This window comes from Saccoglossus kowalevskii, chromosome 9, assembly GCF_978046115.1.
Source record: "Saccoglossus kowalevskii chromosome 9, keSacKowa6.1, whole genome shotgun sequence".
NCBI lineage: Eukaryota > Metazoa > Hemichordata > Enteropneusta > Harrimaniidae > Saccoglossus > Saccoglossus kowalevskii.
In genome coordinates, this window is record NC_140649.1 from 33,485,453 (window position 1) to 33,552,815 (window position 67,363).

Below are 67,363 nucleotides of genomic sequence, written 5' to 3' on the forward strand. Positions count from 1 at the left end.
TTAAAGCGGGAGAGTCGTAACCTGCGCATGCGTCAGATGGCCATAGCGTGTCATTGTTTACAAACAAGAGTCAACCCATGAGCCTTTGCGTTTAGCGTGGGACTCAATTCCCGCGCGTGCGCAGGTGACGACCCTCCCGCTTTAAATACATACCATCGAAACAATTTGCCATAACATAACAGTATTTGCCAAAAATTCCAAAAAATAATTTGTATTTATCGTAATAAATTTAATTTATCCCCTATACAATGTACGTGACTATATGTCGTTTTTTTTCAAATCATTCGAGTTAGTTTTCAAGACAAATCCGATAATAAAACTTGTCAATCAAGAATGACGAAACATTATTTGATAGCGAACCGTGCATGATAACACTAACACGTAACAAAATGAGTCATGCGAAATAGAATGTGTCAGATTTATTTACACATGCACAAATTATTTCAGTTCATTAATTTTATCAAACTCAATTGTTGTAATAATGAAGATGTATTTTTCATATCACCATATTAAGAAGAATTGTCTCCCTTATGTTTTTATTGTAGTTCGCCACAACTGGCATAAGGAAGGCTAAAATCGCAGACACATTAAAAATTGCCCCCGTGATATAAAACAGGGGTACCATAGAGAGGGCACTCAAGAACGCAAACACAATAATCGAGTAAAATGAACGGAGTGTTGAGAAAAAAACACTGTAGTCGAGAAAAATAAACGCACACTCGAGCATAAAAACACTACGGTCGAGAAAAAAACGTGATGAATTGTGGGTAATTTAAAATGGCTGCTTTCAAGTCAAGCCAAGCAAGGATGTCGGGTGAGTAAATATTTCCTCTGCTTATGTTTTATAAATCAAATTATTCTATTGTGGTTTTGAAATTATTGTATTTTACCTTTTATAAACAACATTACAAACTGTTGTGATTCTAGTTTTGATGTTCAGAATCATACTATGCAATGCATATTTCATCACTTTATTAATACACTGGCCCATCACAGCAGAGTTATGATTTGTTTAAAATATTTTTTTTTATATTTCACAGAACCACTTATATTTGACAGTGAAAAGCGATGCCGAACAGCAAGGCAGAAACCAATAGGAATTTTTGATTTTGATGAGCTCTCTAAAGGAGTGTGTGGATTACGTCAAATAAGTGAATGAAGGCCGGATAAGTGCTTAAACTTATAACTGGATCCGGTTTAATATTTTTCATCGAATGCACTGTGCTCCATATCAAATAGGTCACTTTCTGTAATTATATGTATAACACTGCAATAAAGACTTTCTTTTTTCGACATTGTAAATTCTTTCGTTTTTTTGTAAAATAGTATTTATTTAAAGTTATTGTTCATACACACACGAGTTGTTGAACACACTATACAGTTTGTAATTTCATTCAGCTTCTTTCAGTCATAATTCAAGTCAAATAAAAGGCAAAAATATATATAGAGAATATAGCAATTTTTTTCTGTAATATTCTTGTGTAATCGGGAATTATGAAAAATATTTATGGGAGCATAGGGAAAACACTTTATGAGTTATTAATATAAATTTTTGAATTATCTTGTCAAAATCATTTTTTCAGAGTTTTTTGTACCAAAAAACGAAAGAATTTCACAATGTCAAAAACATTTCTTTATTGTAGTGTTGTATACGTGCCTGGAGACATTGAAATAATTCTTGGGGCATATATAAGAGACTGTAAATACAAAAATGAAATGTTTTTATTTGTTTATTTTTGTAATAATATTACAATACTGTAAGTAAGTTTTGATAAGAAATAATTAAAATTGTTCCAAACTAACTTTCTGAGCATGTGAATGTTTTTCACAAGGTATGCAATTGAAGGCATACAAATGTAATAGAATAATCAAAGAAAGCTTAGAAAGAACTTCTGTGTGATGAAGGTGTTGGAGGCATGAAGTACAAACAAGAAATACTCTATTTATTCTACAATTAGAAGTACATCTTTAATACACATAAAGCAAAAATCATTGAAATAAGTCTTATTTTGACCATAAACATTTCTAATAGAGCAAATACAGTATTTAAAAACATAATGGGTCAATTATAAACAGGGTTCTTCCCAGGGCATTATAGAGTAGGGGTTCCCAACTGTTAAATTTTTGATAAACAATAGAACCAATTTAGCATAACAATGAATACAATATTCATAAACATAGCTTTTGTAATATGTAAACTGACCGATACTGTATGTAATTTTTCTGGGGAGAACACTGATAAATATTTAATGAAATATATGATGACTTGATATTTTGGTCATATACCGTCAGACAACAAAATTATAGAACCAGTTGCATGTCCCTGTTGCATTTGCAACAGTACTACAATTTATGCTTATTATTGAGGTAAAATGACCATATAGTCATGTGATAAATTAGTTATATCACATTGTGTGATGCACTGGTTGCAGTACATTTGTTATGCATATTAAGGACACGTGTAACTATGTAGATAATTAATATACATGGATTTCAACCCTGAAGTAATCAGATCTGTGGATCATGCAAAAGAACCAAGTTACATTAAAATCTGTTTAATAGTACAATGTATATGAAAAACAAGGGAAAATGCTTAATATTGTGTAATTAATTTGCACAGGATTCCAACCAAAAACTAATCATGTGTGAGCAGTATCCCAAGATCATCTATTTACTACGTTTCATTAAAATCTGGTAATTGGTTCTTGAAATATTATTGGAACACATACACATGCACACAGACGCCCTAACCGCAAAGACTCCCAGTCAAAAACATTGAATGACCATGCTTAGGTACTAGTTTGATGGGGTCAGACTTTCGGCTTGTTGTGTAATCACAAAGATAAGTTTTTAATGACTTACTGTCATGTACAACCAAATGTGAATTATACCTTGATTTCAACCCAAACTTTTTGCCGCACATGTTGCATGAAAATGTATCACCATGCAAACTTTGGTGTTGTTTCAAGCTTGCCCTGGAACTACAGGTCTTACTACATATTTCGCATTAATATTTATGTCCAGCATGTTTCTCTTGGTGGGCTTATCAGAATTCACCTCCAATGGTTTACCCATAGTATAAATATCTGTACTGATGACAAATATGTCCTCTGATACACTGTGTGCTGGTACTTCTGCAGTTTCAGTAATTAAAGTTAATATATCCATAGCTACAATAGATAAATATATAAAAAAAGTTTATTTTATTTTTAGTTCATTAATTTATTAATATTTATTTTGACACAATATTTATTAAAATTGTAATGTTGTTTATAAAGGTCAAATACAGTAATTTCAAAACCACAATCAAAATAGAAAATTTTGAGTAAATATAGAAATATAACATATTAAACCAAAATAGAAAATCTATGGAAACTTGCATTGTACACAATTCAAACGCCATGCATTGCATAGTATGATTCTGAACATCGAAACTAGAATCACAACAGTTTTGATATTACTATTCAGAGTGTTACAAAATTTCCTGAATACAAGCTTGACATAGTGGGGGGTACTTTGGTAATGATATTTACTTGCATAATTTGATTTATAAAACATAAGCAGAGGAAATAGTTACTCACACGACATCCTTACTTGACTTGACTTGAAAGCAGCCATTTTTAATTACCCACAATTCATCACGTTTTTTTCTCGACCGTAGTGTTTTTATGCTCGAGTGTGCATTTATTTTCTCGACTGTAGTGTTTTTTTTCTCGATGCTCCGTTCATTTTACTCGATTATTGTGTTTGCGTTCTTGAGTGCCCTCTCTATGGTACCCCTGTAAAAGACAGCATCATAATCATCAAGCACATCACGCATCCAACCTAGGAAAAATAATATAAAAATATTCCAGTTTGTTAAATGTTGGATTGGATCTACATTTGGCTAGTGAATATACGAGTGTAATAAGACGAATCTAATATACCTGCAAGAAGTGGTCCAACCATCATTGCAAAAGCTTGTATTTGCATCAGCAATGACAAAGTAAAGTCATACTGTTTTGAAAAAAAATAATGTAACATCACAGGGACCATAGGAACGTAGCACGCCATACCACTACCAAATATACTCGCGAATGCTATTTGCCCTAAAAGAAATTGGGGGAATAAGCTGAATAAAGTTACAGTGAGTTGCGTACTAGAGTTGTATTAAGTGCTGTTTTATATAAATAGCTGGTTTAGATACATTACAGCAAAGAATAATAGTATGCCATGACCTTTACAGTACATAAGATGTATTTTTAATTTTACAGTTTATCTTGACCTGGTTTGGGGATAATGTAGTCCAATTGAATAACAAATAATTACATTATAATTGCCTTATTTTGTTCTGCGCTCAAAAACATTTAATCAGAACATTACTCTCAAGACGTCGCGTTTGCTCTGGAACATATGAATTCATTTTATTAGTTTATAAATAATTCATTGTAGTTGACGTCTTGAATTGAACAAATTTCATTGAGATTTAAGAGAACAGCAATTGAGCTTGTAGTTTGTAAAAAGGAGAAATTGGTAATTTTTAAAATAATAAAAATTACGTAATATAATTCAGAATTAAGTAGCATTAAGTAGTTTTTGAAAAACAGTTTACGTAGATTGCGAAGTGGTGTTGAATGGATGACATATATATAACTAGCTCATCTTGGTCATCTTTGATGAAAGCAGAACTGAACACACGCAACCATGTTGAACAAACACCATTAAAAAACACATCAATCTATTTCACCACTACACATGCAATCATTGATTGGAAATCGATTTAATGTATACATATATAATTACAATTTATCTTAACATTAATTTAATTCATATAACCTACTCACCTTCATGCGTTCTTAAGTGGACACTGATAATTGATATAATACCACAAATTGACATACCAATACCATACAATATATAAGGTTTAACCTTGAAGAAATGTCCTCCAACTCCAAAAACTATTCTGCCAACTATCTGGTTATACCCATTACTGCAGTTATACTGGCACTTTTAAAGCTAGGAATTCCAATATCCCTGGCACGGTTTACCTGCACAGATATAAATAAATTCAGTTATGAGATAGTTAGATTTACTTTTAAATTTATAGAATTCAGCATAACAAGTATATATAACAAGTGTCCAGTTTGCAAAATTATTTTAATTTTTTGGCGTCTTAGTAAAACACAAACAGTTGCTATTGAAAAAAAATATCAGATACTGATACACAGCATGTTAAATTACAGTTTCCGCCTGATACCATGACATCGATCAATAAACCGAATTCAGTGCCTGATATAGTCATGGATTTCATTTAGTAATTCGTTAGATGTCTTCTTTTCAAAACGTTTTCATCTCGGTCTTTTTAAAAATGTACAGTACAATACAATACAACGATTGTAACATTATAGAGTGTCTATGAGCCTAATGAGTATTCGCACATATTTACCATGTGAACTATAACAGCATTTTGTGATAATGCATGACCAAATGTAGACAACGCCATTATCAGATACACTGTATTTTTGAAAAGCGATATGTCACACATCAACTTAAACACTGTCTGATACTTTTCCAATCCAGTGAAGCAGCAAGTTTGCTTACTAGTCTCTCTTGACGCCACTGCATGATGTGTCACGTTGTCCACTGTCGTATTGAGTTCAGCATCGGTACAAATTCCATCTGATATTTCGACACGCGTTTTTCTGAATCCGTGATAATAATCTATAGGTCTAAACAGTGCTCCAACTAAACAGAAATGTAAAGAAATTCCCCCTAGGATTATCATCGACCCTCGCCAACCATAGTTGTCGAGAAGGACCTGTGTTAGAACAGGGAATATACACTGTCCTGCCCCAAATCCTGACATAGCTATTCCAACTGCTATTTGCATTTTTTCGCAGAAGTATTTATCAATCATAGCAATTGCAGGAAATGCTGCTATCCAATATACGGAGCCTATAATAAGAAAGATTTATATGATTAATTAGGTGCGTGTGTCAGTGTGACCACAGTTTCAGAGGCCATTCTGTGAATTTGATTAAGTAATGACAGTATATGTATGTGAAGTATTTTATATTATAATACTTACTTATAAATACTCCATACACAAAATATATTTGTCCTAGAGAAGTCGTAAATGAACAGGCTACAAAACCTATTGAAGAGCATATCCCAGTAACCATAAGTACACTCCGATGACCAAATCGATTACATAAAGCCACTGACGCAGCCGGGCTGATTATCCCCATGGAACTTGATATGGTCCAGACCAACGCTGTGAAAGAAATGCTTCTGCACAAAATGCTATAGTGTATATGCGTGGGGTTAATGGACAAAAACAGTGCAATGAATAATTGATTGCTGTTGACACACGTTGGTTCGGTTGCATTGCGTACTAACAGGTCATTGTCACATGTGAATCGCATACCACATTCATTTCATACTGTGTAATTCGTACTACGGTACAGCAATATACTGCAATTATCAGGCGACTGTTCAATGAAAAACACGTTATTATTACCTTGGAAAAAGGTCAGATACATTTTTGAAGAATATTGTTATCCAGATTGGATTATCTGTGTGTGTTAGTGCAAGCGTGTGTGTATGTGTGCATGCGTTACAACTTGTATGATGTCGTTTCTACTTTGTTACATTTTATTATTTTATTCGCATTAGCGAACTAAGATAGATTCAAAGAATTATAATCGTTTTATGTAGATACTACCTGTTTCTGCTTTGGAAGCATTGAACGTCTCTAATAATGCCACATAAAGCACGCCAGACGAATAAACGAAGCCTCCAAAAATAACACTATTCAGAAAAGCAGCGAACACAATAACCCATCCATAACCTCCATCTGGCACGATCGGGTTGTTAACTGAGTTTGACATTGAACCAAGGATACTAGAAGAACATGTAACACCACATAATACGTATTGAAATGGCTTGCTTGTGTATATATTTCGGAGGACGCATTCTCATAAATATATACACAGTGTATTTATAGGTTACAAATAGCAAATGATGGTATGCAATTATTTTCCTACAATGCAAATTTTCAGGAATTATAAAAATGCTACTACGCCCGAGCTTTACAGTACATTGATATGCAGAGTGACGCAGCAGTCATCAACATGAATGCCGATGCCCATGTTGCATTTCAGTTACCTCCATTACTGCGCAGTACTTTACTGTACTGTAATCTACCACATCATTCATAGTCTCATCACTCAAAGTAATGGAGTATACATATATACATTGAGGAATCCTACCCCATTTAAAACATTGCCACATTTAAAAAAAACAAGAAACAATTTCTTGGACGGATGAAAGTGAATTGCACGCTCTGCCACAAATTGATAGTCGGCACAAATATACTTTGATTTTGATGTAGAAATATCTAAGGATTGGAAATGCGTGCTCAATGAAGAATGCGTTGTGTTCAATATTCTCGAACTCTATTACATCAATAAGACTGTTCATTTCAAAGTCAAAAATGTCAATAATGCATTTTCAATGTTTCTAAAACCTAAATAACCTAACAATAACCTAAAACTGTTGCGTAATCGAGAAAAATAAATAATAAAAAAACACGAATACGCATGTGTAGTGATTGTTATTGTACGTACCAAAACAAAAGGTGCACATGCGTATTAGAGAACTACATTGTCTCATCGAACAACAACTAAAATGTGTGCTACATTAGGTGTTTATAGTTCATGTTAATTCATAATACCATATATTCCTAAACATAAACAATATTGAAAATTGCATGATCTCATCCATATTTTATCTTTAATGTCTTGCACACATGTCACATGCATGTGGCACAAACAAAATGAAATAATTCTAAACGCGTATTAAATTAAAATTGCTGTGGGCTCTAGTCAATTGCCAGAGTTTTGATGTAAGGAACAATTACGTTTGTAATTCGCTGTGTCAATGACTACAATTGAGCGTCATTAGTATCGAACAATCGGTCCCCAATGAAGCAACGATACTGTGAATAAGCAATGCTGAGTTTGATTTGTGACATTTTCGATCTGACTAGACAATGTTTCTTTGTGTATTTGACCTAATTGTACAAGCTGCTTATTTATTTAGACCAACCGGACGCTAGTACGTCGATAGTCAACTGTAATCTAAACCAATCATTACTTGCCATGTTTCAGTCACGATAACTTATATATGACTCAAAACTATAAAATGAACCATGTAATGATATGTCGGGGTCTACCATAAGTCTTCTTGTTGTCATATGCAAGCAACGCTCTGTCTGCACTACTTGATGATTGTCTTTGTAACGAGGCCGTGTCACCTGAAAGTCTACAAAAAGCTTCCTACACGATTTCCCCTTGCAGCTAGACGAACTTAATGAATTAGTTAGATTAGATTAGTTCTTAGTGTTAAATTGTATTTATTCATCTTTTTTGACTTTTTATGGTATATTAAAATCTATTTTGTTCATACTTCCCGTGGTTGTTCGTTCTACACAAAGTATTATCTTTCACTACTTTAAAATCTCTTCGTGTCATCACGTGAGTGGAAGCTCTCTTATCTGTAAAAAAAACAGCTTCCTGCGAATGATTAAATCAGCTTATTTGGCAACGCGAAAAGTTCTAACGACAATTGGGATATCCTGTGTAAGTTTAGTTTCGTTTGAAAATCTTCCCAAATAAGCGTATGTATTTGAATATGTAATCATATATACCTGTTAACGATTGTGACAGTGGTGAGATATTGTTGACAACTAATCAATATCTATAAACAAAAAGCAAACTTCTGAAAAATATTTTATACTTTGTGTATGACCAGCCCATATTGTATAATATCAACGCCATTGTTATTGCTATTAATGGTAATGTTCTATAATACGTGCTGCTTGCTCCGAATCACTCTTCTCTTGTACTATCTCTTTTTAAATGCTTATAATTAGACCAAAGAATGATGGCGATCTAATTTAAAATTTTGAAAACAAATACCTTGAAACATTTTCAATTACAGGTACATCCTGATACTTTTGCAACACGTAAAGCTCACATGTTTTCAATAGAGCGACCTAGTACGTAAGAAACAACCTTTATAATTTGTACCGTCTGAAGTTTCAAAAAAAATCTTGAGTTCAAACAGAAGCGTATAAACATTAAGACGTGTTCAACACATTTTTACAATACATTTTCCTGCCAGCCACGAAAATCTGACGTTTGCAACAACTAGCAAGTAATTATCTTGACAAACGGGGGGGGGGGGCAATGCCGACTATGCCGCCAAATTGGTTGCGAACATAATTGATTCACGCTATGCAACATTTTATCACCCGGGAGACGAAGGCAAAATTACAACAAAACAAGACCCAACCTATGTGTCTCGTGAATCTTATTTTTTCTACAATGTCATAATTGAAATTCAACAGGACTATTCATTATGCTTTAGCTGAAATAAGTTTAACTATTAGCACGCTGATTTAGAATTTTCCGTAAATGTGCAGTAAGTAATATTCATCGTCAAATCTGTTGTGTATTCCTCTAAACCTTGCTGAGCAAACTCAAATTGCTGTGCTGAAATCACGTAAAGATAGGACAGATTCTGCATTTTCCGATGCCAACCAGTCAAGCGCGAATATAACTAATGAACAAGGGATAACAAGGAATGGCCAAGTGCACCATGGTATTCTTAAACAAATTTTGTAAGTATACATGGATCAAAACAAACAAATGTTTCGATATTACTCTGAATAACCAGGTGTTTTTACCAAAAGGGAAATTCCACTATTAGCAAAGACAATGATTGTAATTTAGGTTTGGCAAATTTGACACGTGACTTAAATTGCTTGGTGTCGCCGCACTTCATTATACAATGCAATGGTTGGGCAGTAAACTAAAAGCTACGGATGGTTTTAATGATTTATACGAGACCAAAAGCTGTGATGCTATTTTTAGCTTTTCCAACATTTTAGCAAGTGCAGCAGCCTGGGCAACCTTGAGAGACGTTAATAATTACGTAAATATTCATTTTATACTGGCCACTCCTTACGAGAGTCAAGAATGTGGTAAAAATTATTAAAGCCTATCATGTTAAGACTAATTAAATATTTGCCTTCAAATTTCCTTATAGAACTTGAAGGTAACTAAGACATTAAGAGGTGTTAAAGAAACCGAACGAAAATATACGCTACGAAACGTGAAATATTGCAAATTATATAATATAAGGTTATTACGAGAATACCTAAAAGTATGCACGAAGACAGTACAGCTGGAGTATCGACCGACTAACCGTGTAATAGTGTATGAGCTCCTGTAGGTAAAACGTTGTCCCATGTTCAATTCTTAATAACAGATTTGATATCGTCGTTGGTTATCAAAACAAGGCAAAACAAAAAACAATCTTACTATTTTCTTCTCTTTTAAAATAAAGAAATGGCGCCAAGTATAGCCGTATAATCTACAAATACCCATATATTATCAAACAGTAGTTACAGTATTGATTATTGCGTCAGAAATTCTGTTAGGTTCACATATTTGCAATGATTATAATTGAGTTGAAATAAAAAAATAATGTCAAATAAACTTGTTATAAAACGAATTACAGAGCATATGTGCATTAATATGATATATATATGGCCTTAATAATATGATATGATTACCATGTATCCCAACATCCAAGCAACCTTGATATAGTTTTTGGCCTAGATGATAATACTACATATTTAGGCAAAACAGTGATACAATTTATATTCACCTTGATTATTATATTGATACATTCTCCACATTTAATGGCTCCACTTTTTTCAACAGAACTAAATTTTATATAGGTAATATTGCGTGATAAACCCAAATATTACGAAGTTGAGTGTTCTTTGGAATGGAATTATTAGAGAAAGCTCTTAAGAGCCAAATCCCTCACAGAATCAGATACACGAAATGTAATTAATTACCTTACTAAATGTTACAAACAAATAATATGTTAGGTAATGGACAAAACATTACAGACACATCAAGCACTTACCTGTGAAACCAACACTGGCTCAATAACCACGTTTATCAAATCCAAGTCCATTCAAATACTCGGCTGTTCATAGTTTGAGAGGTCCAAAAATATTGGCTGATCCATTATTTCAGTAATCCCGAACAAAATACGTGGCTGTCCAACTGACGTAATTATGTGCGTCGAACATTTTGCTATGACCATCTGAATGGTCGGTGAGTTAACGATGTTCTTGTTCAATGTTAGCGAGATTCTTGTTCAAAGACATTTCATCTGAGCTGTTTGGGCAGGATTGTAAACAATGTTATCAACTCAGCGTGTATCTCTTGTCTATCAGTTATATTCTTGGTTGTCTGGCATCGAAAATAGCAGAATCTGTCCTAATTTTACGTGATTTGAGTACAGCACTTTCAGTTTGTTGGGCAATGCTCGGCTCAGTCATTGATAGTTCAACAGGATAATTTTTACTGTCTTTGTTACATAATAGATATGTCGATGAAACTATAGAATGTTATCTATTGTAAAATAGATACATTATGATCCAAAACATAGTCTTTATTCGATGAAATGCCATTAAATATTATTGGCACTTGCGAAGAGGGACGCAAGATATCATTTGCCGGGAAAATTGTCCCTTTGCACAAAGACACAAATCTCCATATTCGGGCTGTAATCATTTTATTACATGCCTCTCAGATAATATACAGTAATTTCACTCTCCAAAATTATATAATCGCCAGTTAACTAAATGCCGCTGAAATTTTGCCAGCGCCACCATCTTGAACAAGCTTTGTCTGCGTAACAACACATTCTTTACCGGAACACAAATGAAGTTTTTATTTGAACCACGTCTCGAATTTGCGTTAAAGTGTACGTACTATAATACAATAACGTAATTGCACATGTAATCACATATACCGATATGTTTACTTTATTATTCAACAGATTCTGTGAATAACGTGTAGAAAATACATTCACGATTATCAAACTATTTAGTACTATAAGAGCAGAAATATTTATTTAACAATTAAGTTACAATACTTCTATATTATCACTACATCTGAAAAACAAAAAAGTTATATTGTAGTGTGAAAAACTCACCCAATATTACCTAACATAAAATATAAATTCAAAAACTACCGCAGTCTAAACTACTCAAAGACACTAAGAAACCATACTACTTTTCTAAGTTCAAACTAGCAATATGCACATGAGCAAAACTTGGAAAGTAATTCACGGGGTTATAAATGAAAAAACAAATTTCTCACCTACAATTAATAAAATTTAATCACTTAGCGCTAACATTGGCTTTGATCGTGTGTATAATACGTTATTATTAGCATATTTTAGCTAATTTTAGCAAATGCATTTTTAGCACGTGAGTTATTCTAAATTGGCTGTTTATTCTGGTTCACCAGCCGTAAATCATTCAGTGTTCACAGGAAGTAAACTTTTGCATGTAGTTACCATTCAGCTAACTTGTTCATAAACAAATAATGTATATTGTTTTGATTATAGTGACATTTGTTTTAAAAGTCAATGTTCAAAATGTTTTGTTTGAATTGTTACTCTGTCGTCTACTAAATGACTTCAGAGTGAAAGACAAAGACAGTACCAGACTGAGTTATTATTGTTATTATTACATCTGTATTAAATGAAGTCTGCATATGTTTTTCAGATGTACTTTTGTAAGCATAAAAAACACACGAACTTTGCGAAAAGAATTGTTATAACAAGGAAGCAGGTAAAGCAACTGTTCGACTGTTGAGGGTCATTATGCGTTTACGTACATTGGTGTGACAAGTGATCCGTTCTTGACGTGAACAAATATCTATCCCCTCTTATCGGTTTAGAAAAGATCGTTCGACGCCCCTTTCTCTAACTTCCATGATCACTATACGCCACTTTTACGATAACTTGGCAACTCATTTACTTACTTTCTTTTTTCATTACAAGTATATACTGACTTCATTAGTGTTACCCTAAATTTATCATGTAGCATAGTGGTTGATGCATCAAACTCAAGATTGGTAGACCAGGTTTCAAATCCTTCCTTCAGTTGTAAAGTAAAAAGGCTTCCCCGGGACGTGTGTGCCAAAGAATCAATGAGAAGGCTAGATTCACTGACTGTCACAGTGTAATACCTGCTTATCGCAATTGAGAGGGCCATCCACAGAACTCACACTGGACAGGGGATTCCTCCACTGCTAGTATGGGGTAGACAAGACAATAGTACTGGAAATGAAATACACATACACCAAAATATCGAGTTAAAGCTCCTGGCTTTAATACCTCTAAAAATAATTACAAGAAATAAAGTACAAAAAATACAATGAATAAAGTCACTAAAATAGGGGATTGCTCAGGGAAGTGTGCATTGGTGATAACTTTGTTCCAGGATGTATTAATGGACGACAGTCAACGGCTTCTGCAACATGACAACGAAGAAATACAGGAGTCTTGCTTGCAGAGGAGCGCTGGTTTGCTGGAGGGCACCGCTGAAAGCAGGAGATCGCGAGCAGTTCATACAAGTCTCACAGAATGATGGTTGTAGCCTGTAGTATCGTATCGTAGCAGAACACACAGGAAAGCAAGTTGAAGTGACGGACACCAAGTTGAAATGATCGACCCAAACTGTCTTTAGTCTGTCCAATTTATAGGCAGTGACACCACCTGGGTTTCCACATGAGTCAATGAGAATGTAATCTTGCTAGCAGCTGTGTCACGTAGGCAACTCAGTAGATCATAAACATTCTTTGTTATTCAAATAACAGCACACCTGGTAGATTCCAATTTTCCTTTCAAAGTTGTAAACACCCTTTGTTATGTAAATTACAAGCAAACCCGGTAGAACCCACTGTCCTTCCATAGTTGAAACAAGTATAACCTGTCAATCACCTTTATGACAGTTATCACAATACACACAGTTTCTTCCCATGATTCCATGCACACTTTCATTTGCAGGGTTTGAGGTAATATGACAAAACATGGAATACAGGATGCTGACACTGACCAAGATTCAATCAGTCACTAACACATCACTGATGAATGGATCATGTGATGCAGCGAAATCTGACAAGTGATGAGTAGATCGAGTGATGCAGCAAAATGTGACAATTGACGAGTAGATCGAGTAATGAAGCAAAATATGACAATTGATCAATGGGTCGAGTGATGCAGCAAGATGTGATGAAAAGATCAAGTGATACAGCAAGATGTGATGAGTAGATCGAGTGATGCAGCAAGATGTGATGAGTAGATCGAGCGATGCAGCAAGATGTGACAAGTGATCAATGGTATGAATGATGCAGTAAAATGTGACAAGTGATCAAAGAGTCAAGTGTCGCAGCAAGATGTGAAAGTGATGAATGGGTCAAGTGATGCAACAAAATCTGACAAGTGATCAATGGATCGAGTGATGCAGCAAAAGGTGACAAGTGATGAATGGGTCGAGTGATACAGCAAGATGTGATGAGTAGATCGAGTGAGGCAGCAAGATGTAACAAGTGATCAATGGTATGAGTGATGCAGCAAAATGTGACAATTGACGAGTAGATCGAGTGATGCAGCAGGATGTGACAAGTGATTAGTAGATCGAGTGATACAGCAAGATGTGAAAAGTGATGAGAAGATCGAGTGATGCAGCAAGATGTGACGAGTGATGAGTACATCGAGTGATACAGCAAAATGTGACAAGTGATGAGTAGATCGAGTGATACAGCAAGATGTGACAAGTGATGAGTAGATCGAGTAATGAAGCAAAATATGACAATTAATTGGTCGAGTGATGCAGCAAGATGTGATGAAAAGATCAAGTGATACAGCAAGATGTGATGAGTAGATCGAGTGATGCAGCAAGATGTGATGAGTAGATCGAGCGATGCAGCAAGATGTGATGAGTAGATCGAGTGATGCAGCAAGATGTGATGAGTAGATCGAGTGATACAGCAAGATGTGATGAGTAGATCGAGTGATGCAGCAAGATGTGATGAGTAGATCGAGCGATGCAGCAAGATTTGACAAGTGATCAATGGTATGAGTGATGCAGTAAAATGTGACAAGTGATCAATGGGTCAAGTGAGGCAGCAAAATATGACAAGTGATCAATGGGTCAAGTGATGCAGCAAAATGTGACAAGTGATGAATGGGTCAAGTGATGCAACAAAATCTGACGACTGATCAATGGATCGAGTGATGCAGTAAAAAGTGACAAGTGATCAATGGGTCAAGTGATGCAGCAAGATGTGACAAGTGATGAATGGGTCAAGTGATGCAGCAAAATGTGACAAGTAATGAATGGGTCGAGTGATGCAGCAAGATGTGATGAGTAGATTGAGTGATGCAGCAAGATGTGATGAGTAGATCGAGTGATGCAGCAAGATGTGACAAGTGATCAATGGTATGAGTGATGCAGCAAAATGTGACAATTGACGAGTAGATCGAGTGATGCAGCAAGATGTGCTAATTGACGAATAGATCTAGTGATACAGCAAGATGTGACAAGTGATGAGTAGATCGAGTGATACAGCAAGATGTGACAAGTGATAAGTAGATCGAGTGATGCAGCAAGATGTGACAAGTGATGAGTACATCGAGTGATACAGCAAAATGTGACAAGTGATGAGTAGATCGAGTGATACAGCAAGATGTGACAAGTGATGAGTAGATCGAGTGTTGCAGCAAGATATGTTGAGCAAATTAAAAGCAATGTGTTGAGCAAATATTAAGCAATGTGTTGAGCAAATATAAAGCAATGTGTTGAGCAAAAATAAAGCAATGTGTTGAACAAATATGAAGCAATGTGTTGAGCAAATGAAAAGCAATGTATTGAGCAAATGTGAAGCAATTCATGGAGCAAATATAAAGCAATGTGTTGAGCAAATGTGAAGCAATTCAGGGAGCAAATATAAAGCAATGTGTTGTGCAAATTGTCGCATACAACTTGTTTACCACTTCCGTGTTACTGAGAATGTTGTAGAACCGTACTGTGTCTGGGTGGAATTTTTAGAAACTGGTTGAATAGGTAATAGAACACTTTAGGGGGCAATAGAAGGTAATGGAACATTCTAGAAATTTGTAGTAAGACTCATTATGTATGCTGATGTAATGGTCTATTTATAGACAGTGTGGGTATATATATAGGGGAGTTGTTCAGCACTGAGATCAGATCGGAGATCTCGTTGAATTGTATTGGAGTTTAAGTATCTAGTCATTGGAGTAGTGGAGTTTTACCGCGTTATTGTACTTGATGTTTGCAGAGTATAATAATACCAGTACCAGTTGAAACCTCATCTGTTGGCTCAGTGTTCGTATTTTATCATCACCGCCAGGAAAGTCTTTTGTTACTGTTTCCATTTTGGTATTTGAACTATCACACCTGTACTATACCAATTACGGTAATATTACGTTGCGCGTGACATCTGGGGGCTTGTCCGGGAACAGTGAAGACATATAGAAGACAACATGGCCAGCGAGATAAAAGATATGTCGAAACAAGAGTTGATGGAATGGGCGGATGAACTGGGAATGACTGGAGAAGACAAAAGGAAATTTATTTTGGAGCAACTGAGTTCTCAGCGAGCTGACAGACAAGCGGCGAGGGAGGAGAGAAAGGCAAAAATGGAAATAGAAGTAGAGGTGAGGAAAATGGAGATTGAGGAAAGAAAGGAAAAGTTACGATTGGAAGCGGAAGAAAAGGAAAGAGAATTTGAATTGAGGAGATTAGAGCTGCAAGCAGCAATGCCGGGGTTCCAACAGGCTGATTTTGGTGGTCAACGAAATGTGGTCAGTGATGCACAGTCACCAAAGTTGCCTGCATTTGTTGATGGTAAGGACGAACTTGATAGTTATTTATTGCGGTTTGAGAGGTTTGCAACGAATGCGAGTTGGCATAGAGATGGATGGAACACAAAATTGAGTGCGCTGTTGACTGGTAGAACACTGGAAGTATATTCCAGGATGTCCGACACTGATGCAGTTGACTATGATCGTGTGAAGGTGGCGCTGTTGACAAGATACAATTTCACAGAGGATGGGTACAGGAAGCGATTCCGTGAAATTAAACCTGACCAGTTAATTGTGCGGCTTAAGAATTATTTTGCTAAATAGGTTGAGTTGTCAGGTACTGCAGCAACATATGATGGTGTTACCGACTTGATGGTGAAGGAGCAGTTTATTGGTGCCTGTACAAAAGATCTTGCAGTTTATCTTAAAGAAAGAGCACCCAAAGATTTAGATGAGTTGGCAGTAATAGCAAAGCAGTACCTCGTGGCACATGGTCGACAGTTATCCGCAAAGGACCAGGTGAGGTGTAATGATAATAAGAATGCCTTTGGAACTACTGATGTGGGACAGGGTAGTAGTATCTGGTGTTATGTATGTCAGGGTGTTGGTCATCGAGAAGCACAATGTCCATCCCGCGTTACTGATGTCAACCATGACAAAGGTGAACAGTGCCTTCAGTGTGGTGCCATAGGACATGTGGTTAAGTTCTGCCATAGTGGACAACACAGGGGTCAAGAAAGAAAGAGTGTCAAACCCAGCACTACTACTGGTGCAGCTGCAATGGTTAAAGAGGAGTCTAATATCAGTGCTAGCTGTGCTGTTCACATTAGCAGTGATGTCCCTAAAATGATTGAGAAGGACCATTTGTTGTTAGCATCGGGGGAGCAGTTAAAGGTTGTGAATGGTGCATGTATGGAACGGAGTGGCGTTGTGGAGGACAGGACTTTGTCTGTGGGTCAAGGGAAGGTTGGTGACACAGTTGTGACCATGTTGAGAGACACTGGGTGTAATGGCATTATAGTCAAGAAGCGCTTGGTACCAGATGACCAGTATACAAAAAAGATGGGTCATATATTGATGGTTGATTGTACTGTAAGAAGGGTTCCAGTCGCCATGGTGGAAATTGATACGCCACATTTAAGAGGCACGGTTGAAGCATTATGTGTGCAGGACCCAATCTATGAGTTAATTGTTGGGAATGTGCCCATAGCAAGACCACCAGATGACCCGGATCCAGTGTGGAATGTGAGTGGAGCAGTAACAAGAAGAGCGCAAGCGAAGAAATCTGGTAAGGTGAAGCCACTCAAAGTGTGTGATGTAAAGACTGGAGCACATGTAACAAAAGACAAATTAGTCGAGATGCAGCAAGCAGACACATCGTTGAAGAAGTATTATAATAAGAGAGAACCAGAAGTGAGAGGGCACCATACAACCGAGTTCCACGTATATGGAGGCTTGCTATATCGTGTGTATCGGGATCGTTCAGTTCCAGGAGGCAAGACGGTACGTCAAGTGGTTGTGCCGAAACTGTTGAGGACTCGTGTTATGGAGATTGCCCATGATTCAATATTTGGTGGACACATGGGGATAAAGAAGACAGAAGACCGGATTGTGACTAGCTTTTATTGGCCTGGGCTACATCAAGATGTTACCAGTTTTTGTAGATCGTGTGATGTGTGCCAGAAGACTGTTTCAAAGGGATCAGTTGTGAAGGCCCCGTTAGGTAAGATGCCTTTAATTGATATGCCATTCAAGCGTGTGGCTATAAATTTGGTTGGACCAATTACACCAGCCAGTGACGGGGTCATCAATACATCTTAACTATGGTGGACTATGCTACACGGTATCCAGAGGCCGTTCCACTTAAAAATATAGATACAGAGACTGTAGCCGAGGCGTTGATTGACTTTTATAGCCGATTGGGGGTTCCAGAAGAAGTACTAAGTGACATGGGGACTCAGTTTGTGTCAGAATGCATGCAAGAAGTATCAAGATTGCTCAGCATTAAGAGACTGACGTCTACGCCCTATCACCCCATTTGTAATGGACTGGTGGAAAAGTTTAATGGTACTTTGAAGAAGATGTTAAAGAGGTTATGCCATGAACAACCAAGGCAATGGCATCGGTATATTAGTGCTTTACTCTTCGCATATAGAGAGGTATCACAGGAGTCAACTGGTTTTTCCCCATTTGAGCTGTTATATGGTCGAACGGTTAGAGGCCCAATGAAGATTCTTAAAGAGTTATGGACCGAAGAGAGCGATACTCCTGAGATAGTTAATAGTTACCAGTATGTGTTTGAGTTGAGAGATCGGTTAGAACAGACTTTAGAGATTGCTCGAGAGGAATTACAAAAAGCACAGAACCGATACAAGTGTTACTATGATCGTAAAACAAAGAAGCAAGTGCTTAAGGAAGGAGATAAGGTGTTAATTTTGCTGCCAACTGACAACAACAAGCTATTGATGCAGTGGAAGGGTCCTTATGTGGTGGAGCAGGTAATAGGCAAAAACGATTATCGAGTGAGGGTAGGTGACAAAGCGAAGACGTATCATGTAAATATGTTAAAGTTGTATGTTGAGCGGGAGACGTCACCTCAGCCAGATGGAAGTGAGACAAGTTACTCACCAAATACGGCCATAGACTTGATGAATACTGTGCGCGCAGCTACAGTGGGGTGCAATGAGTCAGATGAAGAGAATGCTGTAGACGAAGATGATCTTCTAGAGTTAGGAACTTGTAAACCCAAGGAGTCAGGTACAGATGTTCAAATTGGTACAGACCTAACAGAACACCAGAAAAAAGAACTGGTGGGTTTAGTCAATACTTATGATAAGATGTTTACTGACTTGCCAGGAAAGACCAAGATAATCAGTCATAAGATTGACCTGACAAATGATACACCAATACGATCTAAGCCGTACTCACTACCATATGCAATAAGGGAGAACCTTAGGCAAGATATTGAAGATATGTTAAAAATGGGAGTAATCAGGAAGTCCACATTACCCTATGCGTCACCGGTGGTGATTGTAAAGAAGTAAGATGGATCGAATCGCATATGCGTAGACTATAGGAAATTAAATAAGGTCACTGTAACCGACCCTGAGCCAATGGTAACAACAAGGGATATATTTCAGAGGCTACATAATAGTAAGTTCCTGTCAAAAATTGATTTAAGTAAGGGTTATTGGCAGATACCAGTAGCTGAAGAAGATATACCAAAGACAGCATTTGTTAATCCCGATGGAACTTATGAATTTTTAAGGATGCCATTTGGAATGAAGAAGTCGGGAGCTACTCTGGTGCGGGGAATCAGGAAATTATTGTCAGGTATGGAGGGGGTTGGAAGCTATATAGATGACCTGATAGTTTATTCAAGCTGCTGGGATGAGCATGTTCAAGTATTATCTGAGTTGTTACGAAGACTGAGGGCAGCGGACATAACAGCTAGACCATCCAAGTGTGTTCTGGGTGCAACATCAGTAGAATTCCTGGGTCATGAAATTGGACACAATTGGGTAAATCCGAGTCACGACAACATGGAAATAATTCGAGAAGCGCAAAGACCAGCGACCAAGAAAGGTGTCCATCATCCTTTGGGCTGGTCAATTACTGCAAAGACCACATTCCCTTATTCGCAACTATTGCAGCACCCCTGAGTGATCTACTATAGAAAGGACAACCCAACAAAGTTGTATGGGGAGAGGCCCAGGAGAAAGCATATAACACTTTGCGGAAATACTTATTGGGCAAACCAATTTTGAAGTTGCCAGACCCACAGAAACCGTTTGTGTTGCGGACGGACGCGTCTCAGGTAGGAATTAGAGCAGTACTTATGCAAAATCATGGTGAGAAGCTTCATCCAGTTGCGTATGCAAGTAAGAAGTTATCCGATGCAGAAAAGAAATATTCAACAGTAGAAAGGGAATGTTTAGCCATTGTATGGGGCGTGAATAAACTTCGCCTATATTTAGCCGGTGTGGAGTTCATTTTGCAGACGGATCATCAACCATTGTCTTACTTGGATAAAGCCAAGTTTGCAAATGACCGAGTGATGAGATGGGCGATGACTCTGCTAGGATATAATTATCGTGTTGAGGATATTCCTGGACGGGACAATGTGGTAGCGGACTACCTGAGTAGATTGATGGACTGAGGAACTTTGAACAGTATAGTAGAATGTTATTCGTTTATGACTGTATTTCATATTTTATTATATTCTACTGTATGTGATTTTCGAACTTATGTACTCAGAGCTTTATTCAGTTCGATTTGATATATTGTATTGTTGTTTTATTTGAAATTGTTATCGTATTCGTATTATTGACGTCGTTGCTAGTCATGTAATATTATATGTTATAATATTCTTGAGAGGGGAGGCATGTCGCATACGACTTGTTTACCACTTCCGTGTGACTGAGAATATTCTAGAACCGTACTGTGTCTGGGTGGAATTTTTAGAAACTGGTTGAATAGGTAATAGAACACTGTAGGAGGCAATATAAGGTAATGGAACATTCTAGAAATTTGTAGTAAGTTCCAGACTCATCATGTATGCTGATGTAATGGTCTATTTATAGACAGTGTGGGTATATATAGGGGAGTTGTTCAGCACTGAGATCAGATCAGAGATCTCATTGAATTGTATTAGAGTTTAAGTATCTAGTCATTGGAGTAGTGGAGTTTTACCGCGTTATTGTACTTGATGTTTGCAGAGTATAATAATACCAGTACCAGTTGAAACCTCATCTGTTGGCTCCGTGTTCGTATTTTATCATCGCCGCCAGGGAAGTCTTCTGTTACTGTTGCCATTTTGGTATTTGAACTATCACACCTGTACTATACCAATTACGGTAATATTACGTTGCGTGTGACACAAATATAAAGCAATGTGTTGAGCAAAGATAAAGCAATGTGTTGAGCAAATGAAAAGCAATGTGTTGAGCAAATATAAAGCAATGTGTTGAGCAAAGATAAAGCAATGTGTTGAGCAAAGATAAAGCAATTTATTGAGCACATATAAAGCAATGTGTTGAGCAAAGATAAAGCAATGTGTTGAGCAAAGATAAAGCAATGTGTTGAGCAAATATAAAGCAATGCGTTGAAAAAATATAAAGCAATGTGTTGAAAAAATATAAAGCAATGTATTAAGTAAATATAAAGCAATGTGTTGAACAAATATAAAGCAATGTGTTAAGTAAATATAAAGCAATGTGTTGAGCAAATATAAAGCAATGTGTTAAGTAAATATAAAGCAATGTGTTGAGCAAATATAAAGCAATGTGTTGAACAAATATAAAGCAATGCGTTGAAAAAATATAAAGCAATGTGTTGAACAAATATAAAGCAATGTGTTAAGTAAATATAAAGCAATGTGTTGAAAAAATATAAAGCAATGTGTTAAGTAAATATAAAGCAATGTGTTGAACAAATATAAAGCAATGTGTTAAGTAAATATAAAGCAATGTGTTGAGCAAATATAAAGCAATGTGTTAAGTAAATATAAAGCAATGTGTTGAGCAAATATAAAGCAATGTGTTGAACAAATATAAAGCAATGTGTTGAGCAAAGATAAAGCAATTTATTGAGCAAATATAAAGCAATGTGTTAAGTAAATATGAAGCAATGTGTTGAGCAAATATAAAGCAATGTGTTGAGCACATATAAAGCAATGTGTTGAGTAAATACAAAGCAATGTGTTGAGTAAATACAAAGCAATATGCTGAGCAAATATAAAGCAATGTGTTGAGCAAATATAAAGCAATGTGTTAAGTAAATATAAAGCAATGTGTTGAGCAAAGATAAAACAATTTATTGAGCAAATATAAAGCAATTTATTGAGCAAATATAAACCAATGTGTCGAGCAAAGATAAAGCAATGTGTTGTGGAATATTGTGAGTACACTGCCTTGTTGTATGCTATTGTGAGTACATTGCAATGTTGTAGACTATTGTGAGTACACTGCAATGTTGTAGACTATTGTGAGTACACATCAATGCTGTAGACCATTGTTAGTACACTGCAATGTTGTAGACTATTGTGAGTACACTGCAATGTTGTAGGATATTGTGAGTACACATCAATGTTGTAGACTATTGTGAGTACACAACAATGTTGTAGACTATTGTGAGTACAGTGCAATGTTGTAGACTATTGTGAGTACACATCAATGTTGTAGGCTATCGTGAGTACACATCAATGTTGTAGGCTATCGTGAGTACACATCAATGTGTTGAGCAAAGATAAAGCAATTTATTGAGCAAATATAAAGCAATGTGTTAAGTAAATATGAAGCAATGTGTTGAGCAAATATAAAGCAATGTGTTGAGCACATATAAAGCAATGTGTTGAGTAAATACAAAGCAATGTGTTGAGTAAATACAAAGCAATATGCTGAGCAAATATAAAGCAATGTGTTGAGCAAATATAAAGCAATGTGTTAAGTAAATATAAAGCAATGTGTTGAGCAAAGATAAAACAATTTATTGAGCAAATATAAAGCAATTTATTGAGCAAATATAAACCAATGTGTCGAGCAAAGATAAAGCAATGTGTTGTGGAATATTGTGAGTACACTGCCTTGTTGTATGCTATTGTGAGTACATTGCAATGTTGTAGACTATTGTGAGTACACTGCAATGTTGTTGACTATTGTGAGTACACTGCCTTGTTGTAGGCTATTGTGAGTACACTGCAATGTTGTAGATTATTGTGAGTACACATCAATGTTGTAGGATATTGTGAGTACACATCAATGTTGTAGACTATTGTGAGTACACAACAATGTTGTAGACTATTGTGAGTACAGTGCAATGTTGTAGACTATTGTGAGTACACATCAATGTTGTAGGCTATCGTGAGTACACATCAATGTTGTAGGCTATCGTGAGTACACATCAATGTTGTAGACTTGTGAGTACACTGCAATTGTGTAGACTATTGTGAGTACATTGCAATGTTGTAGACTATTGTGAGTACTCTGCAATGTTGTAGACAATTGTGAGTACCCTGCAATTTTGTAGACTATTGTGAGTACACTGCAATGTTGTAGACTATTGTGAGTACACTGCAATGTTGTAGACTATTGTGAGTACATTGCAATGTTGTAGACTATTGTGAGTGCATTGCAATGTTGTAGACTATTGTGAGTACATTGCAATGTTGTAGGCTAATGTGAGTGCATTGCAATGTTGTAGACTATTGTGAGTACATTGCAATGTTGTAGACTATTTGAGTACACTGCAATGTTGTAGACTATTGTGAGTACACTGCAATGTTGTAGGCTATTGTGAGTACACATCAATGTTGTAGACTATTGTGAGTACACTGCGATGTTGTAGACTATTGTGAGTACATTGCAATGTTGTAGGCTAATGTGAGTACATTGCAATGTTGTAGGCTATTGTGAGTGCATTGCAATGTTGTAGACTATTGTGAGTACACATCAATGTTGTAGACTATTGTGAGTACATTGCAATTTTGTAGACTATTGTGAGTACACTGCAATTTTGTAGACTATTGTGAGTACACTGCAATGTTGTAGACTATTGTGAGTACATATCAATGTTGTAGACTATTGTGAGTCCACTGCAATTTTGTAGACTATTGTGAGTACATTGCAATGTTGTAGACTATTGTGAGTACTCTGCAATGTTGTAGACAATTGTGAGTACCCTGCAATTTTGTAGACTATTGTGAGTACACTGCAATGTTGTAGACTATTGTGAGTACACTGCAATGTTGTAGGCTATTGTGAGTACACATCAATGTTGTAGACTATTGTGAGTACACTGCCTTATTGTAGGCTAATGTGAGTACACTGCAATGTTGTAGGCTAATGTGAGTACACTGCAATGTTGTAGACTATTGTGAGTACACTGCCTTATTGTAGGCTAATGTGAGTACATTGCAATGTTGTAGACTATTGTGAGTATACAGCAATTTTGTAAGTTATTGTGAGTACTGTGCACATATTACTTCATATATCTAATAGTTTGATGGTGTCATGATGGAGAATAACTATCCTAATGGTTTCAAATAAAGCACCAAAAAGGCACTATTTTGTTAACCATTGTGTTGCTCTTGGTAACTGATATGAATATAGCAATTTTTACATAATTTAATGAGAATATTTTCAAAATTTAAAATAAAAATTTACGCACAAGATGTTATCATAAAACAGTAGAATAAATGGTAATGCACCACCACTACCAAGTAGTAGATAACAAAAAGGTTAATAATTATTTAACTATCGTTAATTGGAAAATATTTACAGACAAATGGAGTCGTCGATGTGAAAATCGACAGATAGTAAAAGAGATGCTTGAGAATATTTTAGATTTTTATAATTGGTATCTCATCTACTCACCTGATGGATATAAATTTTGAGTTAAAGACAATTTACATTTTATATATATCCAGGGACAGAAATACCACAAATCTACCACTAAAGCTATTTTAAAAGCCATATATATAGTCACCCGATGGATTTGAAATGTGTGGATTTTTGTAACATGCGTGTACAGCTGTCTATTCATAATAGTACAACAACGATGCAATAACATAGCATGACTATTACCACCTTGCCTATTACAAATCTAGAATAAATAACGAATGAGTAGATACGATCGTTTTGTAAGCTTCTCAGCTTCCAGTAAAGGTAAAAGAAAAATGCGAAGAGCTCAACCAATAATACTAGTTGTCGTGAAGTGTGTATAAGAAACTGTGTGTTGGAAAGCAGAGTTGTAATTATGTAATTATTAATTACAATGAATTACGTGTTGCATACCAGAGTTGTAATTATGTATTTATTAATTATAATGAATTACGTGTTGTACACCAGAGTTGTAATTATGTATTTATTAATTATAATGAATTACGTGTTGTACACCAGAGTTGTAATTATGTAATTATTAATTACAATGAATTACGTGTTGCATACCAGAGTTGTAATTATGTATTTATTAATTACAATGAATTACGTGTTGTACACCAGAGTTTTAATTATGTATTTATTAATTATAATGAATTACGTGTTGTACACCAGAGTTGTAATTATGTATTTATTAATTATAATGAATTACGTGTTGTACACCAGAGTTGTAATTATGTATTTATTAATTATAATGAATTACGTGTTGTATACCAGAGATTTAATTATGCATTTATTAATTATAATGAATTACGTGTTGCATACCAGAGTTGTAATTATGTATTTATTAATTATAATGAATTACGTGTTGTATACCAGAGTTGTAATTATGTATTTATTAATTATATTGAATTACGTGTTGTACACCAGAGTTGTAATTATGTATTTATTAATTATAATGAATTACGTGTTGCATACCAGAGTTGTAATTATGTATTTATTAATTATAATGAATTACATCTTGTACACCAGAGTTGTAACTATGTATTCATTAATTATAATGAATTACGTGTTGCATACCAGAGTTGTAATTATGTATTTATTAATTATAATGAATTACGTGTTGTACACCAGAGTTGTAATTATGTATTTATTAATTATAATGAATTACGTGTTGCATACCAGAGGTGTAATTATGTATTTATTAATTATAATGAATTACGTGTTGTATACCAGAGTTGTAATTATGTATTTATTAATTATAATGAATTACGTGTTGTACACCAGAGTTGTAATTATGTAATTATTAATTACAATGAATTACGTGTTGCATACCAGAGTTGTAATTATGTATTTATTAATTACAATGAATTACGTGTTGTACACCAGAGTTTTAATTATGTATTTATTAATTATAATGAATTACGTGTTGTACACCAGAGTTGTAATTATGTATTTATTAATTATAATGAATTACGTGTTGTACACCAGAGTTGTAATTATGTATTTATTAATTATAATGAATTACGTGTTGTATACCAGAGATTTAATTATGCATTTATTAATTATAATGAATTACGTGTTGCATACCAGAGTTGTAATTATGTATTTATTAATTATAATGAATTACATATTGTACACCAGAGTTGTAACTATGTATTCATTAATTATAATGAATTACGTGTTGCATACCAGAGTTGTAATTATGTATTTATTAATTATAATGAATTACGTGTTGTACACCAGAGTTGTAATTATGTATTTATTAATTATAATGAATTACGTGTTGCATACCAGAGTTGTAATTATGTATTTATTAATTATAATGAATTACGTGTTGTATACCAGAGTTGTAATTATGTATTTATTAATTATAATGAATTACGTGTTGTACACCAGAGTTGTAATTATGTAATTATTAATTACAATGAATTACGTGTTGCATACCTGAGTTGTAATTATGTATTTATTAATTACAATGAATTACGTGTTGTACACCAGAGTTTTAATTATGTATTTATTAATTATAATGAATTACGTGTTGTACACCAGAGTTGTAATTATGTATTTATTAATTATAATGAATTACGTGTTGTACACCAGAGTTGTAATTATGTATTTATTAATTATAATGAATTACGTGTTGTATACCAGAGATTTAATTATGCATTTATTAATTATAATGAATTACGTGTTGCATACCAGAGTTGTAATTATGTATTTATTAATTATAATGAATTACGTGTTGCATACCAGAGTTGTAATTATGTATTTATTAATTATAATGAATTACGTGTTGTATACCAGAGTTGTAATTATGTATTTATTAATTATATTGAATTACGTGTTGTACACCAGAGTTGTAATTATGTATTTATTAATTATAATGAATTACGTGTTGTATACCAGAGTTGTAATTATGTATTTATTAATTATAATGAATTACATCTTGTACACCAGAGTTGTAACTATGTATTCATTAATTATAATGAATTACGTGTTGCATACCAGAGTTGTAATTATGTATTTATTAATTATAATGAATTACGTGTTGTACACCAGAGTTGTAATTATGTATTTATTAATTATAATGAATTACGTGTTGCATACCAGAGTTGTAATTATGTATTTATTAATTATAATGAATTACGTGTTGTATACCAGAGTTGTAATTATGTATTTAATTATAATGAATTACGTGTTGTACACCAGAGTTGTAATTATGTATTTATTAATTATAATGAATTACGTGTTGCATACCCGAGTTGTAATTATGTATTTATTAATTATAATGAATTACATCTTGTACACCAGAGTTGTAACTATGTATTCATTAATTATAATGAATTACGTGTTGCATACCAGAGTTGAAATTATGTATTTATTAATTATAATGAATTACGTGTTGTATACCAGAGTTGTAATTATGTATTTATTAATTATAATGAATTACGTGTTGTATACCAGAGTTGTAATTATGTATTTATTAATTATAATGAATTACGCGTTGTATACCAGAGTTGTAATTATGTATTTATTAATTATAATGAATTACGTGTTGTACACCAGAGTTGTAATTATGTATTTATTAATTATAATGAATTACGTGTTGTACACCAGAGTTGTAATTATGTATTTATTAATTATAATGAATTACGTGTTGTATACCAGAGTTGTAATTATGTATTTATTAATTATAATGAATTACGTGTTGTATACCAGAGTTGTAGTTATGTATTTATTAATTATAATGAATTACGTGTTGTATACCAGAGTTGTAATTATGTATTTATTAATTAATTATAATGAATTACGTGTTGCATACCAGAGTTGTAATTATGTATTTATTAATTATAATGAATTACGTGTTGTATACCAGAGTTGTAATTATGTATTTATTTATTTATTTATCACCTCAAAATATGCACGACCGACCGACATTACGTCTTGAAGACGGATCTATAATGTTATGTAATGTGATGTGATGTGAATAGTAAAATAATCACAGAAAAATGTATTGAAAACAAATAACGTTTTTTCATTTATTGTTAAGTGCGCTAATTTTTTTTACATGATTTGTGAATAACAAATTTCATTTCCCCCTATCTGTGATAGTGACTTCTCCCCTCAATTATGTAATTTAAATAAGTTGTGTATGTCACAGGAAAGCCATGTCGCTACTTACGGGCCTTTATTTACGAACGGCCCAGAAAATAATACACATTAAAAAAACCTGCAGAAAATTTACAATATTTGAGTAAATTCTGAAAACATTCTGATCAAATTAAGATTATCAACTATTGATGAAAAGTAATTAAAAACAGATAAATATTGTTACTCCATTATGAAAAACATATATACTTATATTGTTTATTATATTTTACCGATAATTAAAACAGTTTTAATGGGTCATTGATAACAACATACCCAATCATTATGTATTACGCTAAAGTAGTTATCGCCTTTGTATCTTATTCGCTATTTTATTGGAAGCATCAGTTTTTTTACGACTATTGCCTAAAACTTGTATGATTCATTGTAACAGTTGATAAAATAAATGTGATTGACACAAAAATGTGAAACATGTTTAACACTCCGAAGCAGTTTTTATCTTTAATGTACTATCTTCGAACATTCAGGAGAAGGAAACTGACAATCCAAAAAGTACTATGACAAACAATGATTGAGATGGGTAGTACATTGATGCGGTGGCAGTTTCTGGTGTAAAAAAGAGAAAATATTGACAAGATTAACATCACATTTCAACAATTAGTAACACAATCGTTTGATATAATAAATATATACTTTATATCTGATTTGTACTTAAAGGCCGGTGGCCTATGTACTTGAATAAACTTATTACTATAAAGCAGGGCGTATCAGCTTAAAATGAGATCAATAGAACACGGTAATGGCCAGTGTCATTTTTTTTATGGATAATGCATTCATTTGTAATTTTAGTATTTATATGTATTTTCTTGTATAAACACAGGGAGCCCAGGAACTATAATCAACTGTAATACGCAGTCTCTATGAGCGGGGGGGGATCGGCTGGTATCTAGTGTAAGAAATAGACATGGGATGAAGGCTCCAGCCAGCTCACATTTTTTAAACTCGAAAAAACGGACGAAAAGAATGAAAAATAAAATATATATAAAAAAATACCAGGTTGAAGAATATTAGTTGCTTCTTCAAATTTCGCCAAAGCCCTACCTACATTTTCCCGATATCTGCAGAATAAATCAAGAAAACTACACAAATTGACTCCATTTAGGAATTCCTAACGGTTTGCCCGAACGCACGGCACAGTTGGAGGCGTGGCCTGTTCAGCATTTGTCAACAACCAATCACAAGACTGGTTACGACCACATTGAGGTCACGACTCGGTTAGCTTTGCTCAACTGGTTCATAACCAGTCTTGTGATTGGTTGGCGAAATTCGAAGGAGCAACTAATATTCTTCAACCTGGTATTTTTTTTAGATTTTATTTTTTATTTTTTTTGTCTGTTTTTTCGAGTTTAAAAAATGGAGCCTTCATCCCTTGTCTATTTCTTACACTGGATACCAGCCGATACCCACCCACCCCCGCTCATAGAGACTGCGTATTACAGTTGATTATAGTTCCTGGGCTCCCTGTGGTATAAATATACTATATATAAGCTTGTAGTTCAATGAGTGTGACATAAACTTACCTTTGCATCCATTTGGCTCTTCATCGCCGGCAAGAACTTTGATCATATCGGTAATGGCCCGGGTTGATTTGGCAAGGAAGAGAATGTCATCATCGTCGATAGATTCTATATTGTCGCATGCTTGGTGGTAACATTGTTGCATTGTTCCACGAAAATCAGCTAAGGGATTAATATATACAAATAGTTTTATTATAAGGTTCTAATATAATGTCACTAGATTGACAACGTGATGTCTTGTTATTCACACACAGTATATCCATGATGGTTCCTAGTTCATTACTGTCACACGCAACGTAATAATACCGTAATTGATATAGTACAGGTGTGATGGTTCAAAAACCAAAATGGCAACACAGTAACAGAAAGACTTCCCTGGCGGCGATGATAAAATACGAACACGGAGCCAACAGATGAGGTTTCAACTGGTACTGGTATTATTATACTCAGCAAACATCAAGTACAATAACGCGGTAAAACTCCACTACTCCAATAACTAGATACTTAAACACCTATACAATTCAACGAGATCTCCGATCAGAACTCAGTGCTGAACAACTGCCCTATATATACCCTCACTGTCTATAAATAGACCATTACATCAGCATACATAACAAGTCTGGAACTTACTACAAATTTCTAGAATGTTCCATTACCTTCTATTGCCTCCTACAGTGTTCTATTACCTATTCAACCAGTTTCTAAAAAAATCTAGAATATTCCACCCATACACAGTATGGTTCTACTTCTAGAACATTCTCAGTGACAGGGAAGTGGCAAATAAGTCGTATGCGACAATTACATGACATCATTACAGGGGTGTTGGGAAGAGCGCCTCTAGTTATAATCTCCACTCTAAACATGCAAGTTGTTGATTCTAAACAATAGTCTAACGGCGTGTGGACCGAATGTGAAAACGTGAAGTCGCTATCATAACAAATTATTGTCATTATCCATGTTTCCGTGTTGCACTACATGATTCAATACAAATTTGAACCCCAAACATATTTACAGACTTTCATCGCACTAGGTTTTACTATGCTTTAATTTATTATTTAACTGAGCAAGTATTGGTGACGAAAAAGACTTTTGGTAAAATATTGGAATTCTGATTTTATCAAACACAACTATTGAACTGTACAGTCAGAATGCATTTGAAATAATTTGCAAGCCAACTGTGAGAATGATTATTTTGTCCCTAATGATACATATGTATACGGTTAATGTATTTAGCATTGGGTCAATAATGTTTCCCGGATGAAAACTATGATATTATAATGGGATCATTATGTTTTCAAATCACAAAAATTTGATTTTATGCAAACTTTAAGCTTTGTGTAAAAATGTATTCTGGGACACTTTATATTTTTATTTGTTTATTTTTACATAATTTATTGGCAAATGACAATTATTCAATACACCTACATAGCTGCTAGTTTGTTCTGCTAACCTGGCGTTCTATTATATCCACGTGCAAATGATGACAGAAGCGCGCTGGTGTATGTGTTGTTCGATATGAGACTCAGAGCAACGTATACAACGCAAGCCGCATGTAAAATACATTGTTTATTTACATGAAATTCGAATACGCGCTGCGCGACGACCACCGCGCTTGAACATTTGCATAACCCCTACACTCGGCATCCAGGGTGTCACTGTCGCGGCAATTTTCAAACGCTCTCTGACAATTGTTACTCACCCGAGTCGGTCACAAATATAGCCTTATACGAGTTTGGTTCGTGATTCCAAAAAGACGTATGGTCACTTCTAAACAAATCTTGGTACATGATAAGATCTTGTTCACTTGGAACACCTTTAATAATTGAAAAAAATAGTATTGAGATTTGCTTAGCGCCCTTAAATACTGTCATGTCGTTTCCTTCGTCCGTTGTTTTGGGTTATATCCTGGTGTGTGGTTGATGCTTTAAAAGATTCTATGTGAGGCGTCACGAAATAATATAAGGTCATTACGAAGATACATCAAAGTATGCTCGAAGACAGTACAGCGGTAGTATCGACCGACGCGCAGCGGAGGTCGATGCGACAGCGTACTGTCTGAGTGCATACTTTGAGGTATCTTCGTAATAACCTTATTATTATACATCTTTTCTCTTCAAGGATAAATCCTGGAAATGCCGAAATCCAACAAGTTTAGAACAGAATCCGCGAACTTCTTTGTATGGAGTCCGGTCAAATCCAGGTGGCAGCCATGTTTTTTTTATTATTAGAGGACGCTTACGCGCGTAATCATTCCATATTTGGAATTCGCATTTCCAAATATGGTAGTATGAAAATACCCCGTAAAATACCGCAAAATTACGGCACGCTGTAACTTATGGCGTTACGGTGACAGATGTATAATAATAGCATGTAATGTCATATAAAAAAAATATAATTACCGGAGAACGGCAGCTCAATATTCTCTACAGAGTACTTAGTGTTACCAACATTTGACCAATGTTCACCAAATTCAGAAATTAGTTCTGCTTCGTCGGCCGATCTCCCAATCACTGCTAGAAAATCGCCCGTGAAGTTTTTCGCTTCCATCTTGGCGTACAAGTCAGGAAAGGCCTGTTAATTGGAATACTACACTTAATGGTGCGTGTTTACAATCAAGAGAGTTGTTCACAAATCATATGTTGTGGACGTAAGTCCTAGCTTATGTCGAGTTGTGACATGTAGATTATGTCTAATATAAAGTACAATTGTAGAAGGTGGACTAAGTAGAGTTGTAAATGTAGACTAAGTAGAGTTGTAGAAGGTAGACTAAGTAGAGTTGTAGAAGGTAGACTAAGTAGAGTTGTAGAAGGTAGACTAAGTAGAGTTGTAGAAGGTAGACTAAGTAGAGTTGTAGAAGGTAGACTAAGTAGAGTTGTAGAAGGTAGACTAAGTAGAGTTGTAGAAGGTAGACTAAGTAGAGTTGTAGAAGGTAGACTAAGTAGAGTTGTAGAAGGTAGACTAAGTAGAGTTGTAGAAGGTAGACTAAGTAGAGTTGTAGAAGGTAGACTAAGTAGAGTTGTAGAAGGTAGACTAAGTAGAGTTGTAGAAGGTAGACTAAGTAGAGTTGTAAAAGGTAGACTAAGTAGTTGTAGAAGGTAGACTAAGTAGAGTTGTAGAAGGTAGACTAAGTAGAGTTGTAGAAGGTAGACTAAGTAGAGTTGTAGAAGGTAGACTAAGTAGAGTTGTAGAAGGTAGACTAAGTAGAGTTGTAGAAGGTAGACTAAGTAGAGTTGTAGAAGGTAGACTAAGTAGAGTTGTAGAAGGTAGACTAAGTAGAGTTGTAGAAGGTAGACTAAGTAGAGTTGTAGAAGGTAGACTAAGTAGAGTTGTAAATGTAGACTAAATAGAGTTGTAAATGTAGACTAAGTAGAGTTGTAGGAGGTAGACTAAGTAGAGTTGTAGAAGGCAGACTAAGTAGAGTTGTAGAAGGTAGACTATATAAAGCTGTAGAAGGTAGATATTGTAGAACTGCATGAGGTAATCTATATAGAATTGTATACAGTAGAATTGTATAGTACAAACAATGTATGTAGTAGAAGGTGAAAGCTGCATGACGTAATGTAAAACACACATGTTGCAAGACATTAATTGAGGTATAAAGTAAAAACATAAAATGTAATTCAGTGTCAGTATAATAATGTTACTAACCGAATTAAATCCATGTGGCATTTCTTGACTATTGTGAGTGCTATTGTAGTTTAATAGTGTTTCCAAAACTATCGCTCCCGCAAAAGTTCTGTTAGTGCCGTCTTCGTTTGCAAGAAACCCTGGTAACCAATCATTTGCAAAATGGTGGCTTCCAAATAAACCGGCTTCTTCAAGATCGAAAGCTACTAGGACAATAGTATTTATCGGTTTGCACATTTCATATTGTAACATGCGCGCTGAGTCTAATAACACTGCCATTCCTGAGCCATTGTCGTCCACACCGGGTGTCGTAGCAACCGTGTCATAGTGCGCCCCCAAGAGTACTACTTCGTCTTCCGCGGGGTTCGTGTTTCCTTGTAAAACAGCAATTATGTTTGTTCCTTCATATGAATTCTGAAAACAGATTTGAATACAATTGGTCGAATTATTGAAGTAATATTGCTGTGATGTTCCTCCATGGCTTAAAACAACAATCAAAATTGAAAAATCACACCCCTCAAGATTTCAAATCTAAATGGACCATTGCCATATTTGGTCGTTGCGTGACGTAATCCTTATACATTTTGCCGGCAAAATGTAAGTATGTCCGCCTAAAAATGCACCGTGTGATAACTGTTTTCATTACATGAATAACATGGGCAAATAGGCGTTGGTGTTGTAAGCGTATCATGAAAGTTCACATGAAGTTGCCATGTTTTTATTCTGGTTATAACTTGGATACCTTGGTAGACTGAATGGAACCAATCAGCGCGCGTTTTATTGTATGTTTATGGTAATTCTGATTGGCGTGTCAAATTGTTTTTGAGCTGACCGTGTACCAAATTTGTCAAATTGTTTGTTATAAATGTAAACTGAATATTATATTTTGATACTACTGCATTATCCGATACGTTGGGATTTATTTAGATATATCAAAGCGTGGGATTACCATCCTACCGTTTCTATATATAATTTTTATCGGTCATAGCAGTTTTCACCCAACGCCAACACCTGTGAATGATTTTACCAAGAGATTGTGCACTTTATAACAGTAAAATAAGTGTATCTGTTTGATTGTTTGCAAAACATGCAACCAATTAATTGGAAATAAACAGCATGACGGAGTGTTGATTTTGACATTGCAGAGAATAGAAGGGGTAATCTAATAACAGTTAGCTACATTCACTAATTTAACGTGTAATACGGATACATTTGCACTTGTGAAATCTCTACTAAGTTTAGTGTGGGAATGTTGTTTCGTTACCAGCATATCACCTTCGTTCTTGCAACTGGCTCCGCGTTCTTTGCGGGTCAGTTGCAAAATGTCTCCGAAAAGGTATACCAAAATACTATACTGTGACTGGTCCAACGTTGTTATTGAATTCAATTTTGGCGTGTTGGTTGTGATAGAAACAACGAGTAAATATGTGTATTTGTTTGCATAACAATTAGTGTCTGTATCAATTTATGAATTATGGTGCAAATTGAAAAGAATACGGTAAAACCTCGTTCCTTGTACCCGAGAACGCCATCGTTTGCACATCATATTCATATTCTTCTAACGTAGCCTTGATGAAGTTGAACGCATTTTCTTTGTTTTCTGGATTGGCCTCACTGTGTCTGATGTCGCTAAAATGGTCCTCTAGCAAAGTTCGGAGTCGCTGTGCTGTATCCTCAAGATCGGCGTTACAGCAAGACTGGTCTGATGCAACAAAGTATAAAAAAATATATCTACATCGTGAAACATTAATTAAGGATGTGTCAGACCCCTTTATTTTGAATAGAAGAAAATGTGTTTTTTTTTCTAAAATAATATTCTGGAAAACCGTGTCATTTTTATTACCAAAACGCATTTTTGTTTTTATTTTCCACTACCCAATAAAAACAAAACAGTCTGTGCCATTGATATATACAGACGTTCACGTATTCCAGTTCCTTAGATCAGGCATAGACCTTAGAAAGAGATACTATAAAGTCTATGGTTCAGGTTAGTGAAGCGAATAGGTTTGGTGAATAACCGATGAAGGCGAACAATGAACTGATACAGGTTTATTCATGCGTTTGTTATTAAGTCTATTCATAATTCTTAAAGGTTAGTGGTGAGTGGTATAAATGCCAGCATTATCATAGAGATACAGAGATGCATGCTGTAACGTGTAGTGAGTGCAATACAGTGACATAATGTCATGAGGATTGCAAATGGTCACACAGTACTGCCATAGTCCCAAACATGAAATGTATGTTATCATCACGTCTATAATACAAACAAGGATTATGTCATTGGCAAATTACAAATAGAGTTGATTATTATACATTGGGTGATATCGTCGTAAGCAACTAATAAGTCATTAATTGAACCCGGTTGTGTGTATTGCATTACCACTGCAATGTCCATTACACTGTACAACACAGCACTGCGCTGGGCAGCATAATACGTGAGGGAAAATCTGTCTCATTCCCAAAGTGGTCAACTTTCACTTATCACTGACCTATTCAAACGCTCACCTACCCTTTCAGGGAGTACGAGTTGATTGTACGGAACGATAATGCAAAATGTATTGCTAGAACAAATGCAAACTTAGTGGGTATATTACTTTTAATAAATGGGTGTTGCCGAATTACACACCATATCTTTATGGCTCAACTAGCACGTTACATAAACTGGAATTAACTGGACGTCTTGTGTTTGCATTGAATACAATTGAGTCCTCATACATGTCTTACGAGGAAACGTTGTGCCAACCCAGTAGAAACACCTCTTTTCTACACCAAATATAAAATTCCACTCACCAACAAGGACTATCCACACAACCACGTTCAACAGTATCTTCATGTTCGAAGGTATACGCGATGCACACCGACTACTAAAGTCAGAATAGAAACTGTACACCAGGTCAATGGGGTAGCAAGGTCATAAAACACACGTGGTATGGGTGATACCATTTCATTCTTAAAGGGCAAGTTAATCAAATAAGCCCAGTCTTGTGGGTGACTATTAATACAGAGACGTGTTACCGCATTCAGTATTATTTTGTTTATTTACCGAAAGATGAGTTTACTTTATTTTGCAAACCAGCTTGCGAAAGTGTGATAACACATGTAGCTCGCTGATCCGCAGAGGCTCGTGATCTGCTGCGATAACATTGCAAAGAAGTTGTTTTATTACCGGAACACATACATGCATATTTAATCTTCGAGTGACGATTCTTACCAACCAATCACTGCACATGTGCACACAAATGCTACCGTCGAAGCGAAACTGAGATGTATCACAACCATCAAACACTGTCACTCTTTTTTAAAGTTTTTTTTACATAAGTTCAGCTATCGCAGACAAACAAAATCTCACTTGGTGCCACCATGGAGGTAAAAAAAAAACTCCATGGTGCCACAGTGGTAACACCTCTTTTGTTGTAGATGTAATTTACTTATTAGATACAATTATGTATTAACATGAAAGTGTGATCTGTCTAGGCTGCTATGCAGATCGTTTGACTAAAAGATCTGTGAGCATCATCTGGTCACGCGTTATGATTAAACATAATAGTCAATCATTTAATCTTTGCTGTCACTTTGTGCATACCATCATAGCATAATTTACCTTCTCATCATATATATACTGCTTTCTTGTAATGCATTGTTTTTAATTTTGTTTTGCATGCCATTTTCTATACTTTAATTGGACATTGATTTCTCTAAAACTATTATTGGAATTCTTTTTTGGGTGCCTATTACGTTCTTAAGAAATCTTGTATTTGTTATTCAAAAGTACGTTTGGAATATATTAGAATGTCAAATTTAGCTCGACGTCTGGTGAAAAGCAATTCATAGAGGTATTAGAATGATGTTAATCTTTGGGAAATGTATTGAACAACAAGTAAGCAATTCAAGTATCCATCTTCATCACATGGCAGCTAACATGTAGATTGTTTCATCCATACAATGACAAAGCCAGATACTGAGAAGTTCATTATAATTATCTGATGAAACTATTCGCCAAAAAGGATCCACAGACAGGTATATTAGTTCAAATCGCAGAGGATTATGGGTAATGACACACACCGTGCATTACTTTCGCGACGAATTCTTTACATATCAACCTCCCGTATTGTCAACGTCCTGTGTCAGCGATTTGTTCCGTTGGAATTGCCCTTAAAATCACTTGCGTGTGTGTGTGTGATTTCCAGTGTCTTCACGTATTAAATCTTCTGTGATTTTTTTGACTGGGTCGATTTCGCTCAATCGTGGCAGGCAGGTCACGCATTAACTCTAGTTAGGTATAAACTATAAATTGAAACAGGGAGGTACACAAAACCAAAAACCTAAATAGGAAAAAGAATCTGCGAACTGTGTTCAAATAACAAAGTAGAAGATGAGTATCATTTCATGATTGAATGCCCCTTTTACGAAAAATCGCGGAAAGCATTATTTGAAGAGACTACTAAGCACATTATAAATTTCATGAATATGAGTGACTACAACAATTTTTTAAAATTAATGGGTGATACAAATCTGAATGTACAAATACCAGTTGCCCAATTTATCAAAAATAACACGAACCTTAGACAGCAACATCTTCTGGCAAATTAACATAAATACTTTTCTCCTTTAATACGTTTTTTTTTTCTCATTTCCATCTTTCATTGATTTACTGTTTATTGCTTTTTTATTATTATTATTTCATTTATTTTTTTCCCAATATTATTACCAACATTTATTAATAGTTTTTTTGTAATTGTAGTCTGTTGATTTATTTTTTAAACCATTTTTGTGCTTTAGACAGTAATTCTTGTAAAATTTGTATGTTTTATATATGTGTTTTAGCAGTTAGTGTAATTTTAATTCAATCTGAGGAATTTTAAGTGTTTCAATAAACCATTACCTGTTTAATAGCTTCGCGTCGAATGTATCTCCCCTTACAACTCTAGGAATAAAAACTTTGGCTCATTCTATTCAGCTTGAGTGTGGGCACAAAGTTATTATTTGTTTTTTTTGAAATGTTTTTCATTACCGAGAATTTTGTGGTAATTTTTCACCAGGAACGCTTTTTAACTCTTCTGACATTTGTTTGCCTGGACCGCCAATACTTGGTACACGGGTGATACCGTCACTCTAGTTAGATGGTAAATTCTGGAAACAATCCTGGCACACATTTGCCATGGCAACAACCCGAAAACTGATTCGCGCTAAATGTATCTCCTTCTACAATTCCAAAACTATAAAAGTCTGACATAGCTTATTCTACTCAGTTTGAGTGCTGGCACAAAGTTACAGTTTTTATTTTTTTTCTTATTTTGATATCTTTTTTTCACCGGGAGCGGCTTTAAACTCTTGTGTGATTTTTTTAACTGGACCGATTTCGTTCATACTTTGTAGGCAGGCCATACCTTCACTCTAGTTGTATGGTAAATTCAGAAAAAAATCATGGCCCACTGTTGCTATGGCAACGCCTAAACTAATCACCGGTGCCGATATTGTTATACTGTGTCAACGTAATCCCAATGGAACTTTGAACTTTAAATGAACAGAGTAAATGCTACGTTAAATCAAAGAATCCAGAAAATACAATCGCTAAACAGTCGGAAATAAAAAGTGTGTCATCTTATCGAAATCTAGGTTGACGGGTCAACTTGCGTGAATATACTAACGACACAGCCAAAGACGCGATAGTATTGAAAGGCTGAATGCTCTTTGACGACTCCATATGCGGCCCCGGTTTTAAAACATGGTGTTTGTTTAATTTATGGTCACTTTTTAATTTGTTCGCGGGGGAGGGTAAAATTTATCTGAAATGCAAGCAATTCAGAGCGAGTTTATGGCATACTAATCTTTATTGCACTGCACTCGTAGTTAAGTCAACCCGATTGGCATTGTTTTCCGATAGTGGTAATATTTTTTACGAGCAAACTCAAAGTTCAGCATAACAATAAATGATAATAAATATGGTGTTAGGGGCCGGTTATTAACTAAAAGGGTTTAACAAATCAAAGTTATTAAAACTGAGTTCATTGTGTTATATACATGGCGTGAAATGTTACATTACATCGTAGTTAAGTCGACATATTTGGTACTGACTATTACGTACCACACGTTATAGTGACATTATGATGACATTGCAAAATATATACACAGATATAGTTCGTGTTAATATACTTATTTTTTCCTTCGAGGCAAGGAAATTCTGTTGTATATATTAGTTGTGACCTTATTGACTTTTAGTTTCCATAGAAACATATAAACATATAGGAAAATATACATATACAATTTTTATAATCCTTCTGAACCGGTTTGTGTGACAGGTTATAATTTGCTGATTACTTCCACAAATTCTTTTTTATTTTCTCTATGGCGAGATAGAACAAGAATTTAGGCATTAGACCAGTGTTTTTTGTTTTTCTTTTCTACACTTACTGTCTAATTCATTGGATATATACTGAATGTGTCGCCCACAACTTTAACCTAAAAGTAAATTATATTCAAAGCACATCGTGATATAACATCCTCTGATAAAATATCTAATGTGGTAGAATCCATATTGTCATAATTGAGGCAAAATAGAATTGCGATGTTATACGAATTTCCATTTTTATTAGATCTAAAATCAATGAGTTCGACATCTATGAGCATGAATATGCGATATTTACCGCCATTTTAATTTATATCACTTGCAAGGTCAGTGTTACGTCCAGTTCTCCAGAGTGCGCCTTCCAATTTTCTCAAGCAAGTCTCATGGGTTAAAACACAAACACTCCAACTTACCGGTACCATGGGTGAACCTTGCTGATACTTTCTTTTTAATTTGTCGAAATGTTCAATTAACTAATTATAACTATAATTATATGAGAAATATTCACTTCAATATCGACTGGCGTTGATTCTTTCCATCGCTGTGTTAAGTAGAAATATCCTGGTGATCATCTCAGTTTTAATACAGTCTGATAGAAATCTAACAATTTGAGTCGAATTTAGAGGTTCCTATGTTTAGACTTTTCCTTGATATCTCTCAAGTGTAAGTTAAACTTCACGTCAATAAAACAGCCAATTATGTATTTCTAACTCATCATCCATGTTGGCAAAATCCCTGCGACCCAGCCCCCCCCCCCTCCCTTCCAACACACACACATTCAGGTGTCACCTTAGTTGTGACGTCACACATTGGATTGACTTTTAATACAGTTGAATTAACTTTTAATATAGTTGCGATATGAACTCGATTAAAACGCGGTCCTATATAGGGTTGCGTTTTAATTGGAGTTTAATTAAACTCAATTACAATGCAATTTAACGTAGAATTGCGTTTTAATTAAGTTTAATTAAATAAAAGTTGAATATCCCGTGACTGAACATAGAAATGTTTGCGAAGGTATGGTACAAGTATATTGATGTTAATATAAATTGAACCACACCTTCCCCCTTTACTAAACCTATGCTGGACCACTGGCTCCACCTCTACTTCTATATAAACTTCTATACAAACACACGCACGCACGCACACCGCCACCACCACCATTTTCAAAGTAATCTGACTTCGTTGATTTAAATTGGGTAAGATTGTTTCACATTTTGAGTTTATTCAATTCAAAAAACACATTGACAGTTGTAACCTGGTTATATGTATTTTTGTAATACAGGTAAATTAAAACAATAATAAAACAAATACTTTCACAATGTATAATCTTATTTGCCACAAATCTGAAAACACCTCGTACAAACATTCAAGAATTCTTGATCAAATGAATAAATGCAATCCGCATTGGACGGTAGATTATGTTGCTCGTTAAAATCTTGGATACTATTTTACAGACGCGACCATGTGTCTGTGTATTAAAGTTCCATTCACGTTGTGTATTACACTTAAAGTAAGTGGTTACAATGGAAATTACATTTGATTTTGTGATTAAAAACCATGACCTTGTTTCTGTCAAGTACAGGCTAGCTTCACCATTCCAAAATTACAGGATTTGTTGCCATACCAACTGACATCATTTTCTATAATGACCACAATATTTAAAGCTGGAATCCTTGAAAGTTATGACTTACTGTGAATTTATCAAAGTATTTTAAGATAATACTATGGTTGCACATATAGTGAATGTAAATAGTCAGAAATAGTCATGTTTTTTCCAGTTAAAGTTTTAATTACATGGGAATTTGTGAAACGAATTATTTAAACTGTGTATACTTTCAGAATTGATAGAGAATTAAATTACAATTCTAACCATTCCATGTATTTGGCTAAATGTGTATTATACCATATATATATCTGCATCAATAATTTTCTGTTGAATATTTTTTTTTTCAAAAGCATCAATGTTCATTTGTAATAAATTATATTCATACCACATTTTTTATTATGAAAGCATTGCCACTATTTGGACATAGTTATTGCTGTAGTTTATTTCTGTATATGTTGAATTGAAAACCTGAACCTGAATAACATTGTATAATAAAATCGTGTAAAATCCGGTTGATGCGCGAGTGTGACAAGTAAAACTAAAAGTAAAACTGTACGAACAAAGTAAATATTTCATGTCAGAATGTATCAACATACAATTATTTTCACAAAATATTCTTCTAGTTACTTCTAGTAACCGTGGTGTAATTTGATTCGTGTCCGCGTGGGCTCGGTGTTGCACCCACACACATTATCTTGCAAAAAATCGAAGTCACCGTATATCAAAGGTTTATTTGGTGAGTTGTGTGTTAAAATTACATTGTATCCACAAAGTAGAACGTCGCCAATACCGCTTCCATGGTACGACAGTGCCTGTCAAGACAAGAATATCACGCTTGTGAATTACGTGAATACTATGGAATATTTTATTTTCGCTGGAATTAATTTTCGCTGAAAAGGCTTTTTGAACGTTTTGCTTGGAATTTATTTTCACTGATTTTTGATGAATTTAATGTGAAATATAGGAAAAAAAGTATATTCGCTGGATTTTATTTTCACGGAATCATCCCTTCAGCGAAAATAGCGAAAATAAAGTATTTTACAGTAGTTTTCATCCTTACAATGAGTCGCGCTCTCTATCGACGAAGCGCTTATGAGACGTATTTTATCAAGATTCATGGGAACGTGTACAGATTTACTAGTATTTCACTCACCTAAGTCATAAAGTTCTGATAAGTGGCAAATTGATCCAGATAGTTGAGTGTGGCGTCATAACAGTACGTGTACTGCGCCTGTTTGAAAAACAATTGGCAACGGTATAGTAACAAAGTCAATAACATATAAAAAAGGACATTTCAAGCCAGATCCGGTCAGAAAATTCGATATGGATAAATGAAACATGTACTTTTAATTGTTGACCAGACAATACATTGTAAGAATCCATACTTACCAAGGTTTCCACCATTCCAGGTCGATTAAGTCGTAAAGTCTTAACAGCTTGGAAGACGTCGACCGTTTGCTCTACATTGATCCGCTCACACACAGCGACTAGAGTACAAAATATACCGGACCTTCCAATTCCATTACTGAATAAGTGGAATACAAATACAATGTGTTAATACCCTTGGTCAGTATTTTAACACATTTAAAACGTCATACTACGTACGCCATGCACAGAATACGAATGAAACATTTTCCAGTTTCTTTTCATTGCGTGTTTCATTATAGTAAGGGTTTTACGAAGCTTACACTTTAACAATTTTATTTACTCTGCGTGAAGGCGCATTGTGGACAAAGTCAGTGTGTATTCTGATTAAAATCAAACGTTATTTGGTTATTCTTCTTTTATTTTCATTCTTTTGAGTTTTACTTTTTATTTTAGTCATTTATTAAAACAAATTTCTCTGAATTTTTTTTAATTTTTTGACTACAAACGCCCAAAGATTTGAGCAAACTCAATAGAAAATTTCGTAAGATCTTAAATAATCAGATTAAACAACCAGAGGTGGCCTAGTAGGCAGTGATTATGCAATTTGTGCGCAAGCGTCTAAGTTTAATATTGTCTCTATACAGCTTTCTGTGATTGCTTATTATATTTTTGCGAGAGTTGAACGAGATTTCCTATGCGATCAGACTATTAAAATCTGGAAATATAATAAAATATATAAGGAAAGTTATACACATACCAAATCAAAATAATATTTAAAATGGAAAAAAATGGGAAAAAACGCAAAATAGATTTCATTTTAATCAGACTGGTCAGTATGTTATGTTTCAGCTGAAAAAACAATTTACAATTCAAAATTTATTGAAATGTATTCTGCGAACAAGAGTGTGAAAAAATACACATCTTCTTTTTAAGTAAAAGACTGAAATAGGAATGTTTAAGCCATATGATTATTAAATCTGAATATCCAAGCGTTAATTTGGGGACAGGGTATTTGTTCGAATTATCCTCGGCAGTATTTTATTTTGCATGAGTGGAAACAGTGATGTAATGGGAGTTATACTAGTAGTATAGGGTAGCAGGCAGAAAAGTGGAGAGAGTACATCTGTACATCCATACTGACCTGCACTGTACAGTTACCGGTGTATCGCCTGTTGTCTTTTGCCAGGTTTTTACCATATTCATAATGTTAATTATCACATTAAATGATCCAGGGATTTTGTGGTTATCGGGCCAGTTAATTACTTGAAACTGAGTTATGAAGCGGGGATTCTCTTTTCCCTGGAACAAAGTACAAGCAAACCAATGATGTGGTTGTACAGAATACATTAAATGTACGTGTACGTACAAATATAAGTAAAAACAGGTTTATGTGAAATATTTATAAATTATTTTCCAAATATTTGCTCTTCAGGTTTTCTTTATATCTGTTGATTTGATAGTCTAACTTTAAAAAAATGAAAAAAAGACATTTCCGATATTTAGGTATAGGGGGAATTTTGTTGGTAGCGTCTGATATGGGTTACGGTATAAACTCTTAAGAAACTCCTGTGTGCCTCGTTCTTAATCCATAATGTATTTGGTTATAGTGCAATAATAATATCTTACCACTTTGTCAACGTGCTGCAAGCTTATTTTTCTCTCCAAAATATCGCCATGTTGTACCAGGGACATAACTTCAACGCGTAGTGGACCGTGCTGAACGGATCCGCCATCTGGCCAGTATTGTCCGGCTTTCTGAAAGAACCAAAACAGATACAGGACATTGTATTTGTATATACTCATTCATTGCATATTTGTACTTATTTACTGAGATGAGTACGTTGTTAGGGGTTATTATCAGGGTTATCGCCATTCAATATATCAATCATGTGAGTGTCCTACCGAGTAAGTGAATGACTTTTACCAATATACATAGACGCATATGACCGGCAAGATGTCGTTAAGTGCGTGAGAGCTATTTACCTTTGATCCTCAAAATGAAGACTTTTCAAGGAACAAAACCAAGTCTCGTGGCTCTCTCACTGTCAACGAGATCTGGTCGGCCATTTCAGTTTAAACTCTATGACACACCAGTGTATCTCGTGTGCCCAATACCTACCATTTCTTCCGTCATATCGTTCAACATAACAATTGTCAGAGATTTCCAGTCGTACACCATTCTCCAGAAGTCTACCACAGTATGAGGGTATGGCATCTGGGTGGCTATGAATGCATCTTCGTGTGTATACGCCTACGGATAAACATTATTAGCATGCAATCGCTGATATTTCTAATTTTGGCAGACACATATACAAATTACTGCCGATAGAAATAGTTATTCTATATTCTACGGTACGTTATATGCTGAAATCCTACAGTACGTCTAATGAAGTTATGACCCGCAACATTTCAAATTTCCAACAATATTGTTTTAATGGGATTAATAGTCATCGTCCGATTGAGATAATAAAAAGAGACAGTCGTCAAATATTTGTGCTAGAAAATTTAATCACTAGCAAATAACCATGTTTTTAAGAGAGTTACCTGATCTTTCAGTAAAAGTTCATTATGCGTTTGTATAGAAGATAATTGTGCGTAATACAGTCTCAGATCAATCAGGCACTGTGATTTTGGTAAGGAATTTCCAGTCGTTTAAATATTCTAATACGTATGGAAAAGACTTCTGCTAACTGCAAAATTGTAACCTTCAATGAGCCCCCCCCCTCGTTTTAGAAATCCCACGGGGCAAGATTTACTCACTGTGAGGAAACTTGCGTTAATGTAGTTGGCGTAGTCGCCTTTCTTGGCTGGTGTCATCAAGAATGGTCTGCATCTATCAACTGCAGTTAAAACACAAGGAGAACATTATTTATTGGTTAATAATCTTCGCAACAATCGTACATTATTTTGTACGACTATTGGATTTAGTTTGTTCAACTTTTTTGGTAAATAATATAGCGTTGTAATTATGGATAAAATAATTGCGTTGTTTTTTACTATTGTTATTAAATACACATTATGTTTATGTCACATCAGATCGTGAGGAAGTGTTGATCAGTGAACAATATTTGTTATCAGTCTTTCGTATACTGGATGCAAAACATGTAAGCAAATGATGTCACAGTGTATATGCATAATTTAAATATTCTGTCTTGTATATACATAAATTTAATCGTATTTCTTGCTACATGTCTATGACAATATGCCTCACCCGGTCCACGTGATTCACAAATGTACTCGTAATATAAACTTACGTGGCACAACATCTGGGTATCGGTTCTTGTGCGCATTGTCCGGGTCGCTCGCAGACTTGAACTCATCTTTGTGAGGGAATGGACACAGCTTAGCAAGATTCTGTCAAAACATGAGATCGTGTTTTGAATTTATAACATGCTAGTACAATTCTGGTGCTGGTGGTACAAAGCAGTGATTGTATATAAATATTCGATGTATTAGCTTTTACACTTAAATGACTGTAAGTATTACTCTTATTTTTCAAATTTCGGTCGTTCGCTCCCAGATGTTTAGTGTTTTCCAGATCATTTTCCCTTCCACCTCCAATTATGTGTTAAATGTTTATGAAATTGTCGTTCTCTGTTTGAGACGATGAAAAAATGTGCTTTCTTGAGCATATAACTGCACATAACTGCAATGCATCATGGGAGAGAACGTCTCATTGCATATAATGGGAAACTATTATCACCTTGAAAACTAAACTAAATTATATAATATTTTTAAAATGCTTTCACAATAATATTATATGATTTCTCATCCTATGACATCAATGGAGCAAGATTTTGAGATATGTAGAAATAATCCTACTATTAAAAACCGTGTAAATTTTTTTATGACATTTGGGACTCTTTTATTTCGAAAATTTGATTTTTTGTATCCCGATGGTATGAACTCACAAGAGTGAAATTATGGCTAAGATGACATAATCTTCCTTTCGGCTCGAACATCGTTAGATTTATTAGGTTCAATACACTTCTTGTTATACATCCCTCAAAAACTGTCCTACATTTGTATCTGCAATATTATTCCAAAAAAAATCCATACCGATATTTAGACTTTGTAAAATACTTACTTCAAATTCCAGTTGTAGACCGGTTTTCTTTCCTTTTCTTTTCTTCAATTGCTCCAGCTTTATTCTCAGGTCTCCACAAGGTATTTCCGTACTACCGCACAGCGTAGCTTCCAAAACAGCGGTGTATATGAACGCATATTGATCCTGAAAATATCAGGTGATTAAATAATGCAGATTAGACCTCGCCAGTTTTTGCATTCACATTTCCCCCTAATTGTATGTCACCCCTTCAAATAACGATTCCCTAATTACATGCATAATAGTGTCTACCAAACCATTTTTTTTGTAACTTGACTAAATTTGTATTGTAATTGTGTAAATATTTTGCATAGTTAATTTCTAATCGTTTGCTGCTTACGATGGCGACGAAATACGCTTTACCATAGAGTTGGAAGTTGAAAGTCATTATCAGAGAATTTTCTAAACTATCATTGATTATCTTACCGAGGTTTGTACAAAGTTCATTCTAGCCTCCCTACACTTATCAACAAAGTTGAAGATGTCGACTTGATTTTCTGCTTTGGCCATTTCTAGCATGGAGTCTATGGTTATGAACGTACCGGTTCTGCCAATGCCCGCGCTGAAAGGTATGAACAAGTTATTTATTTTTCATGAAAACCAATTAGTCAGCCAGCTAATGTACAAATTGTACATGTACAAACTGCTCTAATAATTGTGATTTCAGAATGAACACTCAGATACATAAAGCGATATACGTGGTGTTTAATAACTGATGGGCAAGTTTACATAACATGCTAATGCTTACATATTTGCATAACCCAAAAAACATCTTAGAGATATTATGATAGGAAATATAAAGTCTGTTGATGGAAGACTTTTTAAACTTTCACCACAATTGCACAGTATATGTGTGGAATAATAACAGTAACACTTTCGCATCCCAAAATATAAGCAGAAGAATATTACTATGCACTAAATGTTAACGACATCGCCTTTCTCTATCAGAAATGTCAAGGAGATCATTTCAATTATTTGTTCAACTTTATTAATTTCTTTCATATGCTATTTACCCATGGTCGGTTGTTATGTTTGTTGTTGATGACGTCATATAGAATCATCATGATGTTTTTGTTTTGTTTCGGTGACGTCATTTATAAAAACCCTGACTCACGGTCGATCATCAGGATGTGTTTTACCAATGACGTCACATATACCAGTCCTAAGTTACAGTGGGAGAAATATGGGATGACGGGTTTATCATTTAAGTCATTTCTAGCAAGCCTTACCTACAGTGAATCACCATGGGCCCAGCATTGGCGGGATTACTGGCTTTCACTCTACGTAAGAATGACAAGACACCTGACGGGTATTTAGGCACTCCCATATCGGGCCACACGCTGAAGTGAAACTGTTTGACCTCTCGAACATCACGTGGTTTATCAATCTGCAATGATAGGTTTATAACTATCTGATTAGCATATAGTGACGTAAGCAATATTACAGTATCTTTAAATGTAGCATGCTAGGAATAGTAATTCACAAAATGAGAGAAAATATGACAAGTCTTTTCATTCAGAGAATTTAAAAATAAGAATATACACGTATCGCCAACGAGCATGAACTACGCCGTTTTTTAATTACTGCTTGTTATGTATAATTGTATGTAATTACCTCAGAAATGTGGAAGGTTCTAATAACCGAATCAGCAAAGCGTTCTTCGTGGAGGTTTTTCACAATAAACACACCACTTGAGCAAGTTTTGTGTAATTCAGGCCAATACTGCGTACATTTTTCCTGTTAATAAAAATAAAATTAAGTACACATAATGTTATTTATCCGACTTTGCCATTTTGCTTGACAACCGACTCGGAGTTGCTAACATAATGTGCCGCCATACTATTATACATCAGTCTGTTCAAAATCATATCTAATTGTATTTTTTCTTTTTTTTTCTTTTTTTAATTATAAATATGTTGCTGTGTCAGTTTATTATTTTGTTTCAATTATTTCCTTAATTTTGATGTTTTTTTTTGTAATTGTCTAATTGCAAAAACCCAAAGATCTGGACAACCTCGAACTCTCGCGAACTTCAATAGCCAATCAGAGAGAGCAATGCATGCAGCCATGGCAAAAATGACATAATCACTGTATACAAAGCCTTTGATTGGTTGGTTTATTAATCTTTGTGATCTCACGAACGGGATATTCTATGTAGGTTGTTCGGATCTTTTGGCGTTTACAGTTAAAAGATTAAAAATATAAATAAAAAATCATTTTAATCAGATTGAGTATACACGTTTTTCGTTATTTGAAACAGAGCTGAACGACTAAACCTAATTTGCATATTTGCCAATAAACAATACATTACATGTAATTCCACAGCGAATAATGAAGCGAACGACACTTTTTACTCACAAACAAATGACGTCATACCCGTTTCATAGCGTGTCAAGGCAGTAAGGAAAATAACTAGACAATCCTTACCCGTCCTTGTTCGATGAGATTGGTTGCCATCAATATGGTTCTCACTTTTTCCTGCCAAATCATTCTCCAGAAATCTTTTTCTGTAACACTCTTTGTACCTTTGTGATAGAATAGACAGTAATACGTTTTACCAGAGGTACATTACTTGGGGTTTGCAACTACGGTGACATGATACCAAGATCCCGTTACAATCTCGCTCTCGCATAAGCGTTCCAACTCAGAAAAATGCGAATGCGCATGCCCGAGGTAACTAGGATACTGGGATGTCCAGGTGGATCAAAGTAGCTGCTCACGATATGACGGATTACGAGAACTATATTTTCTGTACATTTTCGATGTATTACATTTTTCACTACGATAGTGGCAAGAAAAGTTTTATTTTTTCATTACAAACCTTGAACATTGATATATATCATGTCAGAAGGTCGTAGCCTCAGTCTCGCTATCTACGAGATGAGGCTTCAATGGGATCTTGACATGATGTCACCATACAGTACTATGCGAGTTGCAAACCCCAAGTAATGTACCTCTGGTTTTACCTCATGCTACGAAAACTCATTGATACATCTTAAACGAAGTTTGGCTGAAAGGTTACCAGATTTTTCAGCTAACTCTCACACTTATGACTTTCTAAAGTTTGCATATTTTTGAGGTTTTGATTCAATAAAATAATATGAGATGCAATGATATGATTTGAATAAAGTAAATAAATAATGTTATGTTACGTCGTCTCATATTACGTTACGTTTCAGTATGTTTTGTTACGTGGCGTTTTGTTGCTACACACCTTGTGTGGCGATGTATGTTGTATTCTTGTAGCCCTGAAATTGGACAAAACAAGATTATGAAAACGTTGTTGGGGTCAATATTTCTAGTCTATTAATGACAATATATATGATGAAAACAATTTACAGTGCGCCCGAAAAACATGTAAGCACCGTTAAAGGTGAAAAACTTACTTTAATATAGGACGCATTTATGTAGTCTGAGTTCTCGTCGCCGTCCGTGATATCCAACACTACACGAGAATGGTCGTCTATGAAAATAAATTAAATATATATTAACACTTCTACACTGAACCACTAATCGTAAAATTGCCATAACACCATTATGATAATACTAAACGGTAGTAGTGAATAGCTATCAATGCCAAATATGGAACGTGATGTCTAAGGATAAATGCACCATATGTTCCGCCGACACATGTACTTTGCACACATAAAAGTGAGGAGAAACAACAGTGACTTTCAGTGTCGAGAATAGTCGCCTGGTATAATATTTAAACACCAATGCTGTCATATATTTATTTTTTTAGTAATAAAAATATCCAGAATTTGTTCAGTTTGCAACAAATTGTACTCCAGCCTGAGTTGAGGGTAACCAGTCCAATTTTCAAAAAAATGCTAGTTGTATTTTAGTGGATAGTTGCCATTTTGGCAGTATTATAACGTTTTTATCATAGGTTCCTATAGCAGAGATAATATGCCATATCTCAAATTGTTGGCTGGTGACATTTGCTGGGAAAAAATACATTGTTATTGATGGGGGAATTTTGTTGTCCTGAATTATTTTAAAATTCCAGGTTTTAAAAAGATTTACCAAAAATACAATTTTGTTTCATGGAATTGTTCTGAAAATAATAGTTTCTCAAAAATACGTCATGTAACATATAAAATAATGCTATTTAATTGTGCCAGGAGTCTATAGTTCCATGGTTGTACATAATAAACCAACATTGTCATGATGTGGCTGCCCTGATGCAAGTACCAAGTCATTAAATGATGGTAAGAATGTAGATTGTTTTGTCATGGAAACAGCATTTTGAATCAATGAATCTACTAACGTAGTTGAAATAATAGTAGAGGCGAGTGCTATGTAGTTGAACACGGCATTTTTTATTGAGTATTTATGCCACTTTGTGTTGACGTGGTGATGGAGATGGTAGTTTTTATATATACGTAGACAAGAGTACGGACATTTGAAGCATCCATGCAGAGATCAGGTAAACTATGGATGCTTTCAAAACAATAGGATTTAGGGAGGTCTTTCTAATTTACTTACATGCCGCTATGTTAGTGAACTTATTTTTTGGACGATTTACGTTTTTGCCGCCAACTTTCCATTCTCCATTCTGCCCTTCTTTGAGTTCCTAATGGTTGAATTTTGACGAGATAAAAATAAAAGATCATTATGAGTGTGACATACTCTCATTTAAAAAGCGGTGGTCGTCGCGCGCATAACATGTTCCTTTTCTGTGTAAATAAAAAAAATGTAATTTACACGCACATCTTCTTTTGAGAGTATCGGAAGTTTTCATTACAACAATCTCAACATGTTATGGTGTGTACATTGCTCAGGGATTGATTGGTACTTTACGTTTGTGCAAAGTGTGAAAGCACCTTTAAAGGGCGGCAGTCGTTTAGCCGCGTCCTGTTCGATATGGGACTCATAGCGACGCTTGTAAAATACATTGTTTATTTACATGAAATTCGAACACGCGCTGCGCGACGACTACCGCGGTTTTAAGTTTATATAAAGTGTTTATGCCCCTTTAAACGATTGAATGAATCGTTTAAAATTATACAGCAAGAACTGAATAGTATGCATGCACCATATTACGTGTTTTTTTTTTGTTTTTTTTTTGTTTAGCATACTTTATAGAATATATAGGGGTAATAGAATGTGTGATAAATAACTTCCAGGTCAATATACAGTATATGCACAGCTCTTGTTGTATTTTGACCCTCGCCTCTTACGTCCTCCAAATAGCAATATTGACATTTACCATAAATTCTGCCTCCAGGTTGTGACCTCTGCCTGCGGCTTTTTTACGCGTTATATAATCTGCTAAATTCGCCACTTGGATTGGCTGATGTTTTGGCTTAGGCGGCGGCACGGGGCGTTCTCTCGGTGTCGGAGTGGGAAGAACGTCATCGTCTGGGGTGATCGGCGCCCAATTATTTGGAGGATTATGAGTACCACCATTTCTACCAGAATGAGGGTCGTGTTTAATTAAACCTGTCGAATAAGCACACATTTGTTATGTGAAAATCATAAAATTTGCGCATTGTGTGGCGTAGTGAAATCGATGTTACTTATTATAGGACTTTGGTTTGACGTGTGTGCCGTTCAGAATATATCAAAACAAATCACTGGCTCAAGATTTCAAGGTATAATGTACATTTGTACGTGGACAATCCCCCGTCACCCATCCACGTTATAGAACTACTTCGTCGATAGAGGGCGCGAACGGCGTACTGATGCTGACGGCGGAGTCAATGATAATACTAAATCACCTATTGATAATAGTCGTGTAAATCATGATCTTGAACTGCTTCTGGCTTTAAAAAATTGCCTTTACATGCTGGTGTTATGTATTTAGTAGTGACAACTTTGCAAGCCATGAGACACATCCCTGGTAATCACGTGATCGTGCGAACGACTGCAGCGATTGGCTGATCGCATGTTTACTCCGCCTCGCCTTAGTGTTTTGACTTTTAATATAGAAAGTTGGTAGCCTTTGTAAGGAGGGAGATCGAGAGGACGGTACAGCGAGGGGTTACCTCAATTGACTGCTTGTGTGAATAAAGCTGGATGTAATGAACTAATGTGTATTTATTTGGGTCGAATCTGGTATCTCTATGTGTAAGTGACATCAGCCAAGCGAAACGAAATTCCCTGATTTCCGAACACAACGCCAGTGTTCAAGACACTGGAAAACCTTCAAATGAATTCAACTGCGTGAAAAAGAGTTGACTATTTTGTTTTGTTCAGAAACTCTTAAAGGTTGGCGTTGATGTCGCTCAAATTACGTACCTATCTATCTATCGGTAGCGTCGATCTCGCGAGATTTAGAGATCACCTACAAACATTTCCGTGGATCTAAAACATTAAATGAAATAAATACCTTTTTCCTTCAGGTAGTTAGGCATAGCTTGTCTCCACGTTTTCTTTGTCCTGAAATCAACGTAATGATCTTGTAAATTCGGTTGATCAACATGAAAACATATTTTTCCGAATCGTTCTAGGATAAATCCGTTTGACTTTGTCTTTTTGTTGATCTATATATCCACATTGTTACATACTGAATAATATCATAAACACAGTTTCGTATATAGCTGTACAGTAACTGAGGAGAACCACGCTCCAAGCCTGGTTATAATTGAATATTAACAAAACTGTAGTTTTGAAGATTAATTTAAGTTTTTTTTAATTTTCATTTAGATGTAAATACCACTTTACATTTTTGAATTATTTATTTACAGTTGCGATTTTTTTTTTCATTTGCAATTTAACCTAACTTTTGGAGATTCGTAATTTAACTTTCAATATTTTAGTCCTTTCACACGTGACTTTAAATACATGACCCATCAACTCTCGCTGCTTAGTTTCACATGAACCGGATGACTCTTGCATGACCTGTCGAACATCTGTAGAACAAAGATTTTATGAAAATACTTATTTGTTTTGCCAGTGTGTAACCCCCCCCCCCCCACACACACACACACACACCCTCACACTCCACTGACGAGACTGCGACACGAACATATCATCGAGTAAGCCTTAACCTGGCTCAAAACGAAGGTGTATTATATATTTGAAACAGTATGACATCATTTCCAACGACAATAATCATAATTTAATTTAGAAAGCTCCAGAAAACTAGAAAAGTGGCCTTACATATTCTCCCGCGTCTGCAGTACATTGTGGTGATCACCGTGACGAGGAAACACAATGTGTATCAGCAACAAAACATTACCTTAAAATTATCTCCGTCGCAAAACTCACAAAAAACTCGTTTTAAATTTAGTTACTGTCGATTTCGATGACTTTTGTCGTACTTACAATTACGATTCTTTCTAAACACGTAAATGAATTACAGCGACTTTCACCGTCCCAAATTCGCAATAATCACCAAAATGTTATTTTTTTTAATAAAAATGGTTTCACATCTACAATACAAAACACGATAATTTTTACATTTTTGTGAACTAACACGTGAACACGGTAACCACAGAAAACTTGTTCTGTAGAATATTAATTCAGAATAAGAGAAATGGTAAGAAAAATGGCAAACAAAACATGACATGACATACGTGTCTTTCGTGAATTAAATAAACAATAAATTTTCAAATAATCTTCCAGATTAGCATTGAGTCATGGGTATAAATCGTTGTCGTTTGTTCGAGCAGTTACATTAAACATGATTAAAACAGAATTCAACGAGAATGCTAGATAGGGACTCTCCTCGTTTGCTATTTTCATTCAAAAACATATACAAATTTAAAAAAGAAGTAAAAAAATCAGTCTTACCTTATTAAGTATATGTACAACACTACCAAAAATATGGTAAATAATATCAATATCGTAAGCAAAGCAGCTACGATTCCTAAACCTACGGCACTCATACCTACAGGTGAAATCATACGATGATTTAATCCAAGACAATATAGAGAGAAAGACCTCGTGTCTTTGATTTGATAAACAGCGCCACAATGTTTTTGTATAATAACACACGTACCGTTGACGTAATACTGTTACGGGAATGCCTATTGGTACATTTTGTACACCGCATAGCTTATGCGTAATGTGCACTTTTATAATATATACGTTTTTTTAACTAATATTACTATCCAAAATCCTGTCAACATTAACATTGTGAAGCGCTCGTACAAAAGAACGTCTCCAATTTATTGAACACTTTTTGTATGTACAAAAAATAATTATATAATACGGATTTTAAAAGCCATGAAAGATTTATGTGGTTTTCCCTATAGACTTTTTTCAAAACGTTTATCATTGTGTTTACGTGAGTGTTATAGTCACGTCAATTACAACTATCGGATGTAAGTTTTAACCAGCCTGAGTGAATATTAATTTAATTAATATCTTAATATATGTATAGCTGCTTTCCAGTGGGGTTTGTTATCATAAATGTACATGTATATTATAAATCCGTTTGTGGATGAAATCACCAACAATATTGTGAAATGTTGAAATGTAACATGACCTGAACTTTAGAAACTCCCAAAAGTCATCTGAAACCCCAAAATACAAATAATACTATAATTCTAAAATAATTATTTCTATCTATTTGTGAGATAACCACATGGGGATATTCTTTAGGAATGATATACGAGAATGGCGTTTCATCTGCATGAATATGAGTATGAGTAACCCCTCCGACTAATGGTACCCAGCGTAAATTTGTTAATTGCAAAATTATATTCATATGTATATCATTTCTAATTAAAATAACGATACGATAAGGGTATACATGTCTATGGTGTCACGGGCTTATTGCTAAACGCGTCGAACTGTCAAAGAACTTCAGTCGCATTCATGGAGTAGAACATGTAGCATCGTTGACCCTAAGTAAACACTTTCTGAGAAGTTGCAATCTGAGAGAAATTATCTAGGGCGCAAATTTGGTGAATTCGAACACAGTCCCTTCACAACGTTGTGGGGGGACTGTGATTCGAATCAGATGTGGTAAATTTGTCGTAGTCGTAGCAGCCGTTTGTGCCACACGTATCAGTTACTGAAAATAGAATCCTACACAGTCATTACAGGGGATGTGCTTGAGTAAAACAGAGAAGTGATGCAACTCATTTACTGCTGTGTAACATCTTCCCACACTCCCTAAAGCAGACAAAATGCATGTTTCATTGAGAAATATTGACGTAGAAAATAACGCTACAAAGCCCACACTGTTGTTTATTTACGATATTCATTCACTGGGTCGACAATTTCAACCTCGTTTTAGATTCATTGTTTCACTTCCTTGATTGTACTGATATAAATTACATAAATTGTTCACAAAAGTTCAAGTAGATTGTATCATGGAGTTCCATGGTTTACCGACATCTGTTGTATGTGTACTGGGCCACAATATACAATTATATGTATATATGCTGCTTTCAGGGATTGATGTTGTCATACTCAATTTTGCATTTTAGCGGCAAGTAAATGATACTACGAGAGTGTGGAAAGTGGCACGGCGATTATAATAGCATTTTCATTTTGGCCAGACAGCTCCAGGATTGGCATACAGTAAGTACAGTGGACTATATATATATGTCCCAGCCTACGCTGGAAGTCGAAGTTAGTAGATGGTCATTCGTGAGAAATCACACTACTTTGGCACTCTACTGGGTGGCGACCTGGTTGTACTACTAGTAACGAAGAATTGTTCGTACACAGAGTTGAAAACATCTCAACGTGATACCAGTGATGGTACAACGCGCGTTGGATTATCTGTAATGAACTAATGTGTATTCATTTGGGTCGAATCTGGTATCTCTACGTGTTGGTGACATTAGCCAAGCGAGACAAAATTCCCTGATCCCTGAACACAACGCCAGTGTTTATGACACAATGCACTAACCAACCCCAGTTTCTATATATTAATTATAACAGAGCTGTACATCGACTGGTCAATATATATCTTCTGAGCTAGCGTAGGAAATTTAGATGATTTGAAGGGGTGTTTATCCGTGATATATGTTCTCTGAATATCACACACAATAATTATTGAATTCAGGTAATCTCAGTCATTTTCCCATCCCAGCAGTTAAATTTCTAAGCGAACACCCCCATATTAGCGCATAGTATCCGGGTAGTATCGACCGCCCCTTGGTCAAACACGAACGCTTTCAGGCGTTATATATATCTCTAAACGATGTTTGAGAATAACAAAGCATTTGGAAGAAAGCCAACAGTTGACCCATGATACATAACAACGATATAACCTGCCACAAATGAACAAGTCAGCATATCAAATAGCCATATCCATTCATCAAGTTCGCATGCCGGGGCAATAAGAAAGGCTGAAGAACTTTGTTCACAATTACAGTCCTGAAAAAGTCAGAGGCCATTACGGAAGCGGAAATAGATTATATAATGTGATATCCTTAGTCTATGGTCACAATATTCAATATTCAAGGCAAATTATTAATATATTTAAAGTGAGAATGTTTTTAACAATTACTAAAATGGCTTCGTTCGAATATAAAACTCAGCCAACACGGAAGTAGAATTTGTTGTCATTAGCATGTTGATACATTGCGGCAAATATATATACTTCAAACTCGACAAAAATGACGTCAATCGATGTATATAGATATTGCCACACTAAACTATTTGTTATATACTTGCTACAATTATGTTGTTTGTAAGAAAAACTTCCCAGTTTTTCACGTTTCAAATAGAGCACATGTACTGTTTGCAATAATTAAATGGTGTATATATATCATTTATGTATAAATATGCTGAATATATTTTGTACTTTCAAGAAAATTATAATATTTTCCCTAACATCTCATAGGTTTTGCAGTCATCCCTCACTCTGGCCGGCCGGCTAGTTTATAGCCCGCTTGTCTCATGTGAACGTGATAGAGCAAAAGATTGCAGTAAATTGTTTACATATTGTATTTTGCATACTGTTATTGTTATTCGGCGTAAATGATTTATGATTTAGTACCAGACACTTCCAGTCTGTACCAATACACATCGACCCTTGAACTGGCTATAACCATTAATGAAGGAGTGACAAGATATAGTTAGTCTCAGTGACTAGCTTCTCGACATCGCCCTCTCTCAAGCACAAATCAAAGTATTGATAATTTTCTGCTTTGAGTCTGGGTGGGGATAATTTAATACGTTCAGCACAAATTTTGTAAAATCCCTTCAATGTAAATGTTAAAACAGTGACCTGATAGTTATATAAGAATTTAGTGGACTACCAATTTATGCTATGTATTTCTCTCGATAAAATATTTTTGGCAAAATATTCCACAAATGGGTTTCAATATCTATTCCAAAAACACTTAGCAAAACAACGTTTCACAGAAACTGGTCACTACTCTCCAATCTTGGATTCGGTTTTGGTTCCACATCTATGTTCTTGTCAGAATTCAAACAGAGAAAAACAAATTGTACAATACAAAGATTGAATACAATGAAGATCGCTGATAATACATTCAGTTACATAATAATATGGGAAATGCATTTATTTGTTATGACGTAATGTTATAACATTTACGGGTATTATTACGGAAATAGACACACAACACAAGACTATGACTAAATCAACAAACAAACGTTACGGTGATAATTGATTGCTACGCTACATTATCCGATGAAATGAAATCGACCACTTCAGATGTCGCATTTACTTGTGTACTCAATTTCTTTAAAATTAGTTTAGCCGATTAGAAAATCAGTAAATTATATGCAAATTAGATGATAAACATATTAATATTGGCATACAAAATAATTCTTATAGTTGCTATCATTCTCTGAGGTTTGCAAAATGTTAGCTAACAGAATTCATCATTTTGTTATTCGGTTAGGTATGACAATCCCCAAAAATCAAATACATTAATAAACAATTGTTCGTTGCTTCTGTATAATAGCTTCTCAAACTTCAAATCTTAAGTCTTTAATCTTAAAATCTGATCAGCCCCATTAATTCATCGACGACCATTTTTTACTTCGATCGAAATTCTATAGTGATCAATTATGTATTTAGAGCATTCAACTGATATTACATGCAATAGACATGGTGTTGTTGTTGTTGTTGTTGTATTCTACCTTCATATGTGGCCTAGCTTAGAATATAAACGCGAACGCCCACAAACTGGCATCTATGTAATAGTTGCATTGTCCTACTTTCAACATTCATACTGGGTGCAGTGAAATAAGGGAAATTTGCTCAATTTCTAGTCTATCCGGTTAAGATACTTATAGCTATACATTCATTATATACATGATTCTGGTGAATGAGAAGGTCATCAAAAGATGTTAAAGAAACCAACAAAGACGACCAAGACCTCTAAACAAATGCCCAAATATCGTGAATCAAAAATCTTTCATGTGTTTTTTTCCTGTAAACAACAATTAATGTTCATTTTTTGGCTGTGTCTGGTTACCGTGGACAATATGTCAACCTAGCATTATGTAGGAGTGAGTTATTGTCCAGAATGTCGTTGGTTTATTTGTTTAAAAAATGTTGTGATTTATCATGTTTGTTAAGTTATCTCGGTGTTCGATGGTATCTACCTGCAACAGAGATTAAATTTGAATCATTTAATTAAATGATGGCCAATATAATACGTGTCTGAACTCTATCTGAGGTAAAGTTGGCCTATCATGTTTAAAACTGTACGTCAAGTGTGGTTTAATGCGATATTACTTGAAACAATCATAATATATAAGATAAGGGGATTATATTGTACCACGCTGTGTTTTGGACAAAGACTCTAATGGCTCTCATACCTAATTAAATGTGTACACATTAACTTGCCGTGTTCACTGCACGGTTTTTCTATAGTTTTACATTCTCAGATGAATTAATACTTAAATAAGCGAACAAAACAAACAAATAATTAAATACGATGTGGTTATCCACTACATCACATTCTGTACTCACTGACGGGCGTTGCATGCTGTATTTATTGACCTATTGACCTATTGGGATATGGCCCAATAAAATACTTTTACCGTTTATATACCAAACTCAGTTTCACGTAACATCGTCATAAAAGAACAGCCATTGTCTGATACTTACCTGAGACTCAGTCAAATATCACGAAACCAAATTTTCCGTGCTCCAAGTATTTTTTGACGCTTACTTCCTTATTTTGCTGAAACGCACTTCCTCCTTGGTATTGCTATTTCGCAATAAAATGTATATGATTCCGGATTACGTAGATCGATCTGACGACTCGGCCGACAATGCCTCGTAAAAAACTGACTTATTGTTAAATTTGATACTTTGGAAACGGTCTTGAGTTCCCACAATGTGCGTTTTATATGTGGTTCATATCGATCCAGCAGTGTGGTAAAAATGCAGGAACGGTGAACTAGTTAGTTGAAAATTACCTGCATTCGATACGCACCTGCGCAGACTCTGTAACCGTGCGGAGTGTTGTGGGGTTACGTGTGACAGGTTATCTCCAATCACGGGTCTTGAAGGTTATCAAGGCTTTGTTATGATGGTCACGCAACGGTAACAAACACCGACTGCGGAAATGGGGTTATTTTCATTTCAAAAGTACTATTTTATTACTAGTACGTTGCTGTAATGGTGGCAGACTATTATTTCATACTTGCCGGCTTTATAACCATGTATTCTATATAGTATGTGGTCCGACTTAACATGTAAATGTACTGTTTTATATAAGAATGAAAATGTTTTGCAGTAGTAAATTTTGACCAGAACTATATTAAACCTAAATTGCCTCGATTTGAACGTACTGGCCAATGTGGTCTATTCGTGAAGTACATACAGAGCATACAAAACTAGACCCGTTACTATTTATAGTACCTGCATTGTCAAATGTAGAACTTCGTGAATGCCTCACTAATCAATTATTGAAAATTGAAAAAGGAAGACATACCGGACCTACGACTCTAGAGGAAACAAATATGTTAAGTACGTGCGAGAACACTTCCTAACGTCACGTTCACTTTATATTTTATAGCGGAAGTTTTACTAGAATAACTTGAAGTAAATCAACATTTGAATAATTTTCTTAACTTAAACAATAGTAAAAAGTTTCTAATTTTAATGAAAAGCAAAAACACTATAATATATATATATATATCATTGGCAAAATTCATTAAAAACAATACCCTTCAAAGACAGCACCTCCATCCAAATTAATTTCCAAATTATGTTGTCTTTGCTAATTACAGTGCAATCTGATTAAAATCGGGCTTTAATTATTTTGGCTATAAACTGATTTTTTTAATTTTATTTGTTTATTACTTTTGTAATAAAAATATGTTTATTATTATTTTAATTTCTTTCGAATAGTTTTAAGCGTTTTAAATAAATTGTATAGTCGTCAACTCTAATTTACAGTATAAGTGGACCAATATTTAAATTTAAATGTATCGCGCGCCACTGTACACAGACGCGTCTTTTGTCCAACCACGGTCACTGATTCGGTCTACCCGAGGAAGACACTAGTCTAGATTTGATTCTTGGATCATTGAAACATCGAATGCAAAGGATGCAATTGCGTGGTTTGGTTCAATTTGTACAGCCGTCGACGTTTGACAACCCTCACTGTGATGTTTTGAGAGAGAGTCTGTCGTCTGTTATGCTGAAGATAATAGATCGCGGGACTTGAAACGTCATGAGAAGTAAAATATAATGGTTTGCTCTTTAACTCAACAAATACAACACAGTGCTCTTTTGAGAAATATGTATTTGGCAACGTCAACAAACTTTAAATAAACAAATATTCAATCAATCAATGATCCATTTATTAATTAATTGTGGCTTGTCTGTGTGTCAACTTGAACTGCATAATAAACTTAAATGACTTTGACAGCTGTGACGCGGAAATCCCTTAGCCTCGTTTTGATTAATACACCAACATACAAAATGGCGACTGCCACAAGTACCGTATTTTTCTCACTTTGACTTGACGTTTATTCACGGTATATTTGTGAATGCAGCACTTCTGTGATAATGTGGCCTTGTTTCAATTACACATTATGTTTTAGATGGACAGAAATATAGTTTAAATCGTATAATATACGGCGAGGAACTCTCCTTAAAAACCAACATGACCACTGATCTCCCAAATCAGACAACTCCCATCATCGTCAACGATCGTTTACAATTCTCTTCAAAGAATCATGCTAGCGCGTTACTTTCTCAACTGTGCAAGCTCCGCGGTCGGCACGAATTCTGTGACGTTCAGTTTATCGTCGGCAAGGACGTATATCACTGTCATCGAGTTGTTATGTCTGCATGCAGCCCGTACTTCAACGTCATGTTTTCTGGTGGTCTCAGCGAAACGAGCAAGTCTGAAGTGGACATCCACGAAATCCACAGCAGTATATTTAAAGTATTGTTAGACTTTATTTACACAGGTATGTACGAAGATTGAGTTGACCAGTGGGTGATACTATTCATGAAAATACAAACAAGAATATATTTTCAAATATATACAGCAGCATCATCCACTGATCATCATCATATTCTATGCAAACCATGTTCCTAAAAATAAAATGCTGTTCACAGTCCCACACTTTAGTAATAATAATATCACAAAATCTCTCAGCAAGTATTTTTTCAGTTTCTTTTTTTTTTTTCTTTTTTTTTTTTTTTCCCCATAACAAAAAAAATTACAGGACTTTAATAAATACAGTAAATACAGTAATAAACAAAACAAATAAGAAAACAAAACAAAACCAACAAAAATGAAGACAGATTACCATGTAACTCCAATTGTATTGAAAAAAATTGTGGATTGAAAATTACCCCACTTCACCTGAAACAATTCGATAGTGCTATTTTTACTACATATACAATATTCCATTTCTTTTGTTTCCATTACTTTTTTTTCTACCAGACGAAATGAAGGTGAAGTGCCATTTAATTTACAGGAATAAATAATGTGTTTAGTTATAATAATAATATGGTTCAATAAACTTGAGAACTGATCATCGCCCAGTAAAATTTGAATATCTGTGAAAGTGTCTGGGGTATTTAAAAATTCACCCCATCTATTACATATTGATGTCCAAAGGACAGTAACATAGTTGCATGTAACGAATAAATGTGTTAGAGTTTCATCGCTATTATGACAAAAAGAACAAAGGCTAGAGGTGACGAGAGGAGGTCTCATACGGTGAAGCATAGTATTCGTAAATAAAACATTATGATTTAGTTTCCACTGGAATTCTTGGAGTTTTGTTTCAATGGTAACTCTGAATGGTAACTTGAAAATAATTTCCCACTTAATTTTATTTAATTGAAACAACTGCTGAAAATAAGTTTTACATTTTGGTGGAATAAAATAAAGAGATGAAAGAGCATTCCGTATTACTTTACGTGTTACCATATTCAATGGACAAAATATGTTGTTAATGTACAAACCAATAGACAATTCTGGTCTAACAAAAAAGGGAGTACAGCCTCTCCATTCTGGTGGTATAGCGGAAATTATGCCGTGCCAAAGGAGATATTGTCTAGGAGTAAACCCAATTTCTTGTAGTTGTGTCCAATTTTTTATTTTTCCATTTGAAATATAAAGGTCTGAGATATAGACAATGCCCTTTAAAATGAAATCTAGATAACACACACTCTTGTTATCAATGAGAATGTTGGCGTTATTCCAAATTATATTGTTAGCAACTGTTTGAACTGGTTGCTGGCAATGTAATTTCCACCAACTGCACAATAGACTGTGATAGAAAGGGGGTAGAGTAACAGGTAATAGCTCAATTTTATAATTACATCTAAAAATTAAGGAACCACCAAGGGGAAGCAGATAGTGTGATAAAAAAAGTTTCCAGGGATGATTAATTTTTGGATTTAGAAAGCGCTGAACCCATTTAACTCTGAAAGCGTGATAAAGAGCAAAAATGTCCAGCATATTTAGACCTCCCCGGCCAACATCCCCAATCAAAGTGTTACGTGCAATTCTGTCTGGGCCTTTCCAAATAAATTTATGAAGTTTATTATTTATTTTTTTAATATCCGCCATTTTGACAATTATGAGATATGAGCAAGTATTTTTTCAGTTTCTGCCTTTTATATCAATTTTCCATGTAGTTGCTTATTCTTAATTATCGGTAAAATAACATAGAGGGACAACAAAAATTCTGTTTGTTTTTTTTCTAAACATATGAAAACGTTTCTTCAATATTAGATTTAATAGCTATTTAAAACAAACACTGCTGTGTTTTTGCATAGTGTTTTTGATGCAGAGTATATTTGATTGTTTACAGTGTTTCCCCTAGAAGTATGAGAATAATAGCCAAGTGGCTATTGCAACCTCCAAAACATTAGCCAAAAATAATTTTCTATAGCCAGTTTCTGTCACATAGAAGCTGACAAATGAAAACCAGGCTTTTACACACACATAAAATTGAGTTAACTATGAAAAAAAAGTGGGACCCCAGAGGGGAGTAAAATTTAAGCATGAAATATAATGTTTATATGAAACACACAACTTTGTGATGTAACTGACATTTATTAACATGTTCAAGTAATAAAAGTGAACATTTGTATTACATAATAGTCTGCAATAGATGCATAAATGTCAATTTTACATTGGTGATATTTTTCTTGGCGTACCAGTACACACTGCGTAGGTCTGCCAATACAGAAGACTCCGCTTCGGAAAATTTTTCATTGCATGTTTCATATCCCGTGAATGGAAATTTATCTTGCATTGCTGTTTATGATTCCTTGTCGATGCATGTTTCTTCACATTGTCAAGTTTCAGTTTATCACATCCATTAGTGAAGATATTTCGTTTACTTGTTTCTTTACAAAACATCAAGTTCTAGCCATGGATATGATTTAACCCAGTCACCATGCACACCTCGGTTGACGCATGGAGCTATCTTTTTTTAGCTCCATGGTTGACACGACTTCCCATTTTCTTGGTACTTTCAGGACCTTGATTTTTCTTCGGTTTATCATCCGTTTTGAAATTTATTTCAACTTCGTGATCAGCCTCAGACTTGTCTTTTTTTAAGGAGGTGGTTTTACTTGTCCTTCTACGAAACTGTCAAGCGTACCCTGATAAATTCGCCAAATGACGAATTGGAGAAACTTTTTATTAGCCATTCTGATTTTTTTTTCGCCACTTGGCGATTTGGCGAACGGTAGCGGAAACACTGGTTTATTGTGTCTAATCAGATGCATTTGAAATATAGATTATTTTTAAACATGCTGTCAATAATGTTGTGGACGAGTAATATTTGGCAATGGGTTATGACTTGATATATATAACAGTACTATGAATACTAAAATGCATTTCTTTTTACACAATTGAATACATGACGTACACATACTGCGATCATTTTCAAATGTTCGTGAAGTACAAGAGTGAGATCTTCATGATATGTCACTGCATTTTCATATAAAAGTTTCATACACAATCCTTTATGCTGTCATATTTGTTTTGTTACATTTTAATGTTATATTTTAATGTGAAATTATTAAAATATATTCAAATAGTTTTTACAAACCTGTTGAGTTTTGTGCTGTTGTTCACAAAACCTAGATATAATTTAGCTTTTGGTCCATATCTCTTTTTGTGTCGGTCTTTATAGTCTTTGTGATGGTATCTTAGTCATTTCTGCTACATTTGGTGTCTTTAAATTTGTTATTTTGAGATATTAGGATTTTGATCAACACAGAAGAGCTTCCCATAGACAAGAAAATAAACACGAAAATTTGTGTCAAAATCAATAATCATGAGTCACTTTTGAACAAGATACTGTAATAAATGTATTGTCCCAATTTATTAAGTAGATTATCTCTGTTCCACTATAACAGGATCTTTTTTTTCAAATGCCCATTCATTCATGTATTTGACTTTTGTATGTAACAAACACACACACATTCACAGCAACAAAAGATTTTATTTTCCATGTCTTATTTCAATTATATAATGGCCAGCTTGTTAAATTTCATGTGTTTGGGTTTTGTTTGTCCATCCAGTATTTCTGTAGTTCTTAGCTGTTTTGAGAAACGATCAATTCCTAAAAACTAGGCCCCTGATATTGGTACTTACTAGTTGACTCCAATGCACTAAGCTATGTACAGTACTTGATATCACAGTCACTTTTTTAGTAACCGTGAATATATGTAAATTGGAAGTCTGCCATAATTTGCAGTCATGTGAGTGACCAATTACCTATATAGGAGCTCTGTATGGCATGTTTTTGTAATACACTGCAGTTCATTGCACCATCTTTTAATATTTTGCAGGTGAAGTTGAAGTCACTTCTGAAAATGTCCAAGAATTGTTATCTGCAGCAGACATGCTTGAACTTCCAGAAGTTGTACAGGCTTGCAGCAGTTTTCTACAATCTCAACTTCACTCGTCTAATTGCATAGGCATTTCCAGGTTTGCTGAGATACATTTTTGCACAGATTTGAAAAGGGCTGCTGAAGCCTTCATGAGTTTACATTTCTTGGAAGTGTGCCAGGAGGAGGAGTATTTCGACATAAAAATGGATGATTTAGTGACTCTACTGAGAAGCGAAAATTTGAGAATTGAGAATGAATACCAAGTATTTCTCGCTGCTCTTGGCTGGATTTTACACGATGTTGGCAAACGACGCAAGTATCTGGTACAGATACTGGATGCAGTTCGATTCGCACTGATTTCTCCCAGGCAATTATTTGAATATATCAACTCATGTGAGGATCTAAGTTTACGAGTTGCTTTAGGAATGCTGCTGGCTGAATACAACCCGGATAGAAAACCTCAGCAGGTGAAGCCAACAAGGTCACTATCAAAGAAAACATTGGTTCAAGTTCGCCCCAGACTCAGTGCAATGAAACACTTGTATGTGATTGGTGGTTACTGCTACCCACCAGGTGGTAGGTGGAGCGACAGCCAATCATTGAGTGCGGTGGAGCAGTTTGATTCGTTTAATCAGGTGTGGTGCATAAAGTCATCTCTGATTTATCCCCGTAGTGGACATGGTGTTGCTGTGGTGGAAGGTTCGATTTATGCAATAGGGGGTGAAAGTGACAGCCTGATATACGATAGCGTAGAACGATATGAACCAGGTCTCAACCAA

General features: G+C 35.0%; 4 protein-coding genes, 1 long non-coding RNA gene and 1 pseudogene across 6 annotated transcripts in view; 2 read left to right on the forward strand and 4 right to left on the reverse strand.

Annotated features, from left to right (window-relative positions):
• The first annotated feature begins 525 nt into the window (after positions 1–525).
• Positions 526–1,798, forward strand: LOC144351283 (uncharacterized). Its single transcript, XR_013420403.2, has 2 exons — positions 526–814; positions 1,041–1,798. It is a non-coding gene; the product is annotated as an uncharacterized LOC144351283 (long non-coding RNA).
• Positions 1,799–2,924: 1,126 nt separating this feature from the next.
• LOC146739172 (uncharacterized) lies at positions 2,925–5,570 on the reverse strand. Its single transcript, XM_085503833.1, has 5 exons — positions 5,426–5,570; positions 4,824–5,027; positions 3,927–4,088; positions 3,582–3,825; positions 2,925–3,170 (listed from the first exon to the last, which is right to left on the reverse strand). Exons 2-4 carry the CDS (start codon positions 4,876–4,878, stop codon positions 3,731–3,733), a joined length of 312 nt encoding a protein of 103 aa, XP_085359959.1. The 5' UTR covers positions 4,879–5,027; positions 5,426–5,570; the 3' UTR covers positions 2,925–3,170; positions 3,582–3,730.
• On the reverse strand, positions 4,904–7,130 carry LOC144351276 (monocarboxylate transporter 12-like; annotated as a pseudogene). Its single transcript, XR_014930679.1, has 6 exons — positions 7,075–7,130; positions 6,681–6,882; positions 6,068–6,416; positions 5,426–5,934; positions 4,947–5,027; positions 4,904–4,908 (listed from the first exon to the last, which is right to left on the reverse strand). The product of XR_014930679.1 is annotated as a monocarboxylate transporter 12-like (transcript).
• A 21,822-nt stretch (positions 7,131–28,952) lies between these two features.
• On the reverse strand, positions 28,953–36,850 carry LOC144351275 (uncharacterized). The gene is made up of 7 exons (XM_085503834.1): positions 36,728–36,850; positions 35,443–35,639; positions 33,959–34,351; positions 32,710–32,881; positions 32,010–32,123; positions 30,314–30,472; positions 28,953–29,339 (listed from the first exon to the last, which is right to left on the reverse strand). The coding sequence occupies exons 1-7, from the start codon at positions 36,768–36,770 to the stop codon at positions 29,257–29,259; spliced, it is 1,161 nt and encodes a 386-aa protein (XP_085359960.1). The 5' UTR covers positions 36,771–36,850; the 3' UTR covers positions 28,953–29,256.
• Positions 36,851–41,472: 4,622 nt separating this feature from the next.
• Positions 41,473–60,719, reverse strand: LOC102808832 (receptor-type tyrosine-protein phosphatase mu-like). Its single transcript, XM_006816088.3, has 20 exons — positions 60,363–60,719; positions 55,106–55,202; positions 53,700–53,749; positions 52,578–52,810; positions 51,854–51,941; positions 50,752–50,828; positions 50,580–50,613; positions 49,793–49,890; positions 48,980–49,102; positions 48,595–48,752; positions 47,792–47,927; positions 47,348–47,491; positions 46,515–46,614; positions 46,021–46,100; positions 45,380–45,511; positions 44,887–45,015; positions 44,402–44,559; positions 43,282–43,417; positions 43,046–43,123; positions 41,473–42,704 (listed from the first exon to the last, which is right to left on the reverse strand). The coding sequence occupies exons 2-19, from the start codon at positions 55,198–55,200 to the stop codon at positions 43,046–43,048; spliced, it is 2,049 nt and encodes a 682-aa protein (XP_006816151.3). The 5' UTR covers positions 55,201–55,202; positions 60,363–60,719; the 3' UTR covers positions 41,473–42,704.
• A 1,654-nt stretch (positions 60,720–62,373) lies between these two features.
• The window catches only part of LOC100375964 (actin-binding protein IPP-like), a 7,689-nt gene continuing 2,699 nt past the window's right edge, over positions 62,374–67,363 (forward strand). The window contains exons 1-2 of the mRNA XM_002734456.3: positions 62,374–62,683; positions 66,543–67,363. The exon at positions 66,543–67,363 is cut by the window's right edge and continues 202 nt beyond it. Coding sequence (XP_002734502.2) covers positions 62,374–62,683; positions 66,543–67,363 — 1,131 coding nt within the window. The remainder of the gene's footprint in view (positions 62,684–66,542) is intronic.

Coding starts and splice junctions, on each gene's coding strand:
- LOC102808832 (XM_006816088.3), bottom strand. CDS start 55,200: ATGAGTGCCGTAGGTTTAGGAATCGTAGCTGCTTTGCTTACGATATTG. Junction 47,928..48,594: donor CCCATGGTGATTCACTGTAG/GTAAGGCTTGCT, acceptor CATACCTTTCAG/CGCGGGCATTGGCAGAACCG. Junction 45,512..46,020: donor TTAACGCAAGTTTCCTCACA/GTGAGTAAATCT, acceptor GTTTATCCGTAG/GCGTATACACACGAAGATGC.
- LOC146739172 (XM_085503833.1), bottom strand. CDS start 4,878: ATGTCAATTTGTGGTATTATATCAATTATCAGTGTCCACTTAAGAACG. Junction 4,089..4,823: donor CCACTTAAGAACGCATGAAG/GTGAGTAGGTTA, acceptor AATTTCTTTTAG/GGCAAATAGCATTCGCGAGT. Junction 3,826..3,926: donor GGTTGGACCACTTCTTGCAG/GTATATTAGATT, acceptor TATTTTTCCTAG/GTTGGATGCGTGATGTGCTT.
- LOC144351275 (XM_085503834.1), bottom strand. CDS start 36,770: ATGAAGATACTGTTGAACGTGGTTGTGTGGATAGTCCTTGTTG. Junction 34,352..35,442: donor TCTCGGGTACAAGGAACGAG/GTTTTACCGTAT, acceptor ATCTGTTTTCAG/AATTCATATGAAGGAACAAA. Junction 30,473..32,009: donor TATATTTGTGACCGACTCGG/GTGAGTAACAAT, acceptor TTAATCCCTTAG/CTGATTTTCGTGGAACAATG.